Raw genomic sequence first — 72,089 nt, 5'->3', positions numbered from 1 at the left:
AAGATTAACAATACATTATGTAATTTTACATGAATTACATAATTTATTCTGGCAGCCATGTTTAAGCAAGTCAACTTGCATTTTGCAAAATGCCACCTCAATATCATTGTATAGATCCCCCCCCCAATTTGCCTTTAAACAGTGGCATTCTTACATTCCTATATGCAGATTTTGCAGGCCAAAGCAGCATATCCAAAAGTGATATTGATAGAGAATTGTAAAATAACATATGTTCAAAATCAAAGAATGCTTTCCAAGAATAAAATTATTTAATTATTTAATGTCCGTGCAACAATAAAAGAGAGTTAGAACCAATATTAGCAAGAACAAAGAATTTCAGAGTTGAAATCTTCAATCAATTATTTAATCTGAAATAATTTTTCTCTACTTTCAGTAAAAACAAGCATTAAAAACTTGCTAAAACTCTATTACCACTAATAACATTTGTTCTGCGTGTTACTATATATTTCTTATATTTAAAATATCACATGATTTATTTAACAAATACCAGTACTTAAAAGTATTTGGAGGAGCTTTCTGTCTCACTGTTTACTTATGAGTCCATGATTTGTGCAAAATCATAGAGTTATGGACATCCTTTAAAGCAGTTCTTCTGAAAATGTAGAAGTGCATACAACGCATTACTTTCTAAATTACTAAAGTTGCATATTTTAGGATTATCATGGCTGCTTTAGAAACTGGTCCTGATCATTTTACTTTGTTCTGAGTGATGTGAAGCAAAGTGATATGAATGCAGAAGGATATAGAAAGGGCTGGGAGGGTCTGCATGAACCTGGAAAAAGACACAGCTGCTTTAATTATTGGAAAAGAAGGAATTCGTAATTTCTTCTATGCTTTCCTAAGCGGCTATTTCCAAGACTTGCACAGTCCCAACAGTGACAACAAATTTGATGAGACAGGTTGTATTAAATATCTTTCAAGAGTTCTTTGCATGAGTATGGCTCTAGCTTCAGAATGTACTGAAAGTATTGAAGAAGAACACAAGTCATTTAAAATGCAATTATATCTGAGTTTGTGTTGGGTTTCTGCATGAATTTGAGCCAGTATTGATTGCCTGTCTCTGCAATTTTCTTGGCAGGGTTTCAGAAGTGGTTTGCTATTGCCTCCTTCCCAAAGCTAAGAAAGACAGATTGGTCCAAGGTCATCCAACTAGTTTCTTGGTTTCTAGCCTGATTCCTTAAACCACTGCACCAGATTGTCCTATCTTAGTTTACTCTCAATTATTTATCTATATTTAAATAAAACATTTAGATTTTAATTTTACTGAGTTTCAGCAAGAATTACACCCAGGAAATAGATGCAGAAGCATAGACTTAATCTGTTAAACAGAATTGTCCAAATACTTATGCAAGCTTCTTGTCTAAGTACAGAGCAACCCATCAGATCTACTCTCTGGCAACACAAAACATTGCTGGAAGATGTTGGAGCTTTTTGAACTGCTCTACCTTTCTGGGTAGGCCATCTAATGTCAAAATATTCATCACAATGCAATTGATCAATGTACATATTGACATCATATGTCTTGATATTAGTACTAAATTATACTCTTTGCATGAGAATAATATGTTCAGAACTATATTGAAGGATATGATAAACCTTCAAGTCAACCATTTCACAATTTTGAGAGTGATTTGGGCAGTTTTCACTGTATATTTCATAGTTGCTGTACATTCTACATTGTCAACTTTTATTTTTCAAAAATTATTGTGAGTTTACATAATGAGCTAATTTAAAGAAAGATGCAGCTTATAGTACATGTTTTAACAATAAAATAAATGAAAGCAAAGAATGTGTGCTTCTATCAGGCACCAGAACAGCCCAGGCACATGAAAACACATTGGGGATCAAATATATATTTAGAAATGTTTTGCCTTTTCTGTTTTTGCCAACTTCTAGTATACAATTTACACCATTCTTTACCTTGGTATCCTATAAAAGCAATGTTTTACAAGGTTCAAATCAATACTTTATTTGCATAAAAAACTGTATCCCATTTTATCCTTTAATTTAAAAGGAGAGGAAAAGAAAAAAATGCTTTGAAGGACCAGTGCCACTGCATTCTCCAAAGAACCTTAGTTCTCTCAATTCAAAAGTCCTGCACAACCCATTTCTGAATATCTGCTTACCATAGTAAAATGAAAAAAAATATGTTTTTTTCAAATTTCACGTCAACTTCTCTAAACAAGAAATGTATACATAGATGCATTACTAGAACATTGGAAACATTGTATGAAACATCATGGAAAATAAGTTTGCTTCAGCACTATTGGTGTTTTTTTTTTCCAACTGAGTGTTTCTGCATTTCCAACACCTTTGATTTAAACTAACTTATGCATTAGAACTACTAGCTTTATTTATAGCTAAAATACAAAAATAACATTAGATTTTTTTTTATCATAGTGTCTTTGTGATGTCATGACTAGCATCTTTCCATCATATTTCTCAGCTTAAATGTTATTTGAAATCCTTTGATCCTTCGAGTTAGAATTCAGGATCCTTGATAAAAGTTCAGAGCATTTTCATCTGCATTTATTTTAAAAAATCCTTGGGCCAATGTAACTCCTGAAGATTTCATTGCCATATTTTATTGGCAGCCATTAAAAATAATTGCTATTGTTCTGTTTTCTGTCTAGCATTGGCATATCCAGGAGATCTCATGTCTGAGTACCAGTCAGATCTGACTTTACATGATTTGTCAATATTGACTAAGAGTAGCTGAGTAGTACTCCATCTGCCCTACATTATAAATATATTGTACCTTAGGTATATATAAATAGCCTTTCACAAAATTCCTTTCACAAAATTTCTTCCATAAAATTTCTAGGAAAACAAAAACCTAACCAAAATTAAAGAGACAAGGGAATAGGGTAGGTGTAAAGAAATCAACACCTTTCACTGTTTCTTTCTGTTGATACACATAGTGTTTTCACCATGTCCATACCCTGATTTATATATTGCCTTAAGTAAATGCCAATAATGCCTGGAGTGATCTATCTATCTATCTATCTATCTATCTATCTATCTATCGATCGATCTATCGATCTATCGATCTATCGATCTATCGATCTATCGATCTATCGATCTATCGATCTATCGATCTATCATCTATCTATCTATCTATCTATCTATCTATCTATCTATCTATCTATCATCTATCACCTATCTATCATCTATCAATCATCTATCAATCATCTATCTACCCTGTTTCCCTGAATAAGACCTCCCCAGATAATACGCCTAATTAGGCTTTTGAGCGCGTGCGCTAAAATTAGGTCTTCCCCAAAAATTCAATTCTCCCCAAAAAGATTGCAACACAGGAGTAGCCATGAGGTGACCACGCTCGCTAACTCCTGCACCTCAAAAATAATAAGACCTCCCTGAAAATAAGGCCAAGACCCTGTCTTATTTGGGGGAAAACACGGTATCATCTATCTATCTGTCTGTCTGTCCTCTATCTATGTACATCTATCTAATAAACTTGTATGTCGCCCATCTTGCCACAGACGACAGACATTCAATTAAAATGCACCAGAAAACATTAAAACAATGAATAAGGATCATATGATCATAACATTTAAAATTCAATTAAAATTAACCAGGATAAAGACAAAGAAAACAAAGTGCACTTAAGAACTAGGTGGGGTGCCATCTACTCCATTAGTCACCACCAAAGTGCCACATCCCCAATAGGGATCCAGGATAGCTGACCCAGCCATGTCTTCAAGGCCAAACAATGGGTGTGGATCAACTATATACTATTATTTACTAGATAGAAGATGTTTTGACCATCAAAATGTGTAAGCTTTTTTGCAAACTGTGAGTGAAATTGGTGGTCTATATATATGTGTATGACAAGTAAATAAACAAACAAGTAGCACTAAAATTATTGGACATATAACATGAAAAATTACAAGTGTGCTTTTTAGGAAATAAATAAATACAGGCATTATCGCTTCCACCTGAAAAAAAATGTCATATTGTCCCTACATTTTAGCAACAATCTAATTTTCTTGGAATTCTTTTATTTTTAGAAATACAACCAGGCTTTGATTTATACAGAAGTGTATGACACTGAACTTCAACAAGTAAAAGCATTCATTATTTTAAATAGGGAGGCCCCGAATCTATAATTCATTTTGCCTAACATCCACGCAGCACTCACTTTTCAAATGGAAAGTATTAGGACATATACTGTAATTAGTGTTTGGGAACTTGTGGTCATTTTAGACTTGTTTTTTATTCCTAAAATGGAAATGAGAGATTTGAGGATTTACAAAGTAGTATTTCTGTTCACCCTATTAGCAGACCACAAGATTCTTTACTGAAACACTATATCATTTTTATGGGAATTAAGAATTATGTATTGCCTTGTTTCACTTCTTCAAAATATATGAAACTGACTACCATTAACCCATGTTGTTTCTTACCGTCTTATTTTACAAGGCACAAAGAAGGAGTTTGGGGGGGAAATAAGAGTGCTTTGACAGTACCAGATACTATTAGATTCTTCCTAATCTAAGGAAATAGAAATGCACATATAAAAAAGAGACTGTCAAAATTAATATCCAGGTGACATATCTGGGTGATAGATTGCATCAAGTTTTGTATTTGACATCAATAGTTATAGTTTAATTTTACATCTCAACTTACTTCAGTGACAACATTACATTAGAATTTCAACTAATATAAAACAAATGAATAAATCACCAAACACAAACTAAGGTTTATCTAATCTGCAAAAATCCAGATAACCACTAGATAGCAGACAAGAGATACATAAAACTATTTTTTCTGCCATCTTATGGATATCTGAAATGTTGGGGCTCAGATATGGTAGCTCTATTTTTTTATAAATTACAATTAATCTTGTAATTAGAAAAAATGATATTTGGAAAGGACAACTATCTTTTTCTCCTTCAAATTTAAAGAAAAGGATTGTGTTGTAAATACAGCTGTAAAATATGGACTTACTCTTTTATTTTATTTTCATGTGATTAAGAGCCAGAACTTCCTCAACAAAAGAGGAAGAGAAAGAGGAGGAGGAGGAGGAGGAGGAGGGGGGGAGGGGGAGGGGGAGGGGGAGGAGGAGGAGGAGGAGGAGGAGGAGGAGGAGGAAGAAGAAGAAGAAGAAGAAGAAGAAGAAGAAGAAGAAGAAGAAGAAGAAGAAGAAGAAGAAGAAGAAGAAGAAGATTAGTGCTGTAGATAATTTTGTGAGAGAAATGTATTATTACATGTCTCATGGTAAATGAGAACTATAAATTCTTTTAAAGAATTATGTATTTTGGCTTACTGTTCCAAAGGCTGGCATGGAAGCCAATATTTAAAACCTTATTTAAATCAGAAGTTTTATCTAACCTGTGTGAATTTTTTGGCTCTTTCTGAGCTTTTTTCTGAAGGACATCCTGATGCTAAACCTGCATCAGTTAGCCCATATACAATGTAATTTGTGTTTTTTGTATTTCTTACAGAAGAGGACACTTCATGAGGAGAACTCAGCACATTGTGTAGCTTAGGATAGTTGTGTTTTTATTAGTTGCTAGAATGTTCAATCTGGAAGAAGTGAATAATCTGGACTCTTTTCAGTCAAGATTCAGATCCAGGGATGGGGATGAGATTGTATTGGTTGGGGTTGTTGATAATCTATCAGCTGGTTAAAAAGGACCTGAATATGCATAGTGGTATTTTGCTGGTCTGTTTTAACCAGCCGATGGCTTTTCATACCATTATCAGAACTGTCTGCAATGACTGGAGATTAGGGGCATGGTTGTGCAGGGGGTCTTCCCTTTTTTCAATAGAACACTTCAATTCATAGTGGCAAAGGGTGAGACATTGGTCCAGAAGCCCCTGACTGATTGATGCTACAAGGTTCAGTCTTATCTCCAACCCTGTATAATATGTGGTATCGTGAGTGCATTCACTATACTTAACTTTACATTGATATCCATGCTATAGAGAGATGATGTCTATCTCTTATTCCAAGGAACTTAAAGATTGGTTGTGGATGGGAGAGAAAATACTGGAATTAAACCAGATAAATTGGAATTGTAGTTTGTTCATCCAGATTTTCAGTTGACACAAATGTTTTCTTTGGACAGATTTCAATTATCTGCGAGGGAGCACCTTTGCAATTCAGGATCCTTCTGCATAATAGCAATAGCACAATATATTGCTTCATAGTGCTTTACAGCCCTCTCTAAGCGGTTTACAGAGTCAGCATATTGCCCCCAACAATCTGGGTCCTTATTTTACCCACCTCGGAAGGATGGAAGGATGAGTCAATCTTTAGCCTGGTGAGATTCAATCTGCCAAAGTGCTGGCAGCCGATGATCAGCAGAAGTAGCCTGCAGTACTGCACTCTAACCACTACGGCTCAATGGATCATACTCAAGCATCAGGTGGAAACTATAGTTAGAGGGATCTTTCATCAGCTTCCTTCCTATACTCATTGTGACTATAACCATTACTATCTGGCTAGACTAGTGCCATGCATTCTACATCTCCCCATGAAGCTCCTTTAAAATACTATTTAGAAACTTCAGCTGGGCTAAAAGGCAGCAGCCCATGTGAAATCCAAGTGAAATAAATTACTTTGCTAGCAATGAAAGAGATTAAAGAAAATTAAGAAAGTCTAAATTAGACGCTAAATAGTACACAGAGTGAAAGAACAAGAAAAGTAGGCCAGTACAATTTATAAATTATTTGAAAAAATTATACACAAGTTGTAAATATATTGATGAAATAAAATACAACACAATTTTATTAGTTTTGCAGACAATTCTGCGATATGAAGCTGATCTGACTGAGTCCATCTTGGAGACTTCAGTGTTGCCAGATGTATTTGAAAAAGTTAGATAATTAAAGAAGGGTGAGAAAAGCATCAATTTGGATTTTATTTTTTTCTCTCTGATTATGTAATGGCTTGGGTGTATGGTCATGATCACATACATATTTTTTCATTTTATCACCATATGTAAATTATGAAGATGGTTTAAATTATGCAATAATTAGTTTGCTGAGGCTGACAAAGCATGCAGTAAAATATTGTACTTTTAGAAGACAATACTGAAGCTCCTTTATCTTGCATGGAATGAGACATCAAGCAGATGGGGACAATCCAAGTGGAATTTGAAGATTTGTCATTGGATTAACTGAAACTCTGGTCATTCTTTTCAAGCCAATTTAAAGGTTCAGACAATGGATCTAACTTTTGTGCCAATTCCTCAACTCCAAACTCACACTGCTTTTCCATTTATTTACTTTTCAGGGACTAGCAACTTAAATTATAGCAATGTATTTGGTGAAATGAAGAATGGGTCTTTTCCTTTTCTTGCTTCATTTTACTGCATATCCTACATAACAATACACTGCCCAAAACCCAAGGAATCATAGAATGAAATTATTCTGATGATAGAAGGAGATAAGGAGACTAAGCAGCTACTCTTCAGATCTCTAAAGCATTATATACAGTACATACAAAGGAAAGTGGCTGCTTAGCCTTCTCTTTGGTTGAAAAGAGAACATCATAGAAACCATGAAGCATGAAATAGAAAGGAATTACTATACTATAGTAATACTATAGTACAGGGGTGGGATCCTGCCACTTCTAACCTCTTCTATAGAAGAGGTTCTACAAATCTACAGTGCCGTTTAAAACCGGTTCCAGGTCCCTCCCCCCTCCCGTCTGCACATCATCAAGATGAAGAGCAAGAGGAGGAATTCTCCACAAGAGAAGTCCACAAGTCTTAAAGCTGTCAAGTTTGAACACCCCTGGGTTTTTTTTCGAAAGAGTTAGGAGTGCAAGGGTCTTGTAACTTGACAGCTTTAAGACTTGCACACTTCAGTGTCAGAGTTCCTGAGCCAACATGACTGGAGGAGGAATTCTGGGAGTTGAAGTCCACAAGTCTTAAAGCTGTCAAGTTTGAACACCCCTGGGTTTTTTTTCGAAAGAGTTAGGAGTGCAAGGGTCTTGTAACTTGACAGCTTTAAGACTTGCATGCTTCAAATGCCAGAGTTTCTGAGCCAACATTTTGGTTGCTAAGCAAGAGCGTTGTTAAGTGAGTTTCACCACATTTTACAAGTTGGCCAGGCCCACCCAGTCACAAGGCTGGCAAGCCACTCCCACCCGGTCACATGGCCAACAAGCCACTCCCACCTGGTCACATGGCCAGCAAGCCACTCTCACAAAGCAGCACCTACAGAAGAGGTTCTAACCTACAGAAGAGGTTCTAACAAATTTGAAACCCACCACTGCTATAGTATTACTATAATACTACAACAGTAGTATTTAAACATAAAAAATAAATTTGAATATCTATCTTGGATGGCAAAGTATTTTAATATATCAATTAATTGTTGATTTAAAAGGTACATTTAGTATTGGTTCAATTATAGTTTCTACTCATTACCTCATAACAATGGAAAGTTTTGTTTATGTTTGAAATAATAGAAAGATACAAAAATAGCAGAAACAGAAGTTTTGAATATCTATGTTAGGAATTATATATCTAATCTTTATGTCTTGTGCTTAGATAACCATTTGAAAATTATAACTGTCCGTAGTTCAGCAGACCTTCAGTTTTTGCCACCTGGTTTCCCCATGTTACACATCTTTTTGGATATAATTCAAGGAATTAGTGATTACTTTATGGATAATCTGGTACCTGCCCATTTCATTAAGTCTCACAGTATTGGTAAGTTCCAGGTCTTTTCTCTTAACTGTTACCACTGTGTAGGACCTAGACAGCATGGCTTCTTGGTAGTTGCCTCCTTCCTTTGGAAGATCCCACCCAAACTCTAGAGATCCAGTAGGTTACTAGTTTCCTGGCCTTCTGAGACTGTAAACACCTGGTCATTCCCTTAAGTTTTGGAATAGTAGGACAGTGGACCTAGGCAAACTCTACACTTATTTGGAAGTGTAGGATGTAAACTAGAAATAAACACTGTTTTTCAGCAAGAATATTGTAAATCAGAGTCACATGACCATGGGACACTGCAAATGGTCTTAAATGTGGCAAAGTGCCTAAATGTAGTCATGTGACTGTGGGGCTGCCATCAGAACTTTTGAGCTGGGTCATAAGTACCTTTTGGGGGATATGCTAAACAATTGGTTGTAAATTGAAGACTATCTGTTATAACTACAAGTTAAATGGCAGCTAATTCTTAGTAAAGGTAAAGGTTCCCCCTCTAGGGGTCAGTGCTCATCTTTGTTTCTTAGCTGAGGGAGCCAGCATTGTTTGAAGACAATGTAGTCATGTGGCCAGCATGACTATTGACTGAGATTCGTGGAATGCTGTTACGTGGAATGCTGTTAAGTGGTACCTATTTATCTTCTTGCATTTACATGTTTTCTAGGTAGGCAGGAACTAAAGCAAGTAACAGGAGTTTGCCCCATTGCATGGTGCTCAAGTCTCGACTGGGCTATCAGCTTTCCAGCCAAGACGCTCATCATCTTAACTACTGGCTCATCGCATCCCTAATTCTTAGTGATGATACATAAATTATTTTCCAATTTTTGGAATTTTGTAAAAAAAAATATTTTCTGAAAACATAGAAATATCCATTTAGATACTATGAGGTTTTTTTTAAAGGAATATATCTTCTAGAAATCTCTTTTGTCAGTTTCAGCTGAGTGAAATATTTTAACTCCTATTTCTGGGGAAATCTTTTAGAAATCCTTGGTAAAAAAGGGCAACATTATTTTCAAATTATGAAGCCTTTATGATAATAATTTTAAAAGCAGGTAGGAACCCCTTGAGTTGTGTAAGATATCATTCAACTCCTTTGCTATAGGTTGATGCCAAGATTTTGATATCTTTTTTTGACAAGAGGATTATACAAGGTATTAACTTTCATTGTTCATTGTTCACCCAGGCCACCTTTCATTAATATGCGATTTATGATCATTTAATGAGAAAGCCTATGTGGTATAGTGATTGACATCCTGCACTATGAATAAGGAGATCCAGGTTCTAGCCCTCCCATAACCATCTGGTTGACCTTGTAGCAGTACTCCCTCTCAACCCCAATCTGCAAAAAAACACAAAACAAAAACAGTTGTAAACAAAAACATTGTTGAATCATGCAGTAATAGCTTTGCTCAGCACATTACATGAATAAATAGACCCTGAAACCATACAGGATTTCATGTGGAATTAGAGATATAGAGATATGTAGATATAAAACAATTATGTTGTAAAATTCTTTAAAAATATTGGTGATGTCCTTAGATTTATCAACAGTTTCAGGAAATGTAGTAAATTTCTATAGTTTATAAAAACCTCATCTAATGAAAAAATTATAATCCTGTCTTATTAAGCAGTTCATTTTTTAAAAAGCTAATAGATAACAATAAACTACCACACATTGAATTAAAAATTCTCTGAAGAACAGAATATCTCTTAATGGGAAATTATTCACATGCTGTGTAGCTATAATAAACGTATGAAATCACTTTTTTCTTTTAGTTCAAAAAGCATGTAAGGAAAATGTCTGATCACTAGAGGCCACTGTCACACTTATTGGTTAACTACTTGACTTTCATGAAGGTACTTGGGCAAGGAATTAAGGGCCACCAGGATTAAAGAGAAATTCATCCACCCTAAAGTATCATATTTTTCAACTCTTGAGTTCTCAAAATCCTAATCCCAGTTCGATCAATTTAATTTTGTAAGAATTTTCAATTTATCCACAAAATCTTTATATGCTTCATGTTTTTTTTAAACTTGTTAATAATGTTTTATTCTGCACTAGTCTGCAAAATTAGCTGCATTCTTTTAACAGTTGAACATATTTGGCTTCTTTATCTAAAGCTTGATTTTTCTATTTCTGCCAAGTTTTTTATGAGCTCTGGCTACTTTTCTTGGACAAAATATTAATTCTTTTTTTTTTTTTACATTTCTGTCCTATTCAAAAAGAAGTTTGAATTCAATTAACAAACATAAATTGCATTAAATATTGGCTCATTAAAGAGAAGCTCCCTGAGGATGGCTCCAACACAAGTCTGAGAGCTCAGAAGTCCAAACCTCTGGTCCAGGTGACTGACCCAATTGGATCCTATAATCTTCTGGGATCCTGCAATTATCCCGGGGCACTCATATTTGCCTTATTTGTAAATATCTCAGTTCCAGAGTTAGAAATATGGATCAGAAGAGAGAAATTTGATGCATCTTTTCTAGGGGCACTACTATTGTGTTATTAATTTTAGGAACAAACTTGTTTGTATGTCTCTCTCTCTCTCTCTCTCTCTCTCTCTCTCTCTCTCTCTCTCTCTCTCTCTCTCTCTCTCTCTCTCTCTCTCTCTCTCTCCCCCTCCCTCCCTCCCTCCCTCTTTCATTCTGTATGTGTGTTCATCTGTAAGTATGTTTGTATGCAGACCAGTGGTGGGTTTCCAAATATTTTACTACCGGTAAAGTAGTAAAAAGAAGTGTCCAGGCAGGTTTACAAAGTCTCCTGCCACCGCTACTACCAGTTCGCCAATCTGGGCCGAACCAGGAGCAACCACCTCTGATGCAGACTATAAAAACACAAAGTATTCCCATTATCTGTTTTAATATCTCCCTAACTTAAACATTATCTTGAAGACTTCTTTCCTCCAAAGTTGCTTTGGTAATAGAAACATAGACTCCCCCAATATCACATAGCTCTTTTAAATAGCTCAGAGATAAATCAGATGATTGCATTACCAAATTCTTTTGAACTTTTCATAAACAACGCCCGTGAGACTAATGGTGATGGACTTTCAAGTATGCATTGCATTTTTCTAATTACCAGTACATAAAGCAGTAATTTTATTTGGGAAAAAGTCATGAAAAAAATTGTGAAAATTCCAATATTTTATTCCATTCACAATGTTCTTCCTTCAGAATCCAATTCAAATCCTTGTGGTTTTCAGTTAATTAGCTGCCCTCAATCTGTTGACCTATCTATAAGATAATGCCTGACTGCAGTTTTGTGTTTTGTGATTTTTTTTTAATGACTTCCAGAAGATTTTAATCAGAAAAGCTGAGAATTTTAACTGAGTTCATGGATGGAAGGTGTAGAATAAGTTATTCCAACCAAATTCTATCAGATATGTTACCTTTCAATTCACATAAATATTCAGGTGACACAATTATAGAAGCTGGACTTCAACATAGTAGAGGACATCATGTTGGGGAAGACTGACAGAGAACATAAGACTGAATCTAGTTTTATCCTGGTATGATCAAAATCTTAATTGAAATAATATTTGTTGTTGACACTGTACATCTTTTAAAAATATTACTATATTATTATTGTTATTGTTATTGTTGTTGTTATTATTATTATTATTATTATTATTATTATTATTATTATTATTATTATTATTATTATTATTATTATTATTATTATTATTATTATTATTATTATTATTATTATTATACGATTGTATCACAGTGGCCAGTTGATTCGCCGGATTTGGCATTGATTACTAGTCGGGCCCCACCCAGGGGCCTAGGACGTCGTAACGTATTTTCGTAATATACGTGTAGATCCAAGCAGTGCAGCTTTTTGCATTTGACTGATGGTGATTTTGTCAAGTTTTAACTGTTTTAAATGTAATTCCAGTGCTTTTGGAATAGCACCCAGTGTGCCGATTACCACTGGAATTACCACTGCTGGTTTGTGCCATAATCGTTGGATTTCAATTTTTAAGTCCTGGTATTTCACGACTTTTTCATGTTCCTTCTCCTCAACCCTGCTATCACCTGGTATTGCAATGTCTATGATTGTAACCTTCTTTTTCTCAATCAGTGTGATGTCTGGTGTGTTATGCGCTAGTACTTTGTCTGTTTGTATACGAAAATCCCACAGAATCTTGACCATCTGATTTTCGGTGACTTTTTCAGGCTTATGTTCCCACCAGTTTGTTGTTGTTTTAATATTATAATTTTTGCACAAATTCCAGTGGATCATTTGTGCTACTGAATTGTGCCGCAATTTATAATCAGTCTGGGCGATTTTTTTACAGCAGCTGAGTATGTGGTCAACAGTTTCATCAACTTCTTTGCAGAGTCTGCATTTGGCATCATCAGAGGATTTTTCGATTTTGGCCTTAATGGCATTTGTTCGGATAGCTTGCTCTTGCACAACCAGGATTAGTGACTCTGTTTCTTTCTTTAATGTACCTGTTGTTAACCATAACCAAGTTTTTTCACTGTCCACTTTATCTTTTATTTTTTCCAGAAATTGACCATGCAATGCTTTGTTCTGCCAACTCTCTATTCTTGATTTTATCACATCTTTTCTGTATTCGTGTTTCGTCTGTTGGCCCTTCAGTAGATTTTTGTTCTTTACTTCGATTAATAGATGTTATTGACTTTATTATTATTATTATTATTGTTATTATTATTATTATTATTATTATTATTATTATTATTATTATTATTATTATTATTATTATTATTATTATTATTATTATTATTATTATACGATTGTATCACAGTGGCCAGTTGTTTCGCCGGATTTGGCATTAATTACTAGTCGGGCCCCACCCAGGAGCCTAGGACGTCACAACGTATTTTCGTAATATACTTGCGGATCCAAGCAGTGCGGCTTTTTGCATTTGACTGATGGTGATTTTGTCAAGTTTTAACTGTTTTAAATGTAATTCCAGTGTTTTTGGAATAGCACCCAGTGTGCCGATTACCACTGGCATTACCATTGCTGGTTTGTGCCATAATCATTGAATTTCAATTTTTAGGTCCTGGTATTTTGAGATTTTTTTCATGTTCCTTCTCGTCGACCCTGCTGTCACCTGGTATTGCGATGTCTATGATTGTAACCTTATTTTTCTCAACCAATGTGATGTCTGGTGTGCTATGCGCCAGTATTTTGCCCGTTTGTATACAAAAATCCCACAGGATCTGATTTTCGGTGACTTTTTCAGGCTTATGTTCCCACCACTTTGTTGTTGTTTTAATATTATAATTTTTGCACAAATTCCAGTGGATCATTTGTGCTACTGAATTGTGCCACAATTTATATTCAGTCTGCACGATTTTTTTACAACAGCTGAGTATGTGGTCAACAGTTTCATCAACTTCTTTGCAGAGTCTGCATTTGGCATCATCAGAGGATTTTTCGATTTTGGCCTTAATGGCATTTGTTCGGATAGCTTGCTCTTGCACAACCAGGATTAGTGACTCTGTTTCTTTCTTTAATGTACCTGTTGTTAACCATAACCAAGTTTTTTCACTGTCCACTTTATCTTTTATTTTTTCCAGAAATTGACCATGCAATGCTTTGTTCTGCCAACTCTCTATTCTTGATTTTATCACATCTTTTCTGTATTCGTGTTTCGTCTGTTGGCCCTTCAGTAGATTTTTGTTCTTTACTTCGATTAATAGATGTTCTTGACTTTCTTTTAGATAATCAGCCAGTGCATGTTTTTCTTCTTCAACTATTTGCTTCACTTGTAATAATCCTCTGCCACCTGATTTTCGGGGCAGGTATAATCTATCAGTGTCACCGCATGGATGTAAACTGTAGTGCATTGTCATTAGTTTCCTGGTTTTTCAATCCAAAATGTCCAAATCAGCTTGTGTCCAGTTAACTATGTCAGCTGTGTATCTTATAACTGGTGTTGCCCAGGTATTTATGGCCTTGATTGTATTTCCACCATTTTATTTAGATTTCAAAATTTTCCTAACTCTGTTGGTGTACTCTCTTCTGACAATAGTTTTACTTCTCCATGTTTGATGTTATCCAACTGCAGAATGCCTAAGTATTTGTAGGCTTCATTTTCATTGCATTTAATTAGTTGGCCATTGGGCATTTCAATTCCCTCACACGCAGTGATTTTGCCCCTTTTTATGGGTACAGTGGCACATTTTTCCATGCCAAACTGCATTGAAATATCAATGCTGAATACTCGGACTGTGTTTGTCAGTGATTGGATTTCTATTTCTGACTTACCATAGAGTTTCAAATCATCCATATATAATAAATGCGAAATTTTTTCAGCTTCTTTGGCTGTTTTGTAGCCCAATTTCATTTTTTAAAAGATTACTGATAGTGGGATCATCGTGATGATGAAGAGAAGAGGTGAAAGTGAATCACCCTGGAAAATTCTTCGCTTGATACTCCATTCCGTAGTTCTCATTCCCTACTGCCAACTCAGTTCTCCATTGTTTCATCTCCTTTTCAGTGAAGCATGTAATATTTTTGCTAATGCCAGTTGTTTCTAAGCATTTTATGATCCAACTATGTGGCAATGAGTCGAATGCCTTTTTATAATCAATCAAGACCATATTCAAGTTCATTTTTCTTTTCTTACAATTTTCTAATATCATTTTATCAATCAGGAGCTGATCTTTTGTACCCCTGCTCCTTCTTTCATTGCCATTTTGCTCTACTGACAAGATGTTGTTTGTTTCCAAATAATCCATAATATTATCTTCAATAATGCCTGTGAGTAATTTGAAGGTTGTTGGCAAGCATGTTATTGGTCTGTAGTTTTCAGGTATTGTTCCTTTAGTTGCATCTTTCTGAATCAAGTATGTTTTTCCAGTTGTCAACCATTCATCAATTTGACCATTTTGTAAAATTTCATTCAGTTGCCTGACAAATATTGCATGTAAACTGGTCAGATATTTGAGCCAGAAACCATGTAATTGGTCATTTCCAGGTGATGTCCAATTCTTTACTTTTTTAACTTGATTTTTGACCATGTCAATTGTTATTTCTAATACTTGCATTTGTTTGTTACCAATGCTTTTCTCAAAGTCATGTATCCACTTTGCTTCCTTATTATAGTCCTTTGCAGTTTCCCACAATCCTTTCCGGTTGTTGTTGTTGTTATTGTTGTTATTGTTGTTATTGTTATTATTATTGTTGTTATTATTATTATTATTATTATTATTATTATTATTATTATTATTATTATTATTATTAATTATCTTGGTGTGATTCAGAGCCTTTGGGGCTGATTGGTAGCTCAACAGCTCGAGTCCTAACCAAGGACCTAGGAACTGTTAAGGTAACGTTGGATGATATAAGCTGTTCCAAGTAGGGTGGTTTTTTGTAGAGTCAGAATGTTCAAGTCTGATAAATTTAGAATTTCCAAATAGTGAGGTAGCCCTTTAGGTATTGCTCCAAGGGCTCCAATTACAATCGGGACAACACTCAATTTCTTTTTCCACAGTCGCTCAACTTCAATTTGCAAGTCCCGGTATTTTTTCTTGCTGCTTATCTTCAATTTGCACACCACCAGGTATTGCAATGTCAATGAACCAAACTTTTTTTTCTTTTCAACTATTGTTATGTCAGGTGTGTTGTAGGCCAAGTGCCTGTCAGTCTGCATTCTAAAGTCCCACAGGACCTTGACTTTTTCATTTTCTAGAACCTTCTCAACATGATGTTCCCAGTGGTTTTTGCTGTACTCAAATCCAAACTTCTGTCACAATTTCCAGTGAATGATCTTAGCAACTTATTATTTCATTTTATTTTATTTTTGGACAACTCTAGCTCCTCATCCAAAAAACGGAGATGAGCACTCTGCTCTAAAGTCAAACACAACTGGACAGAGAAACTTTTATCTTTTATTATTATTGAAATGTCAATAGATATTTGGTTAAAGTCAAAGAATATTTCTTGTCGTACTCTCTGTATTGTACAAGTAGCTGTTTTATGAACAGCATTCATAAAACAGGAATTCAACTATAATTTATTCATTACATTTCCCCTTGTCCTTTCTTCTTACTATCTGCCTTTCATAACAAGAGATGCCTGTATACTACCCTCTCAAAGATAATTCTTCATGCATTTGTGAAGCAGCTACAGTGAACATTCATGACACAGTATATCTTTAGGGTACTATAAGATTTCCCATCATTTTTTCTGTATCAGAGAAATTGTTATAATTCCCCTCAATTTGGTCATATTAAGAGGTTTCTCTATGTAATTTAATGTTAGATTAAAATCTAACATTTTGTACAAGTAAAAGTAAGAGCTGTTATTTTTACATTTTTATCTTTCAATAAATATATTAATTTATGAACAGTTATATGGTATATACCATGTGAGTGGCATGGTGAAGATGTTCACCTCAGAAAGTTGAGAATTCAGTCTTGTGTAATGGCACTTTGTTCTATGGAACAAAGAAAAAACTCCACATGGCATCAGGAAGGGCATCCCGCTAAATCTACCTCAAATTAAGGGATTACAGTTGTAAAAAGGAGGGATTTTTAAAATATTTCATATTCTATATAAGAGCACCGTGCTGGCCTAGAAGTGGAGCTCTCGCCTCACAATCGGGAAACTGTAAGTCGATCCTCATGAGAGATATTTTTCTCTCTGGGCGCAAAGAGAAAATATCTGCTTTGAGCTCCACATAGGTGTTAGGAAGTGGCATCTGGCCTGTTAGCACTCAGCTCCCTTCAGTCTCCCCGATTCCACTCTAATGCAAGGGATTACAGGGTTATTAAAAGAAAAAAAATCTATATTTTTCATATATTAGTGTATGTGATAAACCAGATTTTAACTTTTAACTATTTCATTTAATGAAAATCTGCTATATGATAACTAACTGGATTCAACTACTTTGAATAGCACTAGAAAATGATTGTTAATCTGTGCCTTTGCAATATATTCATTTCCACTGCTTTATATATGGCAGAGCCTATATAACACACACCGGGATCTTGGAGTTTGCCAGTATTGTTTAATATAAAACATACATACATTGAAAATATTGTATTTTGAACAATTAAGAGGTATCCAAACTTTTCTTTAATGTGTCATGTTGAAAGAAATACTGTTAAATTTGGAGATGGGTTTCCCAGAAATGTACAGCCATTTTTGATATTCTTGCTACTACATAAAACCAGTTATAGTGATGTAAACATAAACTTTGCTCTCAAGATGTGTTTTAAAATATTATTTTAGATAATGTTCTTCTACTTCTGGCCACTGGATAATCCCCTGTGAATCTAGGTATTGTTGAGCAAATAATCTGAATATTTCTTTATATTACATTTGAAAACAGTGTTAAAATTAAAATCAGTTAAAATGGGTGAATGTCCACTCTTGCATTTTAGAGCAATTTATTAATATAGTAGACCAATATTGCTTAATTTATACATGGTTGCAGACTTACTAGTCACAATACACTTAGTAATTTCTCAAAGACTCTCAAATTAATGAGAATTCTATGTGAATATTTTTATCAGATTATGAACAGGAACAGTCATTGTGTGAGCAATGAGAAATAAATTGCATTTTGAAAACATTAGCTTTGTCACCTAGAAGGTAGAAATGACAATGAAAAATTGGAGAATGAAGCAGGAATTTGTGGACAAGGCTCCAAGTCCTTTCCCTGATGCTAAATGATAAAGGCAAGATTACCTAATGCTTATTCTAAATTCAGTTACACAGCAAAAGTTCTTGGTGACTTTCATTACAAGATGGGTGGGGCACCATTATCTCCATGGGGACATAAAAGCATCAGTATCCATTGCTGATATATTCAAGAAAAAGCCAGGGTCATGAATATATTTTAAGCCTGTAGAATATTTTCCTAATTGTACATAAATTATCTGGGAAGATTTTAACATAAAATCATAGAAAAGAAAATAGGTATATATTAAAATAGCATTTTAACCAAAAATATAAACAAAAGCAACATTTCTATATTGCTTATCTGAATATCTGATATTTTGATACCTGCACTTATGATTTAAATTTTAAACAAATGGAAGTTTATTAAGACTTGATTGATTTTTTTTAAAAAAGTATGCCTCATTACTTTGTCTTCCAAATAATTTTTGTGTGTGGCTGTGGAATAAAAATGTACTTTATACTATTTCTAATTATGAAATGCTTGACCAATGTTTACCCCCAAATCTCATGCACAGTGGAATGTTTAAAAAATATGTTGTGCTCACCTAAGGGAAAGATACCACTAACTATATCAGGTGTTGTTAATGAAGCAAAAAAAACCCTAACAGCCCCAAAATAAATTCACTTATTTTTCTCTGGAAATTATCTCATGGGTCTTTTACAAATATAATAATATCCACTCTGCAGTTAAGTCTCCAATATCAGGCTTTAATAGTTACCAGCAATTTTAAAAAGCAACAGGTATTTAAGTGGAAACACTTTTGTGCATTTATTTGTAGTTTCCAAGTTGTATTACAGATCGTTCATAGATGCATCGAAAAGCAGATGGCTGAATTTCCCAGAATTGCACAGGGTTACTAAACAGGCTTACTCCTGAATAAGCAGCTTTTTTGCTGTTGTATCCAAGAGGACAGAAATCATTAGGGCCAACAGCAGCAATTTTGTTGTTGTGAAGGTAGACAACCTGAAAATCAAAAAAACATAGAAATAAAACTATTTTGCTGTAGCCAATTGTAAAAAGGCAAAATTAATATAAGAATATCTAAATGTTTGTGCCAAAATACTTTTCAACTACTGTATATCCATTCTCATTGGAAAGGATCATAAACACATGCAGTCAGTTTGGGATAACAAGGAAATTTTGATGCCTTATCTTGCTGTTGTTTGTCATTTCCATATATTTGTACATTCCAAATACTTACATTCCACAAACTAATTGAATATTTCAGGTACATAAATTTCTGATGCTAGGATTTACCAGCTAGAATATGTTAAAGCAGAAGTTCTAATCACAGATATTTGATATCCTTCTGTAGAACTCAGGGATCTGAAAATCTTCATTTGTTAATATTGAGTAATGAAGTATTCTTTCATAATGTTTTTTGTAATAATCTTGACCACTGCAAGATTGAACTAACTGTGCTATTTTTATAACATAAAATAAAATATAATCAACATTAAATGCTGCAATAAATATTTCTTCTATTGGAGATTGGACTTCATCCCGTAAGTAATCACTTCCAAACCTATGATTCTATATGCTTAACCATTATGATTTAATATGGTGGAAAAATGATTACATTCTCACGGGTATGATGTACCACCTCCAATTACAGGAGAGCAAAAAACAAATATAGTTTATGCTACGTTATAAAATTATATCTGTAGCAATGTAAGATTTCCAAGGTTTCCCTGCATAATTAAATTCAAAAGAAGTTACTAAATTAGGAGATATGTATAGTCAGAGAGGTTGCAAGGTGCTAAGCCTCATGTTTTGTATTCAGGAAATTAATATTTTACATTATCTTTATAAATACATTATTTTAATATTATTGCATGTTTATTATAAACTCCGAGGTTACGGTTCCTGTGTAAACTCTCATCTAGATACTTATTATGAACCCAGACTTCCTTTTGGGTTTGCTGTTGTATTTACCATCTTCAGACTATTGTGGTTTTTTTTCAACACATGCAAGATCATGTTATTAAAATGGCAATTACTCAGGCTATAATTCTGAAGCCAAAATGCACCATTTTTCTGCACATGTCTTTTTCAGGCCAAGATACCTCTCCAACATAGTGCATTTTATCTGTGAGTTTAACAATATTTCTAAGTATTCTCCTTAGGATATACTTTACCTGTATGTATTTGTGTTCTCCTAATCCAGCAGGTACTTTGGTCAAATCATTGTTGTCTAAATGGAGTTCTCTCAAATGTGGCACATTGGTTAAAGATCCATTTTCCACACTAGCAATGTGATTGTAACTGAGGCCAAGCCTATAAGGAGAAAAACATTGTGCCAACTATGCTGAAGTAAAAGTTTGTTTCTGTATGTTCATTAAACATAATTTAACACCTTGATTTCTTGTGATTTTATTTGTATTCTATGGATTTTTAACTATTCTGCAAGCTGGCAGATGCCTTGTATAGAATTTAAAGATTTATGAAGGCCCCAGCAAAAGGAAGATATTTTAAAAAAACTAATGCTTTACAGCAGGTAGAATATATGTGGGATGCATATGATCCCTTCAGATCCTCAGCTGTGTTTGATCCCAGAGTAGGCATAGACATAATATTTTGACTGTCGTTGGATGGAAATTTTAATAGATAAAGCAAACTGTTTAAACCTTACAGAAACCTCAATAGCATCACTTAAGACACCATATTTTGGGGGCGTTCTGTTTTTATATATTCAAGCATATAGTAGTTCTAATGATCTGAAATTTTACCCCTTAAATCTTTTCTAACTCACACCAGTATTCAGTTATTGAATTTTAATCTACCTTGCTAAAGGTATTAATATAATGAAGGATAACTGTTCAAGATTAGAAAAACTAGTTGATGTGAAAAACTAGTCAATACAATTAGTTAAAACTAGTATTTCAAAATGTCTGTTTTCTATAGTAGCTTTAATATTGATATTCTTCTATGTTTCTAATTTTCTTTGCAAATACGTTAGGCATGATCAAAATTAAAAGATCTCACTGTTACAGAGATAAATCTGCCTTAATATATTAATATATATATATATATTTATATATATATATAAATCATACTTAGCCAAATTGGGAAGTTCACTTAAACTATCTGCATCAATTTTGCTGATTTTGTTGCCATCAAGATGAAGTTCTGTCAGAGATACAGGAAGACCTAAAATTTAAAAAAAAGTGTTTATGTATATATGTTGCATACAACTGCACAATTCCTAGGAACATTATTTTTTTAATTTAGGTATCACGTGACACTGATGAAAAACAGTTTTGCAGTTTATCTAACAGGATTTTTTTTACTGTTGGCATTCAATCACTCTGGATCTCTTACATACAAATTACTCTTAAGCTCATTTGCCAGTTCTTATGATAATACAGTCATGCAACAAGAAAGACCTACTTAAATTTCAATTACCCTTCCCATTTAAATCATCTTGAAAAATTATAGTCAGATGTATTAGTGATTTTTAGATTAACGGTTCACCATGTCTTTACTGCAATTAACATATACTCCTGTTCAGATATGAAAGGATTCTTCCATGCTTTCTACTGTTTAAGAAGAGTGCATTTTGGAAAGTATTGCATCAATCTTAAAATGTTTAATTTGCTAGAATGCTTAATTAGTTTGATGTGTCAGGTCTTACATACCAAGTGAGGAATGAACATATGGAGCTACAGAAGTATAAATCATCTTGATAAACACTGAACATGAATACTATCAATATAAGGACAAGACTGTGAGATTGATGTGTTGAAGGTGTATTTTGCTTCCGTCTAGCTCATAATTATTTGCATTGTTCCAACTCTGCCACAAGCATTCAGATTAGTTTCCTACATCTAAATGTGTATGTGGGTTATATAATATAATGATACAGTATACTGAACTGGTACAGTCCTGTTTCTTGAGATTTGTTAGCAAGAGACTGAAATTGTAATATCATTCCTCTCCCAATAAGCTGAAAGAAAGGTTATACGTTTTGACTCTTACAGTAACAAATCCATTTAATAAATAATTCTGTAAGAAAGACTTGAAAACTAATTTAGCCACTTTCTTTTCCTTTGTTCCATTTGGAATTGGACCTGCAACTAGTGTATTCATAACAAATACACATAGACTAGAAATGTATATACTAAAATGATTCTGGGAAGTTGTAAAGAAGCTATGTTCTTATTGCATACATCTCTCCTGTGGAATTCCAGTCTGTCAGTTGAAGTACTCTATTTAATGGGCATACTTTGCATCTATGTATTCCTTTATCTGATGCCATAGTGCAGTGGTTCTCAACCTTCCCAATTCCGCGACCCTTTAATACAGTTCCTCATGTTGTGGTGACCCCTAACCATAAAATTATTTTCATTGCTACTTCATAACTGTTATTTTGCTACTGTTATGAATTGTAATGTAAATATCTGATATGCAGGATGTTATTTTCATTATTACAAATTGAACATAATTAAAGCATAGTGATTAATCTGCCAATCTTGGTTTGGGAAAAGATCAGACAGGTTGGGATTTTCCAGGATAAAACAACCTCCCTGCCTGCCTCCAGCAGCAGTTCGTGGTTTACATGAGTTTCACTTTATTAAGTTTACTTTTTTTACATTCCGTTCCTCCCCACCCACCCAGTTTTTTCTTTCTTTCTTTCCATTCCTCCCTCCCTTTTCTTCTTCTTTCTTTCTTTCTTTCTTTCTTTCTTTCTTTTTCTTTCTTTCTTTCCATTCCCCCTCCCTTTTCTTTCTTTCCATTCCTCCCTCCCTTTTCTTCTTTCTTTCTTTCTTTCTTTCTTTCTTTCTTTCTTTCTTTCTTTCCATTCCTCCCTCCCTTTTCTTCTTTCTTTCTTTCCATTCCTCCCTCCCTCTCTCTCTTCTTTCTTTCTTCTTTCTTTCTTTTTCTTTCTTTCTTTCTTTCTTTCCATTCCCCCTCCCTTTAGTTTCTTTCCATTCCTCCCTCTCTTTTCTTCTTCTTTCTTTCTTTCTTTCTTTCTTTCTTTCTTTCTTTCTTTCTTTCTCTCTCTCTCTCTCTCTCTTTCTTTCTTAAACACAGATTAAGAAGTTGCCCTTTAAATGGGATTTTAAACAGAGGCTTAAGCTACATCGAACTGTGCTTCCATCCCGAGTGGAATTCCTCGGGACCGAAGGAATGGGTGGGCGGGGCCTGTCCTCCCCTCCGGCCTCTCCTGCCAGCCCTTCCCAGGGCCCAAAATGTCTCTGAGCTCAGTTTAGCCTGCAGGACAGGACCGGTGGTGGGGGTGGCAAAGGCAGTGTCCAGGCCCAAGGCGGCTTGAATCCTGGCATGCACCTGCCTGGGTGAGAGCCCGTCCCACCGGCTGAAGTGGGTGGCCTGACTGCCCCGCCTCTTTCCTGCTCTCCGAATGCCTTTGAGCCTCTATGCAGGCAGCTGGGCTGAAGTGGTACAGCTGACTGCACTCGCTTCGGATGCATTAAGAATCAGCCTTGGAGCCAAGGCTGATTCGCCACCCAGAAGAACCCATCTCTCTCCCCCTTCAGCGCCTTGGCCTTTCCCTGATGTGGAGACCAGGCGGGGCGGCATCTAGGTTGCGCCCGGAGCTGGGAGGAGGCTGCTTCACCACCCAGCGCTCTTCATGCACCTGCCGCTTCAAGACGCACTCCTGAGCATGGGCGATGCCAGTGGAGGTGAATGGTCTTAGGCGACCCCTGTGAAAGGGTAGTTTGACCGCCAAAGGGGCCACGACTCACAGGTTGAGAACCACTGCCATAGTGGTAAATGGCAACCATTTCTTGATAGGGGACAGAAAAAAGTTGTATAAAGATAATAAACTCAAAACATTAGCAAAATAAAAAGTTAAATGTACATGTCCTTTACATTAGTAGCCATTTCCCTTAAATTGAGAATTAAAAATAGCCAAATACCAATTTAAGGTATTACTAAGATTAAAATGCATTTTATCCTAATTTCAGAATATTAAAATTTTCTCACACAATGTATTCCTTATATTTAGACATCACTTATTTTATATATATTTTAAAACAAAATATAAACAACAGGTTACTTGAATGCTGGTGTTTCACATACGGTAATCTCTAAAAGAGTGATTTTACCTTTAGGAATAGAAGTTATATTTGTGTCTGAAATACGGATGTAGGAGAGCTTCTTCATCCCTAGAAAGGCTCCATTTTCAACCCCTGAGCTTTTTAATGGATTGGTGCCCAATTCTAAAATACATTATGAAAAAATAAAACAAACAGTATACTAGTTATAGAATTACCACCAACAAGTTATATATTAATTCAAACTTATCTAGTTAATTTTGCTAATTAATTGATGCAGTTAATTGTTGCATCTCTATAAAATTATTCTTGATTTTGAAGGAAATAGATAAAAGGCAATAGGATTATGTCTGTAGCCATCTATTGGAATTTCCTTTACCTGACAGTATTCTCGGATTTTTAGATATGTGAAATATGATTAATTAAAAATAAATAGAAGCTTATTGGCAAGCCTAAAAAGTGAAATAGTTTTATTTGTTCTAATATATGGAGTATCTATCAATTAGTACCAAGCTGGGATCAGACTGCTGATTTTAATATTTAGGACCCTAAGTAATTCGGAACCAGGAGAACTAACAGATGGCCACTCCTGCTACCAGCCAGGTAGATTGCTAAGATTGCAAATCGCATTTTGTGGTCTGTCCAAATGCTTAGAATATATCTAAGGCACTAATGTTTTTTTTTCTTATCATTAGGCCTCTGTTAAATGCAATCCTTCATCCAGGCCTTCCTTTTATGAACCTTGTGTTTTTTATTAACTTCTCTTTTTAAATTGAATATGTTATTTTTCTACATTTGTAAAGACTTCAATTTTCATAATAATAGAAAGTGGTAAACAAAAACATTAAACAAGGAAATAAATATTATTATTATTTTCTGCAACACTTCCTTTAATTTTTTTTCTTATCTATCACCTTAAAAATTTAAATGTTACTAGCAAAATAAAATATTTCCTTGCAGTTGTGTTAATATGCATTCCTCAGTTTCTTCAATTGGCAGATAATTTAATGCTGTGATTGATTGAATCCTTTTCCAAACATCATTAGCCAGTGAGAAAAACTGTCCCAAATTGCTTTCCTTAACATGTGGTATAGAGAAGTTGAGTAAATATGGGAAAGTGCTTTTGTTGTGACCTATCACTAAGACTGGAGAAATAAGATTAGCAGAAACATCTTAAAATATGTAATGGTTACATTTGAGATAAATCAATTTGCAACATACGGCAAACCCATAGCAATCTTTTGTATAGAAAAGATGTTTTGCTATTTATTTAAACATAGGTGTATTGCTTTTTCAAAACATGACAAGTCATGTATTTGAAAAAAACTTCACATATATGTTTGTGTGTATATATAACTTGTGTAATGCCCAAATAGTTTGCAGAGTGCTGCTTAGGCAATATGTGAACATGTATTTCTGCAAAAGGTGCCAACTTCCTGTCCTGCTCAAGCCAAACTGGCCATGAAGTGTAGAGCCCAGTGATTGGGAGAGAAGGGTATGCCTGTCCTGTAGCATCTAAATCTGATCACTGGAAGCTGAGGAGAACTGTGCCCTGAGTACATGATAGCAAACTTCATCAAGAAACATATATATACTAAATTTTTCAGGAGAACAGGAAAAGTGTTGCTTCAAATCCAGAAAAGCTAGAGGAAGATTCTTCCAAGATAGATTGAGATTGGATAAAAGTTGTACACATGAACATTCTTTAAAAATGTTTAGTGGGTTATTCTTGACATTTATATCCCAAGGCAACCCAAAATTTCTCTTGACATAGAATCCAATGTATGATACAAATAACTACCTTTCTTTTTTACCTCAGCATGAACCATACAACACATCTTATATATAATTTAAAGGTTTCTCATTTTTTTTAATACTGAACTATTAATTGTGACATAATTACTTAATTCTCTTTGGAAATTTACCTTAATATTCCAATGAAGAAGTTCTAATGAAGTTTGGATTTCATTAAATCTCAACATTATTTTCCATTTTACCTACTAATAAGTTCCTCTTATAAACTTGTATTTATAAGTAATGTTGCATACCTATGACAATCATATTATTCAGTCCACTGAAGGCAGATTTCTTTAATTTGACAATATCATTTTCATGTGCACGCAGTTCCTGCAAACTTTTTGGCATGTTTTCTGGAAGTTCCTTCAAGTTGTTTTTGGAAAGATAAAGTCTCTCCAGTTTCTTGAGTGGAGAAAAAGCTCCAGGACTGATTTTGCTGATTTTGTTGTTAACAATGATCAATGCCTGAATAGTAAAGTAGGACAGTTGTTAATGCCAGACAGGAAACATATTATCAGAAGCAAGATTATAAACATTCACCAGAATACTTGTATGCTAATCTCCCAATGGCCTGTTTTGAATTTTATTTTTGAAGTACATGTTGGCAGTGCTACTTTTATGCAGTCAGTATTTATATGAGTGCAAAATGAAATGTGGTTTGGCTGAAATTTTACAATAATTGCCAAATAGAGTGGGAGAAATACTTGGATTAAGATTGTGGCAGAAGAGAAGGAACTTTAACTCTGCCTTGACACTGCCTCTATCACGCTCACTTCAACGTTCAAAATTTCAATGAAAGAAGGGTACAAATATCTACTGAGAAATCTTATTTAGCTTTTCAAATGGGATGAGAGCTCAACTTCAATTATAGCTCATTCGCTGAGAACCCTGAAAACTAAGGGCACATCCAGATAACGAGACTTTTGAATCCTTCTGTATCCATTTTTAAAAAGGTAAAGGTTGTGTCCAGTCATGTTTGACTCTAAGGGGTGATGTTTATCTCCATTTCTTAGTAGAGTGAGCCAGTGTTGTATGAGGATAGCTCCATGGTCATGTAGCCAGCATGACTATTCAATGAGGGACACAGAATGTTGTTACTTTCCCACCAAAGTGGTCATAGTTATCTATTTGTATTTGCAAGCTTTCAAACTGCTACGTGGGCAGAAGCTGGGGCAAATAATTGGAGTGTATCCTGTGATGCAGCACTTGGTCTTGAACCTTTCCAGCTGATAAGCTCAGTGTCTTTAACCTCTGAGTCATCGCACCCACTTTCCATTTAAAATTGAACCAGGTTCTTTGGACTTTTTCCTCCCAAATATCCAATGGTGATATCCTATTAGCCTAGAAGCGCATTGCAATTGGATTGGTGCTGGCTGTGAAAGCTCGAGGCTGTGAAAGTGTGCATCATCATATTTTCAAATGTATTTCAGATATATGGTTGGTGGGGTCTGTGGGAAACAGCAAAGGGTGACTTGAACAGGGGCGTCTGAGCCAAAGGGGAAGAGACATACTTCTATGTACAGAGTGGTGGTTTATTTCATTGCTCTCTCCTTGAACTTGGGGGGAGAAAAACTGCTGAAAGTAGAATGCTCCCCCTGTATAATATCTAATCTCTAGCCATTTTGTGAATGCTGGTATGCCAAGTCACAAAGTCAAGTCCCTAGTGACAATTTGAACCTTAGTTACTAATAACAAATCAAAGCTGGGACATCTAAGTCAGTCTTTCTCTGCACAATGAATGCTAACATGACTGAATTAGGTTTCAGATTGAGAACCAAATGTATATAAAATATTTCAGACTAATTTACAATTTCTGAATGATGAAACACAATGTTCTCTAGATTCCATTAAGGCTATAATTAAAGTGCATTTATAGTTGAAATAAGGGACGTACTGGCTCAGGGGCTAAGACTCTGAGCTTGTCGACAGAAAGGTCGGCAATTCGAAGGTTTGATTCCCTAGCACCGCATAACAGAGTGAGCTCCCGCTACTTGTCCCAGTTTCTGCCAATTTAGCAGTTCGAAAGCAACTAAAAATGCAAGTAGAAAAATAGGAACCACCTTTGGTGGGAAGGTAATAGTGTTCTATGTGCCTTTGGCATTTAGTCGTGCCGGCCACATGATCACAGAGACGTCTTCAGACAGTGCTGGCTCTTCATCTTTGAAACAGAGATGAGCACTGCCCCTGACAGTCAAGAATGACTAGCACATTACCTTTACCTTATAGTTGAGATACAAATATATTATATGAGTATTCAATTGAAAGAAGTTCAGATTCATGTCCTAATAGCAGAAATGAATCTAGTTGTGCACTTCTTCTTTTCCCTAGTGAACAGTGTAAACAATCTTCTTACACAATTAGGGTGTTTCTGTGGGCACAGCTTTTTATTACTTCCACCCCACAATTGCTTAAAAAATGCTTGCAGTTGCAATTTGATCAACTTCATTTCTGCTAGTTTGGAAATATCGAGAAGAACTAGAACATGTCTGGATTGATTTTTCCCTCTAGAAAACTAACAGAAATATTTAAAATTGGGTCTCAAAGACTCTGGACAATTACTGGAGCAACACAAATCAGCTTGTTTTCTCAACACAAAAATGCACAATAATATTACATAAATTGTGACTGCAAGAACTTCCTTTTTTGAGGTATAAACTATATAGTTGGTAAAAAACCAAAACAAACAAAAAGCTACCACCTCCACAACAATGTTATATTATGAAAGCACCTTTCCTACTTTTTTATTTTGAAACACCTCAGCTAATGTAATGTTGAAAGGATAACATAGAAGCATTTTTGTTAACCAGATGTTTCACAATAGCTTGAGCAATGTAGATTGCAGGGAGAATCTCTAGGAGTATGAGGGGAGAAGTAATGGCCTATTTGACTCAGGTGAAAATGCATTATCTGCATCTTCTCCTTGGTTGGATAGATGATAGTTGAGTCTAACAACTGTACTGCTTTTATTTGTTCCTTTTAAAATCAAATACTTTCCAACAGCCTTCCCAAGTCCATTCACTTGGTTTTCTGAACTGAGATATGTAGGTAAGTATATGTAGATGTAGGTTTTGTAGATATAGGTATATAGGTATTATTAGTGTTCCTTTATTTCAGAAAGGTTTCATCCCTTAAGATTGTGCTATAGCTATAAAACCATGTTTGTTCATCTTATTTATTTCTCATACAAGTTGCACTCATATTAAGTGCAATCCAGAGGTGGGTTGCTACCAGCTAAACAACCAGTTCGCTTCACGCGGGCTTTGTATTACTGCCTGTGTTTGCCCAGGTTCTCAAAAACAGAACTTCCACATTGCAAATAAGGAAAGGAGCAAGGATGCCAGCTGAGGAGCGGTAATTCAGTCTGCTGCCATTGATCTGTTGGGCTTCGGAAGCAGAAATAAAGGCCAGTATAAGCCAGGGATGAGGGGCTGTCCAACTTCATGGAAACAAAGAACTGGTTCACTCTCAGCTTGCAGTCAGAGCTAATGGTTCAGCCGAACCGGTAAGAACCCACCACTGGTACAATCATGCGGTAATATTCTTTCTGACATTTAATATATAATTTTACAGAATAATCCAGTAGGTGCCAAAATTCTATTCTATTCTAAACCCTAGGTTTCAGCATTTTCCTTTTATACCGATCCCTTCCTGCAATATCTATGCAGTTAAATAACTCTCCTCCCCATACTTTGTTTATTTCAAATTTCCTTAGCTCTTTTCGAGCCTCCCTATCCACAAGTGAATTTATTGCATAATTATCTTCTTTTAACCTTCATTCTTCTTTCAGTCCTGGGAAAATCTGCCCTTCATAGCTAGGGCTGAAAGACAGGTCTCCAAATATGTAATCCTATTCAGATTTCAGATAAAGTTGGCAAAAGATTCGCAGACCTCACTTGATTACTTTAGAAGCTATGCTCCAAACAAGAATGAAACATCGAGTCCATCATTTGATTTCCCAGTATGGTCCAAAGAAGACAGATGCTTACATATTTATACTTCAAATTCTCTTGAATGAATGTGCGCTTGTCAAGTGGCTTGGAAGCCTTGGGAAGCAGTTGAGACATGTTTACCTCCTAGGCCTGAGAAACTACTGGTTTCTATACTACTCTTACAATACAGCTGAATCCAGGAAAGTTTTGTTCATAAAGAAGACATTTTGTCCTATCACTCTTCCAAAAAAAAAAAAAAAACCTTTTACAGACTTTGTCTGACATAAATAAATACTTTAAAGAACTTTAAATAAATATTTTAAATGAATCCTTGGCTTTTAAATTTATAAAAAAAACAACCAATTAACCAAGGCAATATAGCAAACTTCCAATAAACAATGAACATTGAGTTCAACAAACATCCTGGCCTAGGGCCTGGAGGAAGATGTTTCACAGCTTTCCTAATGTCCAAGAGGATCCAGGCCATCTGGATCTCAGGGTGAGGAAAGGTTGGCTCATAATGCAGGTGTTACAACAGAAAAGGGACATCTTCTAGGTCCCACCATATGATAATGTTTGATAGAAGGGACCTGGACTGCACCCACATGTCAGATCTGGTGGCCTGGACAGAAATGCTAGGGAAGAGGCATTTCACAAAGAGTCTGGCCCTGTGCTGTGTAGTGCTTTAACAATGAAAATCAGAACCTTGGAAGTACACTGGGATCTAGTGCAACTCCAGCAGCAATTAGTTAAATTGGTGCTCTGAAAACAATGTATACCACTGTAGTCAGGATCAGCTGAAGCTTCTGAATGTTCTTCAACAGCAGCCCACATAGACCACATTGTAGAACTCTAATTGGAAAGTGACAAGGCAGGAGTGACTATCACTGATGCACAAAATGGATTTGTGCAAAAGGCTCCATAGGCAGGGCTGCCACCTGCTATGTGAGTCAGAATGACCAAATCTCCTAATCAAAACATAAGGAATTATTGAAATGCTAGCATAAGAGTTTAAAATTTTATTAGATTCCTGATATGAAAAATGCAATAATGATCAAGGCAGGGGAAAATAGCTGTTTTTTTTTCAGTTTAAAAAAAGTGCTAAATTGCACTCAAGTCACCAAACAATTGCACTTATCTCACATGCTATTAAGATAATGTTCAAAACGTTCCATTCCAGATTTGCAAATATTGGAATGAGAACTACCAGATGTATCATTTGAAATCAGAACAGACAGTCCGACATTACTAACAAACAACGTTTAGTGAAAAGGTAACAACAGCAACAACTCTAGTTACCTTGGTATCTTTCTGATAGGTGGAGCTGAATAAAACTTTAATAAGTATCTTGCTGAAGATACTTATTAAAAGAGAGAGTGCAAACATTGATATGCAACAACAGGAAATATGTTAACAGGAAATAACCCCTGCATTGCAAATACACAGAGAAAAATAACAAAACTTTTTCTTCTTAAGCTTAGAATGATTTTGATAACTATATCCATAAAATAGAGAGATGCCATTTGGAAGAAAGACTATGACAGATCTACATAAAACACTAAAGTGCAGCAATGTCATACTGATGATAAATGTACATATTGTTAAGATTATGATTTTTGAGTTGTAATATATGGCTGTGAAAAACTGGACCATTCCAAAAACTGAAGGAAGAAAAAAAATGCCTTTGAATTGTGCTGCTAAAGAAAATAACTGAGAATATCTTAGACTAGAAGAAGAACAAATAATTCCATACAGGATAAAGTAAAGTCAGACTGTTCACTGGAAGCCTGAAAAATGAAACTAGCACTTAAATATTTTAAATGCATAAGTCAAAAACCAGCTTGGAGAAGACCCTTTAGACATTTTTTTAAAAAAAAATCAAAATAGCTAAATGTTATTACTAAATAGTTCAAGCATGAGCTAAGAATTCTGACAATCATAGTGAAACATTCACATACGGAATTACAGAGTTTCTCCTTAGAGCTAGACTGATTCTCTCTTTGATTTGCTTCTGCCTTCAGATGCTTTGGAAAATAGGTTGGCCCCGTCTTTTTTGTGGTAGCCGTTTAGATACTGGAACACTGCTATCATGTCACCCCTACTCCTTCTTTTCATTAAAGTAGACATTCCTTCAGCTGTTCTTAGTATGTTATAGCCTCCAATCCTCTAATCATCTTTGTTTCTCTTCTCCGCACTCTTTCTCGCATCCTGACATCTTTTTTTTATATCGTGGCAATCAAAATTGGATGCAATATTCCAACTGTGGTCCTACCAGGCCATTATAAAGTGGTACTAACACTTCACATGATCTTCAATTGTATCCCTCTGTTAATACTTCAAATTAATCTAATTTGTTAGATAGAGCAGGTGTTCAAGTCTTCTATATTGTGCACTTATCTGCTGGAGTTTGGGCTATTCCTGCCATCTTGGTGTCACCTGCAAATTTATGAATACTGAAGAGTACTGAGCCTAAGTCAGAGTCCTAGGGTATACCACTGCTTACCATGTTAATGCAGTCCCATTAAAGGACTACATGTTGAGTATGGTTGATCAGGCAATTAGGAATCCATTTGGTGGTGATGCTGTCTAACACACATTTTTCTATCTTAACAAATAGTCGGTTGTAGGCTACTTTATCAAATTCCTTACAGTATTTCTTGGGTCACTAATTTTGTCATTTTGTAAAAGAATGCAATAAGAGTTGTCTGGCATAATCTGTTTTTGACAAAGCCAAAGTTATGACTGTTTCCCTCTAGGTAGAAAACAGATGCACACAACTGAAAAATAAGAACAATCAATCATTCAACCCAAAATTCCATTATAGTCAATGACTTCAAGATTTTTAAAAAATACAAAAATAATGACCGTCTACAGCAAAAGCTGTGAATGAGTTATATGGAACCTAAATGCTAAGATTTAAAAAATTGAAGAAGAAAAATTAAATAATGTATCAGAAACAGACAAACATATAAAATATAAGATACAAATATAATTTCAAAAAGTAACAAAAAAAATCCCTGCATGATTAGGAGATCGTATGCCTTTCTACAGAAATTTCTGCAGCAGAACTTAGCAGAAACAATTGATGATGAGAGAGTTCTGATCTGCAAGCAGGAACCAAACTTCCTCTCTCTCTCTCATGATAATTTTGCTGTTGTTAGGAGGTGATAAAGGCATGCCTACACAAAACATAATGTAGAAAGAACAGTGGAAAAATACAGGCGAGGAGATTTCAGGTTCATTTGGACTACATGGATATCATCGTTCAGTGAGTTGGAAGTGACTGAATAAAACATTTGAACAAAATCAACTAATCAGTAACAGGATTTATTTATTTAACATATTTGCAAAGTCACGTATCTTCTAGCCACCTCTGCATGGCTCCAGAATGAATCTACTACTCTTGTCCCTCATCTTCACGCCTACTCTTTTTATGACAACAATAACCACAAAGAGAATCAGGTATACACATTGTAAGACTTATGTAGAATAACCTATTTGCTTTCTCTTTTTAGTAAATTATAAATTTAGAAACTGTTACATAAATCTCATGCTATCATTTCTGCTTACCTATTTCCTCATCATACACTTGAGTATTAAGAGAAGAGCTTTGAGATACTTGGGGAACAATACTTTTTCAAGGACAAGTTGCCTTATTATTCTAAAACCATTGTAGTACAGCTGCAAAACATTTTTATCCACTAAATGCATCATCGTATTTGCAAGACTGGGAAAAACAGATGGTTCCTCTCTTTATGCTTTGATTTTTAGCCATTTGAAATTCTTTCATCATTAGTTATACACAAGATATCTGTAAAAGTAGCACATGTTAAAGAAAGGAACATTAATGAAAATCAAAATGTTCAGCTCTGGGGGGAAAAGTGAGGAGGGAAAATGTCTACAAAAAGTAAAGAAACTGCCATTTTGAAGAGTTTGCGTTGTAGAGCATTCTGTCCCTGATGTATATCATTTCCTAGTCATCATGAGTAAAAACAGGAGGTATATTTTACAGATGGGTCTGTTGTGCATATCTAGATATGCATATGGTTTTAATTCTAGGTTCTAAGCAGCAATGGGCACATTTGGGAGAAGAAAAGGTCATGCACAGTTTAACAGCACTAAAAGGAGTCTCCCCCACCCTGTCATCCCCTCCTAAAACCATTTGCCATTCATGTGAAGGTATAGGAATACTTTTCAGTCCAAGATAAGAATTGCAAGAACATTCACTAGCTGAATAAAATTTAATCTGTTTTAATACCAGTCTCTGAACATTACTGAGCTTGGGGTTTTTTTTCCCCACAATACAAATAAAGGTTGCTAAGCAACTTCTTTTTTAAGAATATAAGAAAGAAGAAAAGGGAAGGGAAAGGAAAGGAAGGGAGGGAGAGAGAAAGGGAGGGAAGAAGGAAGGAAGGCTATTCTATATACACTGATGCCAACATGTTAACTTGACCCGTAATCCTACTCTTTCAGTTACATCAATTTCAATTAAAAGTGAATTGAACTTCATTTGCTTGTAGCAAGTTGCACCTTCCAAATTGAAATGGATATGCTTTTTTTAAAAAAATGTTTAAGATCCTTGATCATGTAATAACAGTATTAGCAAGGCAGAGTCACTCTGGACCAGGTTTCAGAGAAATTATATATGTTGACATATCACAGTAGCTTAGTTCCATCCATATGTGATGTGAATGAAAAATCACTAAATTAAATTTGTATTAGGCTTGACGTGTACCATCAGACACCATTGAATTGTTATGATGCCCTACCACATTGCTTCTTTAATACATTCTGTTTCTAGGACTAGAATTTAGGACCTTCTGATAAGAATGACCCGTTGTCCATCTGAATCAGCTGTATAGGACATTCTATGTTAATCATCATTAGAATCAATCCAAAGAATTGTGGAGCTTAAAGAATTTTAAATCATGGCTCTGTAAAGTTATTCTTTTGAACTAGTTGCCTAAATGATATAATATTAAGCAAAATGGAATGCACAGGTACAGTATAGGTGATACCTTGCTCAGTAGTAGTAACTGTGAAAGGGATCTTGGAGTCCTAGTGGACAACCATTTAAATATGAGCCAGCAGTGTGCAGCAGCTGCCCAAAAAGCCAACAGTCCTAGGCTGCATCAACAGAGGGATAGAATCAAGATCACGTGAAGTGTTAATACCACTTTATAATGCCTTGGTAAGGCCACACTTGGAATACTGCATTCAGTTCTGGTCGCCACGATGTAAAAAAGATGTGGAGACTCTAGAAAGAGTGCAGAGAAGAGCAACAAAGATGATTAGGGGACTGGAGACTAAAACATATGAAGAACGGTTGCAGGAACTGGGTATGTTTAGCTTAAGAGAAAGAAGGACTAGGGGAGACATGATAGCAGTGTTCCAATATCTCAGGGGTTGCCACAAAGAAGAGGGAGTCAAACTATTCTCCAAGGCACCTGAGGGTAGAACAAGAAGCAATGGGTGGAAACTAATCAAGGAGAGAAGCAACTTAGAACTGAGGGGAAATTTCCTGACAGTTAGAACAATTAATCAGTGGAACAGCTTGCCTCCAGAGGTTGTGAATGCCCCAACACTGGAAGTCTTTAAGAAGATATTGGATAGCCATCTGTCTGAAACGATATAGGGTTTCATGCCTAGGCAGGGGGTTGGACTAGAAGACCTCCAAGGTGCCTTCCAACTCTGCTATTGTATTGTATTGTATTGTAACATAATGTGAACCAATGTATTAATATCCAACAGAAGGGAAAGCCATAGATCAACTCCAATGTAACATAAGAACAAATAATGTAAGAACAAACTTGTCAGAACAAGCCAAATCCTGCATCCTGTTTTTCCCCCCAGTAGCTAACCAAGTAGCCCTGGAAGATGGAGATGAAGACATACCCCTTATCCGCTATTGTTTCTTTGTAACTAATATTTACAGGTATGGTAACATTAAGCCTTCAAGATGAATAGCTTGGAAACTAACTAAATGAATCTAATTTTCTCTTAAAACCATGTATGCATACTAATGGCTATTAAAATCTTCCTGGTACTGAATTCCATAGATTAATTATGAATAAGAGTTTTCCTTTCCATTTCTTTTCAATAAGATTTACTGGAAGAAGTCTGGTCTTAGCTTTGGAAGGGAAGGGAAGGGAAGAAGTTCTCCCTATCCTTTTTCAGGATTTCTTAAAGACATAGAGGACATAAATAGAAGTGTTTGCCTCCTGAGCATGTATAATGTGTACGTACATTTGATGCTATGTTGTCTTGGAGTCATGCATGAAATCATGATTTCTTAAGAGTAAATACCTATGCAAAGCTGACCAATAAAGTGATATAAAATCATCTATTAACAGTATTTCTGTGATGCATGCATAGGATTAAGGTGCATTGACTTTACCTAGTCCTTTATTACTGGCAAACACTGATTAAACATTTTCCCTTCTCCTCAGGGATTTCATGAGAAAGAGAAATCCTGTTATCGGTGTATTGATGGCGTGGCACTCTTAAGCTCCAGATAAACCTCAATTGACGGCTTTATGTAGATGTTAAATAGTTTAGACATTAAAAGAGCAATGCAAAAGCCAAAGTATACTTGCCAAAGAAACAAAAAAGCTTTTTTTGGGGGGGAGAATGGTCATTTTCTGGAAACTTTAGCAGCCCTGAATTCCTAGATGCACATTCCAACAAATTCCTTAGATTTAAGAATGATCTTATTATCAAACATCAAATAATAGTGTTTCCATTGGCAATTGTAAATATCTCTCCCTCCCACTTTCCCTCTCCCCCCCCTCTCTCTCACACACACTCACGTCTAAAATGGTCCCCAAGATGGTCTAGGAGATTGACCTGGAGTATTTCCTTTCCTGCTTCTCCCTTTTCATCCTTTTTCATTCTCATTTGATCACTACTTTTTGTTCTTTTCTGCTAACCCACAGCACTAGACTTTCATTACCTTGAAAGAAAGTTATACCTTATGCCATATTGAGATGGAAAATTGGGATGAAGGTGTTTGTAAATTATTCCTTTGTACATTATTCCTTTAACACTAATAACGAGTCCCTTTCGGGAGAGGGGGCGGTCTATAAATATGAATAATAAAATAAAAAAATAAATAAACATGCTATAGTGTGCTTCACTATAACTTACATGAAGATCCTTCAGATTTTTGAAATCTCCATCCTTTATTTCGGTTATTTTATTGTTCTGTAAGTCAAGTAGAGTAGTATCTGGGGGAAGATCTTTCGGAACTTCCTTCAAACCTATAAGGGGTGGGGATGAAAGATTGTTACAACCAAAGAATAAAGATACCCGAAAGAAGTTAATTATATTTTAGACTTTCAACTTAATCAGAATTACTGCAAAGAAATATATACTACACCTTATTATCTAAAAGTTATGAAAAAAAATCATATTCAATTTGTAATATAAATCATTGTGATCCTTTCTCTTTTTATCTATGTGGAATTTCTGAAAGCACATACAGTTTAAATGCTATTCATACTGATGTGAAAGGATTAAGAGGCCAATTGCCAATCATAATTCCCAATTTCATAAATATTCTCAGATGTCCATCGCTTTTTCATTTTTCACTATTATAAACTAGTGATTTATGCATGTATGTATGTATGTAGAATAAATAAAAAGTTAGGTAAAGATTTAAGCGCATTCAATCATTTTGAAAATTCCATGTTCTAATTATAGTCAGTTAGAACTAGACTATAATTCTGTACAACAATCTGAGGCCAGACTTGGAAACTTTCTCAATATTCTATTCTGCAGGTTTCACCAGACAAATGCTTGAAGAAAAGCCTTGTTTGGGTTCAGTTACTTGTCTAGGATCTGAAGAGAGTAAATTGTATACAATCTGTATGGGCAGATCAAGCAGTTGTTTAATTGGATTTGTAGTGTTCTACTAAAATAAACTGTGAAATTATTTCTGTAATGATCACAATTCCAAAATACATTTTAAAAAGGACTAATACACTCACATGACTTTATTGGATTAATAAAAGCTAAACATATTTCTTGATTAAACTGTGTGAACTTTATTATTTCTTTTTGAAACTGAGACTACATTCAGGTCGCGTGTGTTTATGTATGTATATGTGACTATGTGCAAACATGTTTATGTGTTGTGTGAAGAATGTATTTCTACTTAGCTGTCTATACTTTAATGCCATCAGACAGATTGCTTAAAGTGTGCAGCCATTTTCAAATACAGTTTACATGGAATTAAAATTATTTCATACAATCTCACTTTACCCACAGTCTAAATGACCTATTGTATATTCTTGTAGCATGTGTTCCTGGGTTCTGTGTTATTATTACATGATAAAAAAAATAGGACCACACAACTATGGAATATTTAAAAAGGGGTTTTTAGTATTGTTTTGTAATAGGATAATAAATTGTAAAAAGAGAGTTGAAGTGACTTTACTTGTTGTTCCTCAGTTTAACTGTATTTTAGCAGATTTATATCTCATCTTTTTTTTTCCATCAAAGAGCCAATAGTGCATGAATGAATTTCCAGATGGCTCCCTTCTAGGCACTAAACACAGTTAAAGTGATTTATGACAGAAGTTAACTATCTTTTTACGACCCAAGTGGGGGTCTCCCAGGGTAGCTTGACGACAAAAAGCCTGGGAAGTGAGCCGGTAAACAGCTGAGGGGAGACGCCGTCCGAGACGCCATTGAAATCGGCGGGGAGCGCCGTTTGAAACCGGAGGAGAGCAGAAGAGAGCAGAGGAGTTGTGTAAGGACTGCGCAAGGCTCGGAACGGCTGGAAATGGCTGCTGATGTGTGTGGAAACGTACTGGTGCTGGCAGTGCCGGAATTGGAGGTTTTTAATCTACAATCTGACTTGGGACCGGGGCCAAAGCCGGCGGTGGGTGGAGAGGCCGACTTTGGAGCGACGACGACCTGAGCGCCGGCGGCGCCGGCTGAGAATGCCGAACGCCGAATCCCCGGCCTGCTGTTAACTGCGTGAACCGTGGGAGGCGCAGAAATTGAAAGGAAGGCTGGAGGCCGGTAGGAATGGCGCTGGGATTTGAAATGGCGGTTTTTGGGTGCTAAGGACCTAGAGGCAGGCCATGGTAAGAACTAAATACCGATGGCCTGGTAGGAGGAGGGCTATGATTCAGGAGGCTCTCGGAGACAGGGGGGGGGGACTTGCTGAAGACGGACAGGAGGCTCCAACATCAGGCTGGGCAGAGGAGTTATCCACTGCTGCCAGCTGCCTCCTGGTCTATTACCATCTACCCCCCACTGCTGACTGCTGACTATTCATCTCAACTTGCCCCTGTTTCCATCTGTTTTCATCTGTGTGCGCCCTGGAGGATTACCCTCCATCCTCTGTGACCCCATTGCCTGACTGACCATCTTCCCTTACCCATTATTAACAACAGCTTGACTACCCCTCGCCATCCAGCATTGACCATCATTGACCTTCTACCTACCCCCACCGTTGACCATCATTAACCATACTATCCCCACTTATTGTCTGTCATCTGACCAGCCTACTACCATCACCCCCCCTCATTTAGGACTGGACAACTCTTTTTATTCACTGAAGCACGGCTTTTTTAATTTCTTCAAACTAGACTGGAGCATGGTACGTTGGCGGGAACATCCACAGCACAGTTCCTAGGCCCTGGCGAATTTTCTTTCCACCATTATATGTACTCAAGAGCAGACCTCATCCTACTGCGGGAGTCCCCCCTTTCGCAGGTGTGGCCCTCCGCCCTTTCGAGGGCCCGCCTTGATGACGGATTTATTAATCTCGAGAGGTGGAGGAAACGGAGAGTTAGGGGTTTTTTAATTAATTGTTTTTTAAAATTGCATAGGGGTTCCGGGGTTGGGGGGCGGGTGGGTCAGGTCAGGAGCGAGGACAGAGCCAGGTCTCTAGGTGTGGTCACGAACAGAGGGAGCGGTAGGGAAGAGGAGGGGGAGGTTGTCGTTCCTGTGCAGGGCCTTTTGATTCCAACGGTCGTAGGGAGGGGCAGATACGAGGACAGATTGAAAACTTGCAGTCGGTTGGGAGACCGTGGGTGCTGGCTACACCCGGTCGCTTGTACCAACCCCCGCATGCTAGGTGGTCAGGAGCTCCAGACCCAGGGCCTGAGGCTGGTGCTATGCAATGCGAGGTCCGTTGTTAACAAGACCCCCCTCATCTACGATCTAATTTCAGAGGGGGAGCCGGACCTCGCAGGAATAACGGAGACCTGGCTGGGCCACGAGGGAGGTTTACCCCTCGTGGAAATGTGCCCGCCAGGTTATCGAGCATTTCACCAACCTCGGGCCCAGGGAAGGGGCGGTGGGGTAGCAGCGATTATCCGGGAGGACTTAGAGCCGAGGGAGTCCACTGTGCCACAGACGTCCGGATGTGAATCCCTTGTTGTGAAATGGGGCCCTAGGAGACAGTTGGGCCTGCTGATAGTATACCTGGCTCCTCGCTATACATCAGCGGCCCTGCCCGAACTCCTTGAGCTGATCGCATCGGTGGCGGTTGAGACCCCCAAACTTTTAGTGATGGGGGACTTTAACCTGCCATCGGTGGGAGAAGCATCTGAGGGGGTTCGGGAGTTCATGGCTTCCATGACAGCCATGGACCTGACTCAACTGATTCAGGGCCCGACACACGAGGGAGGGCACACCTTGGACCTTGTTTTTGTCTCTGGCCAGTGGTTGAGTGATCTGGGAGGAGGGGACTTAACCATCACTCCCCTGTCATGGTCAGACCACTCACTCCTCCGACTTGACTTCCCTGGTGCTACCCCCCGCTGCGGGGAGGCGGAACCGGAAAATACTAGATGGTTCCGCCCCAGGCGCCTGATGGAGCCAGATAGGTTCCAGATGGAGCTTGGGCCACCTTCTGCGGCCCTGACCCGCCCTCGGGTAGAGGACCTGGTGGTCGCATGGAACAATGCGACTACTGGGGCCTTGAACCGGGTCGCGCCTTTGCGGCCTCTCCGGCGGCAACGCTCCACCCTGGCCCCTTGGTTCACCGAGGATCTAAGGGTGATGAAGCGCCGCAAGAGATGCCTAGAGAGTCGTTGGAGATCCTCCCGTTCCGAATTTGACCGAACACAGGTACGAGCCCATTTAAGGACGTACCTTGTGGCATTGAGAGTGGCCAAACGTCAATATTGTGCCACTCTCATTGCATCCGCAGAGAACCGCCCTGCCGCCCTGTTTCGGGTGTCCCGCTCCCTCTTATTTCAGAGGCCGCGGGAGGCCCCTTTACAGGGTAGGGCAGAGGAATTTGGGAAATACCTGCAGGATAAAATCGCTCAAATCCGGAAGGATTGGGTCCCTTCCAGTGGTCCTGCAGAGGCGTCCGTGGCGAGTCTTGAGAGTCCTATCTGGGAGGAGTTTGACTTGGTTGCCATCGAGGATTTGGACAGAGTGCGTGGACGACTGCGACCTACCACATGTTTACTGGACCCGTGTCCCTCCTGGCTTGTACTGGCATCCTGGGAGGTTACACGCGACTGGCTCCTGGGCCTAGTGAACGCTTCGCTGGGTGAGGGGTCCCTTCCAGCCGCCTTGAAAGAGGCGGTGGTGAGACCCTTGCTCAAGAAGCCTTCCCTGGACCCTACGGAGTTGGCCAATTATCGTCCTGTCTCCAACCTTCCCTTTTTGGCGAAGGTTGTAGAGAGTGTGGTGGCTTATCAGTTTCCACGACATCTGGAGGAAAATGATTATCTAGACCCGCGCCAGTCCGGCTTCCGCCCTGGGCACAGCACGGAGACGGCCTTGGTCGCGTTGGTGGATGATCTCTGGAGGGCCAGAGATAGCGGTTGTTCCTCTATCCTGGTCCTATTAGACCTCTCGGCGGCTTTTGATACCATCGACCATGGTATCCTGTTGCGCCGACTGGAGGGGTTGGGGGTCGGGGGCACCGTTTTACGGTGGTTCGGCTCCTACCTCTCCGACCGGACGCAACGTGTGTTGACAGGGGAGCAGAGGTCGACTCTGAGCCCCCTTACCTGTGGAGTGCCACAGGGGTCGGTCCTCTCGCCGCTCCTGTTCAACACATACATGAAGCCGCTGGGTGAGATTATCCGTGGTTTCGGGGTGGGATACCACCTGTACGCTGATGATACTCAGCTGTACATTTCCACCCCGAACCACCCCAACGAGGCTGTCGAAGTGATGTCCCGGTGTGTGGAAGCCATACGGGTCTGGATGGATGGCAACCGACTCAAGCTCAACCCCTCCAAGATGGAGTGGCTGTGGGTCCCGGCCCCCCGGTTCAACCAGTTAACTCCATCTCTGGCCATCGGGGGCGTGCAACTTGCCCCGGTGGAGCGGGCGCGCAATTTGGGCGTCCTCCTTGATGCCCGGCTGTCCATGGATGACCATGTGGCGGCCGTGGCAAGGGGGGCGTTCCACCAGGTTCGCCTGGTGCGCCAATTGCGCCCCCATTGGACCGGGATGCCTTGCGCACAGTCACTCATGCGCTGGTGACGTCTCGCCTGGACTACTGTAACGCTCTCTACATGGGGCTTCCCTTGAAATGCACTCGTAGACTACAGTTGGTCCAGAACGCGGCCGCGCGGGTAATTATGGGGAGTACAAGGTACTCCCATGTGACACCTTTCCTGCGCGAGCTGCACTGGCTCCCTGTGGTCTACCGGGTGCGTTTCAAGGTCTTGATAACGATCTTTAAAGCGCTCCATGGCTCAGGACCTAGCTACTTGCGGGATCGTATCCTGCCCCATACATCCCTGCGACCAATTTGCTCGCACAGAGAGGGACTCCTCCAGGTGCCGTCCACCAGACAATGTCGGGGGGCGGCGTCTAGGAGTAGAGCCTTCTCTGTTGCGGGCCCAGCCCTGTGGAATGACCTTCCCCCGGATATTAGGACTACCTCTGACCTCCGCTCCTTCCGGATTAAGCTCAAGACCCACCTATTTCAAGTAGCTGGCCTGGCTCAATCATAGTTCGTTCACACTGCTCCTGACGGGTTTTTTAATTCTGCGACTTTGGGAATTTTATTAGGGGATTTTAAATTGTGTTTTAACTGTTCTTACTCATCTTCCTTCCTCCTCTATGTATATGTATTCGTTTAGTTGTTTGTGTATTTTTCGTATTGTTCCTATGTGTTTTGTTGTACGCCGCCCCGAGTCCTTCGGGAGAGGGTGCGGCTTAGAAATAAATTTTATTATTATTAGTATTATATCAATTACATCATCAATGTAGCAATTTCTTTTGCAGTATTCCATCGTTTTCTTTTTCCAGGATTCAAAATGCACAAAACATTTATGTACAGCTAACTTGTGATCAATCATGTAATCAAGCTGAAACCTGCAATGATCTACCACATTATCTTTCAGTGGGTGCTTTATTCTGGATGCCTTATATGATGTGGTATATTTTATCAAGGTATAAATTGCACTGATGAGGGAGGGCAGTGCTTAGGATGTGCTAATCCTTAATGGCATTTTTTTTTATTCTGGTGGTGCCAATCATTATTGCATCTGAAATCTCCTGTATTTTTTATGTCTATCACTGAGAAATAAGTAATCTTTCCACTATAGGTAGACAAAACTACTGTAAAAGGGAACTATTGGAGCATTTACAGGACAAGGAGAATAGAAGCAATTTTCAGAGTAGGGATAGGAAAGCAAACAGCAAATAGTAAGAGGCCATTTTGCCAACTGGCAACAAAGTTTTGAACCTCTGTGCTCACTAGATGCAGAACCATATATTACTGGTATAGGCTACCTCTCTTCAAAGGATTTGGAGATAAATGAATTTAAAATGTAACGATTGCTGCTGTGTTAAGAAAGTATGATGCTGTATACTTAAAGTGTCTACTGTGGTTTATTATTTTGCTTAATTATATGAAATATATCATTTTGTCAAAAATTATCAAAATTAAATAAAATTAAATCAAAACTATAATACTCCCAGATTCTTGTCTCTAAACTTACTTGCCTGTTTTATCCAATACTTTTCAGAGAAAGTAATTCACTCTTGGTTTCCTGTTGTTTAAACCATTCCTAGCCTCTATTTCAAAGTCTAAATTCTATCAATTGTGAGGCTGTAAAAATCAGCTGTGGAGTTTGTCTAATGAGCATTTGATTTTTAAGGATTAAGATAAGGAAACTTGCCACCTATCATCTCTTATCTGTCAAATTTCTTACAAACCCAGGTTGAATACATTTGTATAATTTATCCTTTTTGGATTTTTATCATCTTATATTACATGAAATAGATCCAATCTTAAGAAACCATGTGGCACTGATTGATTTTCTGGTAACATTTCTCCATTTATTATTCACACATGACTCAGGCTTAGCCTGATTACCAATATATGTCCATTGTTTTTTCTATCTTTTGTAGAATAAATTCTAATTGCCAATCAAGTTTAATTATATATATATATATATATATATATATATATATATATATATATATATATATATATATATATATATATATATATATATATATATATATATATATATATATATATATATAATCAATTGTATATAACCATATCTCAAAATAGATCTATACTAGTCTCCCTTTATTTATTTATCAGTACAAATATAACACAAATATAAAAAGGCAACATTAAAAATAAAAATATGGTTTTCTGCCTGCATGGTCTTCTGTGATAAGCCGAAGGACAGAAAGAGGGAGTAGTGACCTTCCTCCCATATTTAGTCATACCAGGGGTTGTAACACAAATACATACCTATTTCCCTGGCTCAACTGATAAGGAACAAAGCCCGTGGCTTAGTGGCTAAAACTCCTGCCTAAGATATATACAGCCCGGGTTCTAATCCCAGTAAGGGTATGGCTAGCTGATGAGAGCTAATTAGCTCGAAATAGATCTATACTAGTCTCCCTTTATTTATTTATCAGTACAAATATAACATATATATGGAATTTCTATCTAATATAGTCATATTTCTAAGAGGAAACGTCTGGAAAATGAAGGAACTGGTAACATAGAAGTTGGAAGAATAATCATGAATATTAAATAACTCCAGAACTGAAGAATTATTTGAAAAATTAATTAAAACCACAATAACAGAAACTTAGAAGATCAAGAAATTAATATAGTGTAAAGGATTCCCAACATGGTCAGTAGGCAGTAAAGGATACATTAGAGAAAGGTACTTGTTTGCAAATGGTAACAAAAACAGATACTTGCAAAAAAAATACAAAACTAGAAGAAAATAGCAATGGACACAAAACAGGATATTAAGAAGATATTAAAATTAAAAACCTTAAGTTTAAATAGTTTTAAACATTTAAATACATCAGCTGGAGAAAATCAGATAGAGAGATGAAAGAAGTAAGTTTTCCAGAGAGGTTTTAAATATGAATATTTAGCTCCCCCCCCCCCCAAATACTGAAAACAAACAGAGCACTAGATTCACTCCAGATGGTATCCATCTGATAGTTCTCAAAGAATTCAGCTATGAAATTGTTTATCTTCTAATAAATACATGTACCACGTTGCTAAGAGGGCCTACACTAGAGAAGATTGGGAAGCCAACATGATGGAAAACAGAGAATAAAAATAAAGTATACATTCTTGTCAAAGGAACCATACAAATGCTTAGATTCCTTAAGAATCTGTATTGGGAAGAATGCCTTTTAATAAACCAAAATGAGTGGTGAACTGCAAAATGGCTATTCTTCTGGGGTCACCTAAGTTCAAATTACAAATTAACTCTTACAAGTACTGATTAAGTCAAATTCTTGAAAATAAGTCACTCAGAACTTAAGAATAGAAAGGTAAAGGTAAATATTTCCCCTGTCCAGTTGTGTCTGACTCTAGAGCAGGTGTTCATTTCTGTTTCTTAGTAGAGGGAGCCAGCATTGTCTGAACATACTTCCATGGTCATGGGACCAGCTATACATTGAGGTGCACAGAAAACTGTTACCTTTCCACCAAAGTGATAGCTATTTGTCTACTTGAATTTGCATGATTTTGAACTGCTAGGTGGTCAGGAGCTGAGGCAAGTAACAGGAATTCACCCTATTGCACAGTGCTCAGGTCTCAAACCCAGGCTGTCAGTTTTCCAGCTGACAAACTCAGCATCTTTAAACTGCTAAACCATTGCGCCCCTAGAATCAGTGAATCAACATGCCTTTGACTGTTTGAATGGAATTATAGTTGTGGATTCAATAAAGCATGATATTGTGGATGCAACAAAGAACTGGGAAATGTATGTGTATCGCTCTCCCTCTCCCCCTCTGTCTGTGTGTGTGTGTGTGTGTGTGTGTGTGATTAAGACCAGTTATGAAATTCAATCTCCACCCAAATTGTTGTACAGTTAAATCAGTACCATCACTGACTACCAAATTTGGTCCTATGTGCAATTAAAGAATATTTCTATGCAATTAAGCTTGTAAAGAAGTGCTATTTTGATGTTTGGCGATAATATCGTTTTCTACTCTTGTCCATTGGAAACGGTGAAATCTGCAGAGCAGCAATTAGCCTTGTTACAGCATAGCAATATTAATTCACTTGCAGTCTGGGAAGCTTCTACTGCTGATTGCAAAGCAATCGTTTGCTGATATGGGAAGAAGGGAAGGCAGATTTCCTATTTTTTTTAGCCCAGTAATTTGGAATAAAGCAATATTTACTTAGATATATGAGCAATGCAAATCATTTGTTAGAGTTATAAAATATGTTGATGAATTAGAATATAATCAGAATCTTTGACCCAACATTTGAACAGACAATCTGTGGCAATCATATCCTTTGGAACTTACTTGTGGCAACACAACTACCTAGCAGGCAACATAACAATTTCCTCTTTTACAGCAAGGACAGTATTTATCTTTGGAATTCTATAAATATATGTAAATGAAACACTGCATTGAAATAAAACTATACTCAAAGTCCCATAGCATCATTTGTAGTTATTTCAACCATTTCATTTTAAAAACATTAAAAAAAAACATTTTAAGGAAAAGTCAACCACGAATACAAGATAGATACACCCTTTAGAAGTTCATAAAAGCATCAAAAGGATTTTAAACTTAAATATGTTTAATCTTTTTGATAAGCAAAAGTAGTATCTTAATTGCCTCTACTCAAGTATTTTCAAAACTGAAGAAAATATAATTCAGGAAATAATTCAGTGCAGATTAATATGGATAACAATTAATATACACCCACTTTTTCAAACATTTATAAAATAATCCTTTAAAAGGTTTTGGATGAATTGTCTGATTCAGGTATTGTCAAAAATATTGAATATGCTTATACTGTCAGTAAATCCCAAAAATATATCCAGAAATGCATAATGTGCTCAAAAAATTCAGTATATGCTACTGTTTAAACTTTTATATAATTCTTATGGCTCCAATAGGAAATTTAAGAAAACTTAAAATTCCTTTTAAGAATTTAAGATATAGGGCCAAGAGTCTTTGGCTAATGCTCATATTTCACTTTTCTATGTACTGTTTATCACTTAGGAACAATGTAGCTCATAATGTGAACACAAATACTAAACCAACATTTTGTGACGTAGGAAAAAAAAACTTTTAAGAGTTTTCAGTTTATGGCTTACTTTGTCATCACTCACTGGCATTATATATGAAATATAGCAGGGTTTCAGATTTATGGCATCAACATGTGAAATGCAATTTGTTTTAGAAATGAATGACCAGGCCATGATGGCACTTCTTTTCAAGCAAGTGAATGATATAAATTTCAATTTTTTGGATTTCTAAATGGTTAAGAATGACCAATTAATACAAATATTTCTTAGCTTTCTGACAATTACATGATTTCTGCATATCTATATTTCTACTAAATAGTTAAGGCCTCTGGAAAATGACCTGTTATACAACTTAAGGGAAGAAATAATAAAACATAATTAATGTGCATTACATATTAGAAACAGTTTGTAACTGGAAGAAAGAACTGAAAATGATGAGAAGAACTGAAGACAGAAAACAACTCGGGAGATAAAAAGCTATTTCCATTATACTTGCAACTTACTATAGTTGAAGGAATTTAGGAAAACTTCAAAGCATAATGGTATTATAGCCTTTATATTCAATATTTTTCATTCGTGTTCTGATTATTTATTATTGATACATTGTACTGAATTGTTTTTCTTCTACCTCATCCAGTCTTAAAAACACATGTCCAAGGTGGGTAGAAAGAGGACAAAATAGATTATTAATGCTAAATGAATAAATTACAGTTAAACCGATGAATTATATGAAGTTCCCATGATCATTTCTCTTTATTTAATTATATCCCTTTTGTCCTTCATATGATTAGGAAGACAATACAGGATAAAGAGAATGGAAAGGAACTGGAAACCCAGGCCTTACTTTTCTTCATGTTGATACGATTATTCAACATAACATCACACATTTCAATTTATTTAGAGGAAGTTCAACACATTGAACACTATGTTATTGCCACAGACTAATTCAAATTCATTTAAATCAATCAAAAGAAACATTTTATGAGGTAACATTTCATTCAACTTACCTAAATCGGAGCACTGAACCACCCGGAGGTGGCATTGACAACGAAATGGGCATACTGGCATTGGAGGATATCCTGCAGGTTCAGGCGTTCCAGATCCTGCTTCATCTTCAAGCATAAAATCAAACAAGCCTCTTTGATAAAATGGTTTGGCCAAACAAAGTGGCAGGAATAGAAGAAAAAAGATAGCCAGTTTCATGATTTAGTTCATCTATTCAGCAGAGCAGGAATGAATCTAGAAGTCAAAGCAAAGGTATACAAGATGGAAACATAATTTGGGCATCTTTTGCACATTTATCATTTAACAAGCTTCTGGTGTCACAGTATTCTGGTGCCATTTTCCAGATGTCTGGTCAAACGTATCCAAAGTATCCAGGGCTTTTGTCAAACTGACAACAGATCAATGTGTTGTTACAACCCAAACTGTACCTATTTCATACATGTGTGTGATACCATAATGCATATACGAAGGGGGCAGGGCTTGTATTACAGCAGCATGATGTAGTTTGTGTCATTTGACACCTTCTGACCCCATGCAAACACAGTTATGACATTGCTGGTCCTTCTGTTCTTGCATAATATTGTTATTCTATCTTATATTATATAGTTTTCAGGTAGAGTTTGGTTTTTAAAAAAATGTTTTAGAAGTCCTTTATTAAATTATTTAAAAACATTTTTAGCATTGTGGGTTTTTGTTTCATTTTAAATGAATAGAATGAAAATAAAATGTGGGCATGTTTGTCTCTCTTTCCACATGTCAATTCAATGAGGGATTGTATTTTCACAATTTATACAAGAAACAGAGAACCATTGTAACCCAGAGTTACAAAAAAGCAACATAGAGACAATTGTATATATCACTGATTTAGCTTACATTTTATTAATAACAGATGCCTTTCCTGGAACAATAATGATGGTTAAAAGTCATACAAACTTTCCATCTCTAATTTTTAGTCAACATAGAAACTGAACTGAAATCTTTTCCCCCTACTTTTTATATTTGGATGATTTTTCTGAAGTTCTGAAACTTATGAGTGGGGTTTGAGTAGTTGATTGATTTTGACAATCAACAAAGTTATCATGTAGTTACACCCTGTGAAAAGTAGTTTTAATTGCTTAAAATGAACTTTATGCATCAAAGGGAGAAAAAACCTTCAGTTGTCATAACAGTGCAAATGAACTTAAATTACTAATTAGGCAACTGATATTTAATTGAAGATTCAGGTCTTCCAGGGTGAATGATGCAAGGAGAAATGGGAGGAGCTGAAAGGATTTCTATAAACAGAAATTTATAGAAAGCTCCTTTTGTATACTTAATTTGTATACAAGAGCAAAAGCAAACAAAAGCCAAATCACAAAAAAATATTGATATTATTGCTAGAGTATTTAAAATTTGAAGCCACATTTCATTGTTCCATGAACAAATGAAATCTACACAAATGCTCACTGTTCTTAATACATTTTTAGAATAAAAATAGTATATGAATAAATAGCATATTTACTCAGACAAATATGTTGTCTTTTGTTGTTTCTTTGGATCTAATTTAGATGGCATAAAATTCGCCCCCTTATCGATCCTAATTAGAGTCAATAAGTATTTATCAGCATAGGTTTCATGAGGCAAATGGTTGACAATTATTTCCCACATGAACATTGACATTTGTGAAAAGGAAAAATGTTCTTTACTTGTTTGCTCTTTATATATATATTTGTGACATGAGACCTTGCTATTTGCCAAAATGATATGAAAACTGTATCTTATACCAGAAAACCATCATGCCATTTTATTGAAATAGTAATTTACTAGGTGATCTATTTAATTGCAGGGAAATTATAGTGGAAGTAACAAAATTATAAAATTATATTTTCAGATAAATCCTTGTACAAAGTAGGGAATGAAATTCAGTCAGGTTTTCCAGAGGTGGATATTATTCAAGACTTAGGATAAAGAAGAGTCATTTTTGATTCTCTCTGCAGCCATCCATAAAAGGCTGCAGAGAATGCAGCATAGACAGGAGAAAAGGAGGAAAAAACTTCTGTTGTATAAGTGGATTCTCCTTTGTGAAACATTGGATTATCCTCATGATTTCTTCACATATGCATGCACTATCTTTTGTTCCCAGAATCATCTTATGGGGGAAAAGCAGGAGAGGAAAATGCCCCAAAGTCACCTCTTAAATTGCATTATGGGATATAAACTAGCACCCAGATCTTACCCCAAAGCTAACCCAAAGCTATGTAGATAGTTTATACTAGAGAGTCCAGAAATTCTAGGCAATTGCCTTATTTTGCATTAACTGATTCATTAGTGTATAGTGAATAAATGTATTTTTCTATTTCAAAAGAATATCAAGGTAACACATGTTCTAGGGCATTAAAATTAAAATACATACCAAAATTGCTATTTTGGCCATCAAATTAGTCAAGGCATATAAACTAATTCATATGATGATGATTTTTAATACTCTAATAGTAATGAAATATCATGACACTATAAAAACAAAGGGATGCTTTGGATTAGATAGTGTATACTTTAAAGGATTTTCAATTAAAGATTAACTAATTTAGATTATTGGTTTGGAAGTGTAAATAATACATTATTATTACATTTCATAAGCCAATGCTTATGAATTATTTAAAGCTGTCTTTAAAAGCATTTTAATAATCTATAATTAAACAAGGTCATTCTACCCTTAATAATGGGCCTTATCCTGCTGTATTCTTTAGTAACTGTAGGATCTTTCATCAAGTTATCCATGATGTACAATGGGAGTGAGTCCAATGAGCCTAATGGATTATTCTTCTGCATAAATTTGAATAGGAAATTCAGAATAAACATGCATGGTTAAGAAACATACAAAACCTCTGAATTCCTCAAGCAACAAAAACTACAAACTAGTTATGGGAAACATATTTTAGAACAATACATTACATTACACTGAGCACAGAGGTGGTGGTGCATACTGCATTTTGTTGTGGTATTTCTGTCCAGGATTTTAGATTTCTTCCTGCAAGATGAATCAGCTGTAGCCACAATCCTTGAAATAAATATTTAACTTAACTGACTGGTGGTAGACAATAGTTTACCTTGCTTTTAGACAAGAGGAAACTACAGTTCTGTTTTGTCTCAGAATTATCCTTTAATAATCATTCTTTGATAAAGCTATAAATGGATTTCAGGTACCCAAAACTTACTAGGTATTGCTAACTGGTGAGTTAAATATGGTATTCTGCAGGATGCAGTCAGAGTCTTAGAGAAACATATAAATATCAATTTTCAGACAGGGCGAGTATCTGCTTTTAGAGTTCTTTGCTCTTACCACTGTACAGCTCCGTTTGTTTGTCTTTAGTACTTTTCATCTGAGAATTTCCCTGTCTAAAATATCTAACCACTACATACATACGAAATATACAACTTTAGAATGTTTAGAAGGACCTTTGATCCTATGAGGAATGAATTTCCTCTTTAATTTAAAATAATCATTGGGAAGAAAAACATTCCAGTTTTTCAAGTGCAAACATGAAATCTCACAGTTCTTTCGTCTTACAATATCACCTTCTCCAAACTCCACAATGCAAGAAAATCCATAGCTGCAAAATGCCTTAAAAAGCATTCTAAAAATAACAACCCAAACAAATCTCCCTAAAATGTTCAATACGTTTAGGAAATATCAAATGTTCTCAATAACGTTCTCAAATATTACAGACACAACATTTCCCTCCCCACAACATTCCCCTCCACAACTAAGAACTTTTCTTACACTCTCAGAAAGATTTTGCTTCTTAAAAGTGAAAATGCATTCAGAACAATTATTAATGAAAGCCATACCTTTTCATCCAGGGATTTGCAACAGGCACTCTTGGAGCTGAGATGCAATTAACCGAAAAGAGCCAGGCAGAAGATCCTGCAGGTGTGGAAAGGAGGAGGGGTAGTTGAGTGAGGCGAGACTGTCACTTGGTAAGAACCCCTCCTGCTTCTTCTATTCCATAGCACAGTTAAAAAGCAAAGTTTTCCTCAATGAAAAGATTCCAAGCAGCTGACACCCACAGTACATCATATGGTAATGATATGTCTCCTGTATTGTAGCCAGAAACTTTATCAGCCCCCATTTTCTCCCTTTTCCTTTATTTCTTTTTCATGTGTTCAACTTCCTAAATACTTTTACAGATTAGCCAGAATAATGGGTGTCATTTTTTTCCCCTTTAGCATGCCTAACTATCAACTTAATTTGAGGATTTTCTAGCTTTGGAGCATTTTTCCTCCCAGCTTTGAATTATATATCAGAGGAACAAACTTATTCAGAAAGGTTTTTTAAAAAAATGATACTGAAAGAAGTGGAAGACAAGTTAAATTTGAAACGATATAGAATTACGCTGGAGAGTAAATGCTAAATAATAGATTTCCTTGCAAGTATCTTTATATCTATAATTGCAATAAAGTAATCCAATAGGTGTTTATAAACTATTTGAGACTGCAATCTTATATCCCTTACTTAAGGTGAAGTCTACAAATGTGTCATATTGACAATTTTAAATAACATAATAAGTGCACAATAGATATTTGAATGAACCAAATTCTAAAATAGGCCCAGCAATATAAAATCACACTTTCATTTCTTTATTTTAATTTGAAATGATATATAGCAAAGCTCAGCTTTTGATGCATATATTGTAATATGACTCTCTGAACTGCAGAACCTGTACTTTGCATGTCCCAGTGAGGACAACTATAATAATTGGCCTTTAAAGTTACCCATAATTCCTGTTTTAAGGGAAAAAATAGTCCAGTGTTGTGTTGGAAGAAATGTCCTTCTGGGTTCGGCTCCAAGTGGGGAAAAAGACACTGGAGACATGGAGGCTGCTTGGAAAGATGGTTTTAATGGTGGACAGGACCGCATGGCTTGAGTCCTGAACAGAAAAGGTGATCACATGGTTCAATGTTGGTGGAGAAGAAGAGAAGGGAAGAGAAGGGAAGGGCCTTGCAGGGCTTTTTATAATCTGTTCTGCCCCACCTATCTGTTTCCTGTTCCTGTGTAAGAAATGTATTCTGATTGGTTGTCAGACTCACATGGGCCCATGCAGGGGCAACCCTCTAGGCTGTTTTGAATCCAGGTTTGATTGAGTTCAGATGCCATGTGGTCAGTTGAGTAAAGGCTTATATTATCCTGCCTTATCCCATCACTCTGGAGTTGAAGAGGAGAACTCTTTATTATGTAAAGTGGACTAGCTTGGTCTTAATGGTCCATTGACAAAGTGGGGATGGGCTGGAAGCTGTAGGAAGTTACTTTGTGTTTAAAATGTGTTTCTCCCTTTTTTCACATCCAGGAAAATATAATATTCTGCCTTTTCAATATTTCCTAGGATATTTCATTTTTCTGGGAGAGGGCTGGGTGATAACTTCCTACAGTTGTTTGGAATATAGGAACAGGACTGAGAGCTAACTATCAAATAAGTATATGGGACTTATTTGGATTTTTATCTTCCTTGTATAAAATGAGTGGATTTGTGGCTCTGTTTAGACTTGCACCCTTCTCCATCTCCTCAGGCTGCATCCAGGTGTGAATGCTATCAGCTTAAGAGAGAAAGAGGGGGAGAAGGGGGATATGCATTATTAGACCTGGAGGTTTGGAAGTAATAGCTAGTTCATTTATCTGAATATGGTTAAAAGGAAACCAGAAACTCAAAAGTAATTAGGTTAAGAGGTTCCTTCAAATTTTACTTACAATGATTCTGTCAGAGAAAGCTGTTTTTTTATATATTTTAATGTGGCTTTGTTTTCATCCCTTTATTATTATTATTTATTATTATTTATTCACATTTCTAAACCGCCCCCTCTCCCAAAAAGGGACTCGGGGCAGTGTACAGTCCACAATAAATCACAGATAAAATACAAATATAAATAGAACTATAAATATATGTATGTATGTGGAGGAGGTTAAAATTAAGAGTACTGTACAGAAGAATAAATATGAGGCTAAAAGCCCTAAAAACAATTAAAACTAAAACATTACCCTTAAAATAACCAGATGAGAATATACTACCAGGAGTTCATAGATGTAACATTTATAATCATGCCAGGCCAGCTAGTCGGAACAGGTGAGTCTTCAATTTTTGTCGGAAGGAGCGGAAGTCCGAGGTGGTTCTAATGTCGGGGGGGAGGTCATTCCAGAGGGTTGGGCCCATCACAGAGAAAGCTCTACTCCTTGGCGCCGCCCGCTGGCATTGCCTAGTAGACGGCACTTGGAGAAGGCCCTCCCTGTGAGAGCGGATTGGCCGCAGGGATGTATGTGGGAGGATGCGATCCCGCAAGTCACCTTCCAAAACATTTTAAGTCAGTCCTACAATTGTTCCCTGGAAATACTAACATGCAGGCATCAGTCAGTGTTTCTTCCAACCATATAACAGAATAGTAAAATAACATAGTTGGAAAATACCTTGGAGATCTTCTAATCCAACCGCCAGCTCAAGCAGGAAACCTTATTCCATTTCAGAAAAAAATGGTTGTTCAATCTCTTCTTGAAAACCTCTAGTGTTGGAGTACTCACAGTTTCTGGAAGCAAATCGTTCCACTGACCAATTGTTCTAAGTATGAGAAAATTTCTCCTTAGGTTGGTTTTCTCTTTAATTAATTTCCATCTATCGCTTCTTGTCTTACCTTCGAGTGTTTTGAAGAATACTGAGTGACAGTCCCTTAGATATGGGAACATTGCTATCAAGTCCCCTCTATTCCTTCTTTTCATTAAACTTGACATACTCAATTCCAATAAGGTCAAATATAATCCATCAGGGCTTTAAAATGGCTTCTAAAATAACAAAAATCCATATCTCCACCATGTAGAAAAGGGGAGAATTCTGTACATGCTATAACTATGATTGTACATGCAATATGTCATCTTTGGGGTGGGGTCACTGGGGTGGCATTAAATAGCACATAAACATAGGGATTGGGAAGGAGGGTGAGACAAGAAATCAATGAAGGGAGGGGAGAAGGAAATTAACTGAGGCAAGTTTTCATGGGAATTGTCAAAATGTCTAGCATATGATTGGGTTTATTGACAAGACTGCCTACGAATCTATTAGAAGACTCCAAATACGGAGAAAGCCTATTTCAACTATTCTCCAACACATCTGAGGGTAGGACAAGAAGCAATGGGTGGAAACTAATCAAGGAGGGAAGCAACTTAGAACTGAGGAGAAATTTCCTGACAGAACAATTAATCAGTGGAACAACGTGTATCCAGAAGTTGTGAATGCTCCAATACTGAAAGTTTTTAAGAAGATATTGGATAACCATTTGTCTGTAGTGGTGTAGGGTTTCCTGCCTAAGTAGGGGGTTGGACTAGAATACCTCCAAGGTCCCTTCCAAGTCTGTTATTCTATTCTATTCTAATCTCAAGTCCCTGAAACACCACTATCACAAATGTCAAAAAGGAAATGATACTGTTTGAGATGTGTCATCTATACGTTTCAAATATCCATGGATAATGAAACAGAAACAGCACAATGATGCTGATAACAGACACAAATGTATGTGTCAAGGTGCCCTTAATGTTTCAGGAACATATGAATATAATATTTATTCTCCTTCTACTGATTTTGAGGTATTACAGGAGCTATAAGGAATTTGGCTTATGTGGAGATAAAGATATATCCATGACATGACCTTGGAAAAGGAAGATGCCACGTCCAGTTATCTGATCTGCTTAGTATTAAAGGCGGGGTTAAGAGTGTGTCCACCTATGTGTGCTGGGACCACAATCATTTGTGATAAGCCCATCATCACTGTAGATGCCACTAATTAATGCACTGGAACCTTCCTCCATGGATAGGTGTTGAAGTCTCCCAAATGAAGAAAACTGGAAACTTCAACAGCATACTCAAAGTATCTTCCAGGGTTTTGTGATGTTTCTCTACTCAGCAGATACAATTAAGTACAGCTTTCTAAGTCTGTCATGATTATGGCTGCAGCTCACTTCCAGCCTTGGGGTTATAATGGCCAAAGGACCTAAAACCTTTGTGGGCAAATTTCCAACAGGGCTCCCTTATTGCTCTGTTGCCAGTTTTCAGATATACAGACCAGGTTGGCATATTTATCCATCACTTTTTTATATAGATGTGGTACTATTCTATATACAGCTTCATTTACCAGCAAAGCTGGACACCAAGATATCCCAAAATTCAACTACCCAGGGCCAAGACTGCATAAAAATGAAATAATAAATAACATTGTGCCACATTTATTTTAAGGCTAATTTTCTCCCACCTATCATTCACTAATTTATTATGTAAAGGATTCTAAATAAAGGAAGTAAAATATTTTCCTCCAGTTGTCTTTTCAAAACCATTACGCTTTGCAATTAATCAGTAATATCACAGTAAACTATGTACAAAATGTTTCCACTAAATATACTGGAGACAGCAGATTGGCTTTATATTGACTAAAATATTTCTTGGACCTCAAAGAAAGGTTCAGTCTGTCTGGAAACATTTTATTCTTTCTTCTGTGAAATCATATCTGAAGAATTCTTACTCAAAAATGAAAACACACTGTGGACTTGTGTTTATAATTAAAATAGAAAGGATAGTTAAATGGAACCTACTTACAATTCAGGTCTATGTTTTAGTTCTGTAATGTCTTATACTTCATCAAGGAAAAATACAGACAGAATACAGTTCTACAATAAAGCTTTGCACAGCATTGGCTAGTATAACTCCAGGGCATAATCTTTTACCTTATATTTGACCTTATATTTTACAAGATACTTTTATGTATTTTGCCTTTACAAATGGCAAATGGGGGGGGATCTAACTTCTGTTTTACTCAGTCCTACTAATGAACAAAAAAATTTTCCCATGTCATAATAAAGGCCTGACATATGAAAAGAAGTGAAAAGAGTAAAATTATCTGGGTTTTAGATTAATAATATTGAACCCTGACAAGTTGAAATTATTTTTTGATCATCACAATTCTATACCACACGAAATGTTACCATGTTTTCCCCAAAATAGGATGAGGTCTTATTTTCTTTTGACCCACGAAATAAACACTTGGCCTTATTTTTCTGGAGGTCTTATTACTTTTGAGGCGCAGGAGGCGGTGAGTGTGGTCACCTCATGGCTGCTATTGTGTTGCAATATTTTTGGGGAGGGCTTATTTTAGTGCATGTGCTCAAAAGCCCAATTGGGCTTATTATCTGGAGAAGTCTTATTTTCAGGGAAGCAGGATATATATGAACATATATATCCTGCTTCCCTGAAAATAAGACTTCCTTGAACATTGGGCACTATCTAATAAAATGAAATTCAATGGTGAAAAGAGTAAGGTTCTACATTTAGGCAACAAAAACGGAATGCACAGGTACAGTATAGGTGATACCTTACTCAGTAGTAGTAACTGTGAAAGGGATCTTGGAGTCCTAGTGGACAACCATTTAAATATGAGCCAGCAGTGTGCAGCAGCTGCCAAAAAAGCCAACACAGTTCTAGGCTGCATCAACAGAGGGATAGAATCAAGATCACGTGAAGTGTTAATACCACTTTATAATGCCTTGGTAAGGCCACACTTGGAATACTGCATTCAGTTCTGGTCGCCACGATGTATAAAAGATGTGGAGACTCTAGAAAGAGTGCAGAGAAGAGCAACAAAGATGATTAGGGGACTGGAGACTAAAACATATGAAGAACGGTTGCAGGAACTGGGTATGTTTAGCTTAAGAGAAAGAAAGACTAGGGGAGACATGATAGCATTATTCCAATATCTCAGAGGTTGCCACAAAGAAGAGGGAGTCAAACTATTATCCAAAGCACCTGAGGGTAGAACAAGAAGCAATGGGTGGAAACTAATCAAGGAGAGAAGCAACTTAGAACTGAGGAGAAATTTCCTGACAGTGAGAACAATTAATCAGTGGAACAGCTTACCTCCAGAAGTTGTGAATGCCCCAACACTGGAAGTCTTTAAGAAGATGTTGGATAGCTATTTGTCTGAAACGGTATAGGGTTTCCTGCCTAGGCAGGGGGTTGGACTAGAAGACCTCCAAGGTCCCTTCCAACTCTACTATTGTATTGTATTGTATATCCTGAAAGTGTGACACTGTCTCTGAGGAAACAGATTGTGACTTAGAAGTGTTCTGGACTCACAATTTTTGTTTGATAGTCAGGTAAAGGCATTGACTTGTCATTCATTATAGTCATTTCTAGAGTGGAAATATTTGGCTACTGTAACTCATATGGTTTGTTTTCTGCAATGTATTTTCACGGGATAGGTGCAGTGACTCAGTGGCTTAAAAGATGCCAGAGAAGTCTACACTCCGGCAATTCAAATCCTACCACCATATGACGGAATGAGCTCCTGTCACATGCCTCAGTTCCTGCCAATCTAGCAATTTGAAAGCATGTAAAGGAAAGTAGATAAATAGGTACCCCTTTGGTGGGAAGGTAACAGCATTCCATATTTCACCATATGCTTTGTGCTGCGGCATGATGTCATGCTGGCCACAGAAACATCTTTGGACAGCACTGTCTGAATGGCTTAAAGAATATATATATATTCGTTGATCAGAAAGGTCGGCAGTTTGGCGGTTAGAATCCCTAGTGCCACAAAAGCTTCTGCCAACCTAGCAGTTCGAAAGCATGTAAAAATGCAAGTAGAAAAATAGGAACCACCTTTGGTGGGAAGGTAACAGCATTCTGTGCGCCTTCGAAGTTTAGCGATGCTGGCCACATGACCAGGGAGACGTCTTTGGACAGCGGTGGTTCTTCGGCTTTGAAACAGAGATGAGCACCGCCCCCTAGAGTCGGGAACAATTAGTACATATGTGAGAGGGGAACCTTTACCTTTTACATAGAATAACCACCCTTACTATGAGACATTAAGTATTTACTAAAAATCATTACGTATCTGCTTAATTTTAAAATCTTTCCTCACATACTGTTTGATCAATTTTTTAAAGAATTGCTTGCAAGACTGTAATCTGACTGGCTTATGATATGGTAGGAAATGCATATAGTATAATAATCAGAATTATTATTCTCAATAAGAATAGCATTCCACACTGAAAAAATTATGTATATGAATGAATATGAATATGAATATATATGTGTGTGTGTGTTGTATTTGTGCTGATAAATAAATAAAGGGAGACTAGTATAGATCTATTTCAAGCTATTTAGCTCTCATCAGCTAGCCATACCCTTACTGGGATTTGAAAGGGGGAGTAGTGAGCTCCCTCCCATATTTGGGCATACCAGGGGTTGTAACACAAATACATACAAATACATACATACATACATACATACATACATACATACATACATACATACATACATACATACATACATACATACATACAGGTAGTCCTTGATTTATGACAAAAATTGAGCCCAATTTTTTTGTTATTAAGTGAGACATTTATTAAGTGAGTTTCCTCCCATTTCTTTCCATTTTATGATTTTTTGTGCCACAGTTGTTAAATGAATCACTGCAGTTGATAACTTAATAACCTGGTTGTCAAGAGAATCTGGAATCTCTTTCCCTATTGATTTTGCTTCTCAGAAGGTCACAAAAGGTGGTCACATGACTTTGACACAATAATGGTGATAAGTATGAAACAGTTGCCAAGCACCTGAATTTTGATCACATGATCATGGGGATGCTACGAAGGTTGTAACTGAGAAAAATGGTCATAAGTCACTTTTTTCAATGCTATTGTAACTTTGAATGGTCACTAAATCAATTTTTGTAAGTCAAGGACTACCTACCATATATAGCGAGAACCATTTGACAAAAATAAATTGCAAAATTCATCTTCAAAATAGATATTATGTTTAAAATGTAGAATAAATGCATTTACCATTTGATATGAAATGCATAACTTTAAAATGTATGAAATATAATTTAACAGTTATGACTCATAAGAGTCTATGCATATGATAAGGTAATGTATGTGAAAAAGATTAGTGAGCTTAAATATGTACTCTTCAGGCCCAAGTTCATTGTTTTTATTCACTATATCTAATCAAGTGGCCTTCATATTGCAGGACAAGGACTGCAAGGTATATTGACTGTTTAGCATTTAAGAATACAATACTACCCCTTGACCAATGTTCCCTCTAAGGTGCGCGGCTGCGCGGCCGCGCACGTGGCAAGAAAACACTGTGCAGCAGTTTTCAACTGCCGCGGAGTGATTTCTATTGGCACGGGCTCCAGAAGCTGGGGAGGTCCTTTGCAGGCAGCTAGAACGGGCCGCCCGCAAAGGACTTCCCCGGACTTGCTTTGATGAGCACGGGGTGACTGAGGGTAGTTGTGAAGCCCCAAAGCCCCTGCCACCACTGGAATTTCGCTCGCACAGAGAGGGACTTCTCCAGGTGCCGTCCACCAGACAGTGCCATGGGGCGGCGCCTAGGAGCAGAGCCTTCTCTGTGGCGGGCCCAGCCCTGTGGAATGACCTCCCCCCGGATATTAGGACCACTACTGACCTCCACTCCTTCCGTGTAAAGCTCAAGACCCACCTATTTCAAATAGCCGGCCTGGCTCAATCATAACTTCATAACGCTCCTGATGGGTTTTTTAATTCAGTAATTGTATTTAATGGGATTTTAAATTGTGCTTTTTAATTGTCTTTCACTTATGAGCCTACCTCCTCCATGCACATGTATATGTCTTTGTTCTTTATGTATGTATGTTTGTCTTTATCTGTATTTTATCTGTTTTGATTGTACGCCGCCCCGAGTCCTTCGGGAGAGGGTTGCGGCTAATCAAATAAAATTATTATTATTATTATTATTATTATTATTATTATTATTATTATTATTAATAATAATAATAATAATAATAATAATAATAATAATAATAATAATAATAATAATAATAATAATAATAACTGCTGCCACCTCCTCCTCCTCTAACAGCACTGCCGGATTTGCCGCCCGGCGCTGCAGCTGAGGCGAAGCCGCCAAAGCTCCAGCCGGCATCTCCACGCATGGCAGCAGCGCCTCCCCTCCGCTCGGAGCACCTGAGCTCAGCGCCGCGTTACCCCTGCCCCCTCCTCCTCCGCCGTGCTTTTGAGGAGCCATGAAGCTGCGGGAGCCAGTAGGAAGGCAGGGGGGGTGGGAGCAGGGGGAAAAAAAGCCTCATGGCTCCTCAAAAGCACAGCGGAGGAGGAGGGGGCAGGGGTAATGCGGCGCTGAGCTCAGGTGCAAATATGGTGGTGCTGTTGGAGGAGGAGGAGGAGGTGACAGCAGTTATTCTGGTGGCAGCTCATCGGCATCTTCAGCAGCAGCCCTGCCCACGATGAAGAAACCAAAGATGGAGCAGATCCACGTAGATGACGTCGCTGCAACATGACTGGAGGAGGAATTCTAGTAGTTGAAGTCCACAAGTCTTAAAGCTGTCAGGTTTAAAGACCTCTGCGTTTTTTTTCTAAAGGGTTAGGGGTGCAGGGTCTTGTAACTTGACAGCTTTAAGGCTTCCACACTTCAAATGCCAGAGTTTCTGAGCCAACATGACTGGAGGAGGAATTCTGGGAGTTGAAGTCCACAAGTCTTAAAGCTGTCAGGTTTGAAGACCCCTGGGGGTTTTTTTCCCTAAAGGGTAAGGAGTGCAAGAGTCTTGTAACTTGACAGCTTTAAGACTTGCGTGCTTCAAATGCCAGAGTTTCTGAGCCAACATTTTGGTTGCTAAGCAGGAGCGTTGTTAAGTGATACTGATATAACACTTTTAATTAAGCGGGTACCTTGAAGAAACATAACTTTGAGTTTCAAATAATACTGATTTCGTTGTTGTCTTAGGTGACATCTGTGAAAAAAATTCAGGTGCTCAGGCATGAAAATGTGCCGCTCAAACACTATACTTTTCTGCTCACATTGAAAAAAAATTAGAGGGAACATTGCCCTTGACCTGGCATATTTCAGATATGTTAGAACCATAACTCTCAAAAATTTCATCCAGAGTAGCTAGGAATAATCACTGCTACATATTTGAATATGCCACAACCAAATAAGATGATCTGGAAATAATTTTATAAAGAGATGGGAAAAGCACAAACAACATTTTCTAAGTAATTCTTCAAATTTATTTTCTATGGATCATTGATAATTTTTTTTAAGAACCCAAATAATATTTTGTTTTGTTACACATCATGCATAGTTTCAAGGAATTATGAGAGAAATGATCATAGGCAGAAAAAGATAGATAGACATCAACTGTCTTGAACTTACCCAACATGATAACAAGTAAGATCAATATTGAGTTCTGACCATCAATTTCCTGACAATTTTCCCACTAAGTAGCCGAAAGCCTCACTATATCATAACAAATGTGAAATTTTGCTTCATGTTTTCAAGCCGTAATTGTACTGATATTTGAAGTAACAGAATGGATGTAGCCTTCCAACACTTGTCCTGAAGGAAGAACAAGAAGCAATGGATGGAAACTAATCAAGAGTGAAGCACCCTAGAACTAAGGAGAAATTTCCTGACAGAACAATTAATCAATGAAACAACTTGCCTCCAGAAGTTGTGAATGCTCTAGCACTGGAAGTTTTAAAAAAGACATTGGACAATCATTTGTCTGAAATGGTATAGAGCTTCCTGCCTGAGCAGGGGGTGGACCAGAAGTCCTTTCCAACACTGTTATAATGCCAACATTATAAATGTTTTACCGAACTTATTCCTAACATGGAATATTTCTCTAGATAAATATAATCCCAGCATCAAAAATTATGTACATTTTAAATTACATTTGACCTGTATATATATACAGTATAGTAGAAGCTCGTTTATTTTACTGATATTCCTTCATAGATCTTTGATCATATTCTGTATTGAAGATAAGAGCACTGGCAGTGAACTCAATAATTAAGCAAACAAACAAAAAATATTCACAGAAGTTCATAGTAAGATACCGTTTGAGTTGAATTCTTCCACATTTGGAATACTGCAGTGTTTTTCAACCTTGGTAGCCTAGTTAGCTGAGGGAGAATTCTGGGAGTTGAAGTCCACCCATCTTCAAGCTCCCAGGATTGAGAAAAACTAGAATACTGTATTTTGGTTTCTTATTCCTTACATTGTGTGTTATTCTGCTAGCTGGCAGGGGTATTCTGGGAGTTGAAGTCCACCCATCTTCAAGCTGCTGAGGTTGAGAAACACTGGAATACTGCATCTTGAGCTCTCATTCCTTATGTTGGGCAGGTGTGTATTGTCTATTATAATGGGCAGAGTACTAAATCAATAAACAAAACAAAAGCAGCAAAATCAACTTTAAATTCCCAAATAATGTAATCATTAATAAACGGATGTCTTCTGGTTAATTATTTTTTTAATCTACTGTACATATTCATGACTGATATGTGAAGATACTTGATTTGGATTATCAGCTATTGTACTAAAAATAAACCTTTGATCATCATCACATCTGACTATTTTGGTAGTCTATATGTTTGGTGGATAACACGGAAATCATTCCACAGCACTATTTATTGTATCTAAATAAATTTACTTTTTAATGCCCCCCCCCCCCAATTCTTTACAATGGTATAAATAAATAAATGACCCCAGCAGAAAATTCTGGAGTGTAAACCAAAGTGATATTTACACCGACTAATATCAAATGTACTAATCAAAACACAAACATTTTGTTTTTAATAATTTACTGTAGTAAATAAATAAATTGCACAAATTAGATGAGAGAATTGTATAATTTATTTCTAATTCATTTTTGCTTTTTTCATTTCATTTCATTAATCCAATGAGTAAGTCCAAAACAAATTATTAAGGTTATGATTGGCTGTTCTTTTGTTTTGCTTGTAGCTTTTTTGACTTACTACTGATATATTTCCTGTTGAACGTGCTTATTGAAATTATATCATAATTTCATGTTGTAGCAGGCTTACAGTATCATTAGTTATATAAATCTAACGAAACTCTAAGGAAAAAAGCCTACATTTATAACTCAGTCAAACTAGTCAAATAGGCATCAAAATGAATGTTAGCATTTTCATTTTTAATGAAATAATGGAATTCCCATGAAATGCATTGGTAGTTTTTTGTTTTTTTTTCTTGGACTGGGAAAAAAACCAGAGATATGGTATGGTGCTCATAGTCATGCAAATTATTACTCTCAAACTGTTTATTTTGTATAGAGGGCCTGAGATTCAAAGTTCATGAAATGCATACTCTGACTTGTGTCTGGAAATTATCCAGTGCTTGAACTATTATCACATAACATATGCCATCTTAATTTTACAGTTAACTGGTAACTAGACTGTTATCGAAAGCATATATCTCCAAACTATTCGAATTATAGCAAAACAACAAAATATTTTAGTTCTTATCCAGCTGCATAAGTTTTTTTTTATAAAACAGACACCAAAATTCAATGTAATTCTGCTAACTATAGACTATTCTTTAAAGTGTTGGTATGTCCATTCTTTCCCTTACACTTTTAAAGTGTTTCTTTGTTAGATGAAGAAAGGCAGAAGTTTGGACTGCAACCATCTCAGTCACAGTAATTAAGTAAAATAGACATATATTATGAAAAGTAAATGATTAAATTTACTGGAGCTTATCAAGTCTTCCTTCTGGTAAAGGAAAGATCTTCATTGTTTCAACTCTTATGCATTGCCTCCTTATAGACTTTTATTTGCTAAGACAAGGTTGGCATTATGGCTGCTGATAATATTGTTCCTTGGGCTGCTTTAATAAATGTGGAAACTGGGGTGTTATTCTTTAATCATTTTCCATTTGAAATTATTCATATATATGCACAATATAGGAATAGGGAATGCATTGCAGAAATTAAGATAATTTTAGTTAATAAACACTACTTGTACATAATCATGAGCAGATATTTGTTTTCAGTGCATTAGAGCACTTCTGTTAGTATTTTCATTACTATTATTTCCTTTGATTACAACATGATTGGGAATCTAATTTCATCCAGCCATAATACAAGCAATACTATATTTTAATGTGTAAACTTTCTTTACTTTACCAGATTATAGGTATTAGAAATACCTATTTACAATTTTTTTTCTATCATAACTTTGTTCAAATTTTGGTCCCAAAGATTTTATTTATTGTATTTCTTTATTAGAGTTATTTCCTACCTTTCCTCCAGTAGTTTAATGGGATATTCTAGGCATTCCTTCCTCCAAGGCTTGCTCATCTCTCTCTTATAATACAGAGTTTACGTGGGAAAGACAAAAGTACAATCCATGTGCAGTACAGTTTTGTTGGTGATGTTCTCAATAGGGATTGCTCCAAAAGAGGAGCAGGAATCTCAGAGCAATTTATGCACCAGGTCCTTCATGAAAATATGAAACCAAGAATTCAGGAAGCACCAAATATGCATGCAACTTGAAGATATGCAAACAATCTAACTCTTTGCAACTGAAATGTGCAAAGAGTTGGAGTATTATCTCTTTGAAGAAAAACTAAAGCATCATTGATGTGTTAAGGGAAAAATAGCAATAGCTCACAGCCAAGCTGGATGTATCATTTAACTGAGTGAATTCATTAGGTACATCTTTGCTATTTCTTTTGTGAATTGAGCAGGAGCAGCAGAAACAGTCTTGTATTCTCAAGGGAAAAACTAAGTTACCCAGCAAAAGTTTGTCCACTTGAGATACAATCCTCAGGATAATTACTGTTGACTTTAAACAGTGGATCTGACAAATCAAGAGAAGAAATATACTGGCCATTAATAGTAAGAATTAAATATCATATCCTGGTCATAGGAATCATGGTGCTATTTTGATGGTGGCAGCAGCTAGAGTAGATATTTTCTTGATCACTTGATCATCACTTTTTTAATGTAATGAATACACTATTGCTATGCTGATGATGATAATAATAACAGCCATTGTAATCTGTGAAAGATGATAATGGAAAAACTAGGAATATCTCTTGGGGAAAACTATGGAATTCTATTGTATTGTATAGGAATGTGACATGTGGAAATAATTAGTTCCTTAGGTGACAGATGGGTGGAACTGAAATGAGAACCAGCAGAAAAAGTAATTAGTTTATTTGTACCCAAATATGACTGAGAATAATTGGTGAGTATTTATTTAGAATAATGACTGCTTGTTTTCTATATGAAACTTAAGAATCAGTCAATTTGTGTATTTATATGGAAAAAGAATGGTTTGATTGTTTATGATGAAACACAAGGACAATAAGAATTTCTGGATGGACACTATTATTTCATTATTACAAAAAAAGCTGTTAGGAAAAATGGACCTGGAAGTAAAGGAAAATAGAACAACATGTAATGAAAGTGAAGAGATTGACAAACAGGAGGTTTGCTTATTGGAATGATGAAGTAAAAGGGATTGGAAGCAATTAGGGCTATGAACACATGTTTCCCTATGATTATAAACTGGAACTACCCACTCAGATAGGACAAGAACAATAGAATGTCCATGACTTCTAACCCTTCTAGATGGTCCAGTAAGACACCATGGCCAATGATACAGAATATTGTAAGAAGTCTGATAAGACAAGAGGGACGCACTCCTTATTCAGGTTGCAACAAAGATCACTGACAAGGAACAACCAGATCCATTTTCATCTCAAGACTGATGTCTGTTCTTTTTCTAGGATGTTAATTATTTGAAGTCATTTCCTTCTGCTTTTCTTCCCAGGTACTCGCACATGGAGCATATGCTTTTTGAGTCTTCTCCTGGTAAGATGAGGTTAGCTGGTGACCAACTTTGCCTATTCCTGCAAACAAATATCTCTTCTGTTACAGTAATAAAGGCCACATCATTAATCAAGTCAGGTCAAATTTCTATTCTCAAAAAAGATTCACATTCACAGAACATTTCAACCAAGAATGGCAAGGATCTATCCAATAGGTGCAGAGTTCCTCCATTGAGGCCTCTATTCAGTTTTAGATGTTAAATAAGCTCAAATATATCAGTTAACTATGCACGACCTTACATTGTTCACTCCAGCGGATTGTGTCCATGTGGAGTGCAACCAAAGTAGATATAAACAATTCTACTTATCAAGGAACCTGCACATTTTACAGGCATTTTACCTCATTGATTTCTCCCTGAAAGATTATAGAGAAGACTACAGAATAATTGTTGCTATAAAAAAGCAAAGCACAAACTTATATTTTACAATCTAATGTGTACAGAAGAAAAGTAGCAAATAATGTGCAAAAAGGGAGCAAAGAAGGGTTACAATTTAAGAAGGTGAAGAAAATACAAAACAATTTTGATGAAATGATACTTTTTGAAATTAGGCAAGCAGTCTCCAATACCTGTTGCGGACATGAATGTACATGTACAACAGGGGTGTCCAAACATGGCAACTTTAAGACTTGTGGACTTCAACTCCCAGAATTCTGGGAGTTGAAGTCCACAAGTCTTAAAGTTGCCAAGTTTGGACACCCCTGATGTACAACAATGCTGTGTTATTTTCTGAGAAAGCCTGATGATTTGAAGTAAATATTATATTGTATGATAAAGAGAGATTTCAACATCAATGTATCCAAGAGCAAAACAACTTACTGTATTTACCAGAGAAATTGAGTGAATAATTGCAAGTTGGATACAAATGGTGAAAAACTAAAAGTTTCAGATCATGTGGAACCTTGTAAATGCAGGGCCTTACTCAATATGCAATTATGGACGTAAAATCAAGCACAGATTCAAAAATTTGGCTTGTTTCCCTTTAATTTTGTGTAACACCATAGTCAGATATGATTCATTTAAAACTTACTTTAGCTATTTTTTCCTTCCATTCAATCATGTCCATTTCTCAGAAACTGCCTGGACAAGTCTTCACAATTTTATGGGCAGATTTTCCAGAAGTGTTTTGCATTGCCGCCTTCCTAGAGCTGAAAGAAAGTGACTGGCTCAAGGAAACCCAGCTGGCTTCATGCCAAAAATGACTCTAAAACTCACAGTTTCTAACCTGATGTCTTAACCACTACACCAAACTAGTCTCAAAAGCTGGGCTCATCCAGTTATAAAATATTTACAACAATATTGGTTGATAGATTAAAGAAAAACTTATAGGATTTTATTTATGTGGATCATTGTGGATTTTTACACAGAAGACAATTGAGAGACCATATGAAAATTTTATTGGATGTGATAGATCATTTACAACAACATAACAAGAATGAAGCAGCACTGATTTTTTTTGTGATGCAGAGAATGCTTTTCATCATTTGAACTGGGTTTTTATGTTTAAAGTCTTGGAGGATATGGACTTTGGAGTGAATTTTATACATGGGTTTAAATTGATATACACATCTCAAAAGTCACACATTATATGATTTAATTAAGCTTAATTATGGTTTAACTAAGAGGGGACAAGACAAGGGTATTCTTTCTCCCCTTTGCTTTTTATTTTAGTTTCAGAAGAGTTGAACAAAAACATTAGGATGAGTAAATAAAGGGGTCTGAAAATTTAAAAAGTGACACTTATAAACTGAGGCCTTTTGCTAATGATTTAGTTTTGATTTTACCAGAGCCAAGTAATAGCACTAAATACTCTATGAAGAAACTGAAGAACTTTGGTTATTGGGATCAGATATGTGTTTTAATTCAAAATATTCTTAAAATAAGTATACAGTTGAAAGAGTTTTTTTCTTCTAAGTGTGATGATAAGCAGTTGAGAAAAAAAACACAATGGGACTTTGTATTTACCTATTATAACAGTCATGGTACATTTGCATACACAGAGATGGAAAGATCCACAGATTCCTATAAGGGGCTGGATATTGAAACTAATTACTTTGAGAGACCACGGGAAGCCCCATTACAGGGCAGAGCAGAGGAGTTTGGGAATTATCTACAGGATAAAGTCGCTCAAATCCGGATGGGATGGACCCCTTTCAGTGATTCAGTAGAGACGCCCGTTGCGAGTCTTGAGGGACCGCTTTGGGAGGAGTTCGACTCGGTTGCCATCGAGGATTTGGACAGGTTGCGTGGACGTCTGCGACCTACCACATGTTTATTGGACCCGTGTCCCTCCTGGCTTGTACTGGCATCCTGGGAGGTTACGCGCGACTGGCTCCTGGGCCTGGTGAACGCCTCGCTGGGTGAGGGTTCTCTACCGGCCGCCTTGAAAGAGGCGGTGGTGAGGCCCCTGCTCAAGAAGCCTTCCCTGGACCCAACGGACCTAGTCAATTATCGTCCAGTCTCCAACCTTCCTTTTTTAGCGAAGGTTGTAGAGAGTGTGGTAGCACAGCAGTTCCCACGTCACCTGGAGGAAAATGATTATCTAGACCCGCGCCAGTCCGGCTTCCGACCCGGGCACAGCACAGAGACGGCCTTGGTCGCATTGGTTGATGATCTCTGGAGGGCCAGAGATAGGGGTTGTTCCTCTATCCTGGTCCTATTAGATCTCTCGGCGGCGTTCGATACCATCGACCATGGTATCCTGTTGCACCGGCTAGAGGGGCTGGGAGTCAGGGGCACCGTCTTACGGTGGTTTGGCTCCTACCTCTCTGATCGGACGCAACGTGTGTTGACAGGGGAGCAGAGTTCGACCCGGAGGCCACTCACATGTGGAGTGCCACAGGGATCGGTACTCTCGCCTCTCCTGTTCAACACATATATGAAACCGCTGGGCGAGATCATCCGTGGTTTTGGGGTGGGATATCATCTGTATGCTGATGATACTCAGCTATACATTTCCACCCCGAACCACCCCAATGAGGCCGTCGAAATGATGTCCCGGTGTCTGGAGGCCGTACGGGTCTGGATGGATGGCAACCGACTAAAACTCAACCCTTCCAAGACGGAGTGGCTGTGGCTTCCGGCCTCCCGGTTCAACCAGGTGTTTCCATCTCTGGCCATCGGGGGCGTCCAACTAGCCCCCATGGAACAGGTGCGCAATTTGGGCGTCCTCCTGGATGCCCGGCTGTCCATGGATAACCATGTAACAGCCGTGGCAAGGGGGGCGTTCCATCAGGTCCGCCTGATGCGCCAATTGCGCCCCTTATTGGACCGGGATGCCCTACGCACAGTCACCCATGCGCTAGTGACGTCTCGCCTGGATTACTGCAATGCTCTCTACATGGGGCTTCCCTTGAGATGCACTCGGAGACTACAGTTGGTCCAGAACGCGGCCGCGCGGGTGATTATGGGGAGGACTAGGTACTCCCCTGTAACACCTCTCCTGCGCGAGCTGCACTGGCTTCCTGTGGTCTACCGAGTGCGTTTCAAGGTTTTGATTATGATCTTTAAAGCGCTTCATGGCACAGGGCCTAGTTATATGCAGGATCGCATCCTGCCCCACACATCCCTACGACCAATTCGCTCACACAGAGAGGGACTTCTCCGGGTGCCGTCCGCCAAACAGTGCCGGGGGGCGACACCCAGGAGCAGAGCCTTCTCTGTGGTGGGCCCAGCCCTGTGGAATGACCTCCCCCGTGACATCAGGATTACTTCCGATCTCCGCTCCTTCCGTGTACAGCTGAAGACCCACCTCTTTCAATTATCTGGCCTGGCTCAATCGTAATTATTCTTATTCCTCCTAACTGTTTTTAAATTGTATTTTAAACGTTAAATCTTAATTTTATATCGGGTTTTTACAATTGGGGTATTTTAATGCGGGTCTTTTAACTGTCTATATGATGTAAATTGTTTACCTCCTCCGAGTCCGTGTTTGTGTATCTGTATGTATGTTCTGTATGTACGCCTATGTGTTTTATATATTTTCTGTGTTTTATATGCCCCATTGTACGCCGCCCCGAGTCCTACTTGGAAAGGGAGCGGCTAATAAATTCAAACTTATTATTATTATTATTGATTAAAGAACAACTTTAGTTTTGTTTCTGTGTAGAAATCACTTTTGGAGACTAAAAAGAATTCTATATTAATTGTGGGATTTGATTATTAGAATTGTTTATGATTATCTGTGTATTACTGAATGACTGAATTTCAGATCAAAAAGTTAGTGTATTTTATATTTGTATTGAAGAAAAGCAAGTTACTTTCTTTTTTTGATCCTTTTCCCATTTTTTCCTTGCACGTTGCCCACCTTTTTAAAAACCGCATCTTCACCCCACCCCCATCCCCCACCCGTGACTTTCCACACATACATATATTATGTGATTAAATGGACTAAGAATCATCACGATTCATCAATTTTCTTTGAAAGTTTAATAAAATAGAAATCTAAATTTTAATTATTCATTAAAATGTAATTTAATTGAGTATAAGGAAGAATTTGACATTTTTACTTGTCTACTATTTTCACTTGATCCTGTCTCTATTTATTTACTCCCCCCCCCCCCTACATTTTGAAGTTCTGAGTATTTTATGTAGTATTGGTTATTTTGATGTTTAGGAAATGTCTCCCAAGCAGAGATTTGGTGCACCTGAGACTACCTTCAAGGGAAACGATGTAAAGGGTCTAATTCTATAGGAGATATGGGCTGTGGGCACACTCTCAGTGATTGTCCTTCTTTTTTAAAGCAACTAATTTCCCTCAGAAAGAAACATCGATAGCTCTGGGTT

At 37.0% G+C, this 72,089-nt stretch overlaps 1 protein-coding gene across 1 annotated transcript; it reads right to left on the bottom strand.

The window, feature by feature from the left end:
- Positions 1-17,681: 17,681 nt before the first annotated feature.
- Positions 17,682-52,626, bottom strand: DCN (decorin). Its single transcript, XM_081956955.1, has 8 exons — positions 52,436-52,626; positions 48,610-48,841; positions 37,272-37,384; positions 26,448-26,661; positions 24,451-24,564; positions 21,436-21,529; positions 20,518-20,656; positions 17,682-19,342 (listed from the first exon to the last, which is right to left on the bottom strand). Exons 2-8 carry the CDS (start codon positions 48,803-48,805, stop codon positions 19,148-19,150), a joined length of 1,065 nt encoding a protein of 354 aa, XP_081813081.1. The 5' UTR covers positions 48,806-48,841; positions 52,436-52,626; the 3' UTR covers positions 17,682-19,147.
- Between the last annotated feature and the right edge of the window lie 19,463 nt (positions 52,627-72,089).

The sequence above is a fragment of the Natrix helvetica genome, assembly GCF_964273705.1.
Source record: "Natrix helvetica genome assembly, chromosome: 6".
Taxonomy (NCBI): Eukaryota; Metazoa; Chordata; class Lepidosauria; order Squamata; family Natricidae; genus Natrix; species Natrix helvetica.
Note: the sequence above shows the minus strand (reverse complement) of the source record. Positions and strands in the feature narration are given on the sequence as shown.

What these genes read in the sequence shown, in the direction of transcription:
- DCN (XM_081956955.1), bottom strand. Translation starts at nt 48,805, where the DNA reads ATGAAACTGGCTATCTTTTTTCTTCTATTCCTGCCACTTTGTTTGGCC. An exon ending in GGTTCAGTGCTCCGATTTAG is followed by an intron (nt 37,385 to 48,609) that starts GTAAGTTGAATG and finishes CACCCCTTATAG; the next exon opens with GTTTGAAGGAAGTTCCGAAA. An exon ending in GAATAATATGATTGTCATAG is followed by an intron (nt 24,565 to 26,447) that starts GTATGCAACATT and finishes AATGTATTTTAG; the next exon opens with AATTGGGCACCAATCCATTA.